This window comes from Lipophrys pholis (genome assembly GCF_963383615.2).
Source record: "Lipophrys pholis genome assembly, chromosome: 18".
Taxonomy (NCBI): Eukaryota; Metazoa; Chordata; class Actinopteri; order Blenniiformes; family Blenniidae; genus Lipophrys; species Lipophrys pholis.
In genome coordinates this window covers 20,474,504-20,530,841 of record NC_137646.1, presented here as the reverse complement: position 1 = coordinate 20,530,841, position 56,338 = coordinate 20,474,504, and the positions used below count along the sequence as shown (strand labels likewise).

General features: G+C 42.3%; 1 protein-coding gene across 1 annotated transcript; it reads right to left on the bottom strand.

Moving 5' to 3' along the window:
* Window positions 1-4,257: 4,257 nt before the first annotated feature.
* plcb3 (phospholipase C, beta 3 (phosphatidylinositol-specific)) lies at window positions 4,258-54,266 on the bottom strand. Its single transcript, XM_080486041.1, has 34 exons — window positions 53,668-54,266; window positions 41,310-41,396; window positions 22,613-22,681; window positions 20,354-20,488; window positions 19,919-19,998; window positions 19,774-19,827; window positions 19,519-19,591; window positions 18,666-18,766; window positions 18,245-18,411; window positions 17,877-18,023; window positions 17,622-17,779; window positions 17,163-17,245; window positions 16,711-16,795; window positions 15,454-15,604; window positions 14,925-15,026; window positions 14,745-14,818; window positions 14,563-14,659; window positions 14,290-14,374; window positions 13,225-13,349; window positions 12,821-12,975; window positions 12,576-12,737; window positions 12,368-12,467; window positions 12,159-12,263; window positions 11,350-11,444; window positions 10,830-10,956; window positions 9,586-9,627; window positions 9,343-9,452; window positions 9,134-9,243; window positions 7,880-8,039; window positions 7,555-7,631; window positions 7,277-7,366; window positions 6,600-6,657; window positions 6,215-6,301; window positions 4,258-5,249 (listed from the first exon to the last, which is right to left on the bottom strand). The coding sequence occupies exons 1-34, from the start codon at window positions 53,764-53,766 to the stop codon at window positions 4,932-4,934; spliced, it is 3,768 nt and encodes a 1,255-aa protein (XP_080342167.1). The 5' UTR covers window positions 53,767-54,266; the 3' UTR covers window positions 4,258-4,931.
* Window positions 54,267-56,338: the final 2,072 nt, after the last annotated feature.

The following is a 56,338-nucleotide window of genomic DNA, read 5'->3' as shown; positions in this document are numbered from 1 at the left end:
CCACGTGATCAATGGTGAATAAAAGAGAACACAAAACAGTCGCTTTTAAGCTCCATAAGAAGTTAGACGTTTATTACTGAATATTCAGTCACGTAGTTTATATTAATTATGAAGGAACAGTAAAATATTACATCTGGATCGTTGTATAGTATTCCCTTTATATCCGACAATCATATACACTACATGTACAGTGTGAACAAAACTCGCTTAGACGTCTTGTCTAATGTGTTCCGCATGCAGTCTTTCACAATTTCAAGCCAAATGCTTTTGGCTTTTTAATAATTTAAGTAGTCCGAAAGTAAAAGATGGTCTCATTACTGGAGGAACAAAAAAAATAATAAAAAATTGGAGGCGAGGAAATGGGACAGGGAGGCTCAGAGAGGAGGAAGAAAAGAGGGGGAGAACACATGACAGCCAGAGTCCTGAGGGCGAGCCACGGGGACCAAACTCACACCAAATGTCTGATAAGAGCAAAGTCCAGGAGAGAGTGTGATGATGAAGAGCGTTTAGCCTCCATTCGTACGCTGTGGAGATTGTGTCCGGGTACGATGTTGCGCATGCTCGTCTTAAAACGAAGTTAGAGGTCAAAGCTCACACCTGATATGAAGAAACCTCCAGGCCTCATTCTGGCGGGAAGGAAACTTGCCAGTGGCGTTGGCACACTGGCTCAGAGAGACAGACGCAGGCAGATCAGAAATTAAACTGCACTGAAACAGAATTAGGGATGGAAGTTATGAGGAATCCTAACTTGAGAAAGAATATTAGATCTTTTTACCACCCATTCATTTTCTACTTGATTCTGTATCGAAGCAGTACCGCTCAGTGTGGCACCCATTTGTAAAAACAGTGGCCTTTATTTGTACATGCGAGACTTTAAAATGATAACAGTGCAGGTGCTAAAGATTTAGCACAGTGTTTATCGACCCTGGTCCTCAGGGAGCTGCTGCCCAGCATGTTGTACACGTCTCTCTGCTGTCACACACCCAATTAAATCCTTCTTTCTTTTTTTTGTCAGTAGGACCATAAAAACAAAGCAGGTGTGCTGGAGCAGGAAATAAAGTAAAGCATGAAGTGCAGGAGCACGGTTCTCCAGAAAAAGCATCGTCTGTTTTATGCATGATTGTGGCGTGTAGTGCCCCCTCTAGTGGCCGTTACCGATTACAACAGGGACCATGTAGAATTCTAGTTCGCACATTATTAAAAGTGACCATTAGAAGTATATGAAAATATACTAAAGACAAACATATCAGAGATGTTAATGCAGAATGAAAGTACTGATTTAATTTAACTTTTGCAACTAAAACACAGCTATTCGCTATTTACAGTTCCAAAGCTCCAGATTTGGATGAAATCTAGATTTCCAAAGAGAAACTTTCACCCAACAGGTTTAATCAATAGAAAATATTGATAACTTTTGATGGCTTGATGCATGGAGTTCTACATTTGATGAACACGGCCAAATTCTTGACAAGGAGGCCGGCTGGATATAATGACAGATGTGACTTTAGAAGATTGTCTATATTTTAGTGACGAAGTAAAGTTTCCTAAATATTAGTAGGTATAGACATAGTTCCATGTAAAATGTGGCCTTTTCTGAAAGCTAATGCAAAGTTGCAAAACTGACAGAAAAATGACGCTTCTTGAAGTTTTACATTTGAAATCACTGATATTCTGTCTGCAGCGGGGTAGTAAAAAGGTTTACATTCTTTGGACATGAAGTAGGTCAACTAACTAAAGTCAAACCTGGTAAACAAGTTAGGAAAAAAAATAAATAAAAAATGTTGCTTCACGCTTACTTGTGAATACGGTTCATACACTTTACTGATTAAATAACTGTAATTGAGCAGATATTATCCTGCTTCCAGATAACGTTGGCTATAATTACTAATAAACATTTTACATTCAATTAAACAAATTTGAACCTGATTTAAATGTCTTTATCGCCGAGCCTCAAGAGGGAAACAAACAGGACTTTTGCACTGTACGTACAATAAAGTAACTATTTTAAACTAAATTCTTGAAGAAAAATCTGGTTTTAAACAAATAATGGCTTGGGCTTTTTGCCTCAATGCAGGCATCTTTTAGAGGCGTATTAACTCCACTCTACTATGATACTCTGCTAAAAACACCGTGTAACTGTACCGTACATGTAGCTTTTACACGGGACTTGGTTTCAAACATCTACAAAAAACAGTCTGATTGAATCTTTTTGTAATCCTGTTATCGCCACAAAAGTACGTCTCAACAGTACCAAATGCATGGAAACTCCGAAGTGCAGCAGACAATATTCAGAATGTACCCAAACAACCTTTGTGGCAGAAAGTACTGATAGTTTACACAAAAAAAACTGTAAAATCATTGGAAAGTGGTTGTATTGATGTTCACATAGCAGAAAAAAAAAAGGTCTTGTACAAACATCAAAAACAGCTAAAAGTGCATTCCACAATGATAGGGGATGTTTGATTTCCTCCAGAATAATTATAAAAGCCCTCAAGTACCTGAAGTATAAATCATAAAGTCTTGCCGGGGGGGGGGGGGGGGCGGCGAATGGTTCGGACCGCCCCGAGGCTCGAAGCGGACCACCGGTGAGGAATGTGTCGACGTTTTTGGCAAATTAAGGGCAGCAGCTTCACCTCTGAGCACATCATGAAATTAGTGTCCAAAATGAGATGGTTGAGCAAAATCATTTGCGAACAGCACGCGGGGGCAATCTGTTAAACGAGCCGAGCTCGGAGGTCGGTATTGGCATTTGGAGGAAAAGCGCCGACCCCTGCAGGTTCGGGCTGCCGTGGCCGTCCAGCTAATGACCCATGTATTAAACCAGAGAGTGTTGGCTCGGAGGGGGGGAAGTAAGCTGGACAAAGCAGAGCTGCATGGTTCCAAGTGCATACACAGGATGTGACAAGGAAAAAAAACAACAAAACAAAAAAAAAAAATAATCCATCATAAAACATTTTTAAAAAGTTGGAGGAAAAAAAAAAATTCCATTTAAATGTGCGATCGTTTACAGATTTGAGTTTTTGAGGGCGATCAGACAGACAGGCAGCCAGCACTCTTTGAGGGAGGGAGGTGAGAGAGGATAAAAATTACTTTTTCATCCTCTGTTTTCCTCTCTGACGTCCATCCTTCAGCAGCACTTGTGGTCAGTAGTAAAATTCACATACATCTAAACATCAACACAGAACACAAACACACAGTACCGTCATTTTACCCCTCAAAGTGAAGCTAGAAAAAAGGACAGCTGCAGTAAGATTTAAGGGATCAGGGGGAATAAATACAGCAAAGCTTTGGTAGAGACAACAAAAGACATTTACCTTAACGTACCATTAGAAATCCCACATTCAAGTGGCGATGAGACGCTGGAGGAAGAATACATCTATTTCACCCCAACTGATATTTACATAAACTGCTTCTCTGTTTGTCGTGTAGAGAAAAGAAATCGACGCTTTGTGCATTTTTACATTAAGTTGTCATAGTGCAGCTTCAAGAGGACCGTCTCATACAGTAGTGTTGCTAATTTAGCGTCTGATGTCCTTGTCTGGGATGACAAACTGGCCACACACACACACACACACACACACACACACACACACACACACACACACACACACACACACACACACACACACACACACACACACACACACACACACACACACACACACACACACACACACACACACACACACACACACACACACACACACACACACACACACACACACACACACACACACACACACACACACACACACACAGAGCAAGCAGCGTCTTTCCATTAAGCAGAAAGTTTTACTGTCCCCAAACTGGATGCCTCATCAAGAGATTAACACGCGGCTGCATGCATGCACACATATCCCCATTGAGTTTTAAATCTCTGATATTTGTAAAAAAATAAAAATAAAAAAAAATTTAATAACATCATATATATATATTGAGACCTGTCCTTGTTCAGTGTGTGTTCTGTTTTTCAGACAGGGAGTAGATTGGATGGGATGAGGATTTTAGAGACTTTGGGCCTCTGAACCAATAAACTGCATCTGTGCGAGTGTGTGTCAGCGTCTGTTCCAGAGAGGGATGTGTCCACTCACACATGATTTAGAGGGCGAAAGCTTCCCGTCACTTAAACCCTCACTCACTCACTCACAAACCTACACTCTCATAATTTTGTGGCCAGATGGACGACGGATGACCCCGCAAACCTCACGCTACGATTTGATTCCAGGTCGGAGGCCAGACGCTGTATATCCAACAATGATGCAGCAAATCCTGTGTGTTTGTGTGTGTGGGTGCGTGTGTGTCTGTGTGTGTGTAACAGGATTATCAGAGGGAATGAACAGAACATCAATTAAAAGGCAAAATATTGAGGCAGCAGCACCGCTTGCTGGTCAAACACTGTAATTACATCTTAAAAACTAAGATAACACTTTTTTTTTTTTTTAATCTAGACTAAAACTCTCTTTGTTCATGCTCTCTCTTCATGCTATTATTGTTCATTTCTTTCCTGTAAATTCTTCAACATTCATGGTCAGGCTGCAGTTTTCCCACAGTTTGAAGTTCTCCCCAAAAAGGAAAAAAAAAGTTTTTTAAATTTCTGTTCTGACAGAAAAAAAAACGCAGCAAAGCTTGATGAACAAACATAAATAGTGAAGATGCAAGAAAACAAATGGGAAGGATACGACAATAAAAGCAAGGTGAATATTCTGGGGTTTTTTAAAAAAGGGGGGGTTTGGTTATGATTCGGATGAATCCTCTAATAAGAGCAAAATAAAAAATGTACAGCTCCTTGGACAACAACAAAACAGTCGGTAATAAAAAAAACCAAAACAATAAAAACCCAATAAAATTAGTAAATCTCCATTATTACTATCCCACATTATATTCATTACAGACCCCTAATGTATGTGTTCTCCTTTGTGCAAGCGAACGTTTCAGCCGAACGACACCTCGGCCTCCGACAGGACGGGGGTGGTGGACGACGAGGTGGAGTCGGCCAGCGAGGCGGTGCTATTGTCCATGCTAGTGTTCCACGAGCTCCGATTGGGCGTGGAGGGGTACGACGGCGTGGAGCAGTTGGAGGGCGGGCCCGAGCCCGAGCCCGAGCCGGGGCTGCTGTGGTTGGACCTGGAGGAGAAGAGCGCGTCCCAGCCCAGGCCTTTGTTCTGGAGCTCCAGCTGAAGGTGCTGGCAGATTTCCTCTGGCAGCCGGTGGTGCTCCTCGTCCAGCTCCCTCTGCAGCCGAGACTCGAGCTGCACAGCGACACAGCAGGGGAAACATTTCGCTCAACCACTGAGTAACATGCACCTCACTCAGGTTGTGTGCATTGGCTAGTATTATTACAATATGACCAGGTTGGCATAAAAACAAATTTTTATTATGAATTAAAAATGTTCACTTTTTGTGCTGAATTTCAAAAAGTGCAATCACAATTTTCAATCCCACACTCAACTCCTAAAGGATTGGAACAGTGAGCGCCATCCCTTAATTTGGGCTGAAAACATTTGGGTTTCACAGAATCAAGAAGATAAAGCAGTAACACCCCGGCTTTTATTTCCACTTATTTACATCTGGATCTGACACACAGTTCAGACTTCTGCCTTTTTGGGAACCGCAAGCAACGTTTTTGGGAAGTAAATATAAAACCTCATTAAGAATATCAAACTCCATTCTTCCAGCATGATATCTCATGAAAGTAAAGAACTTTCCATTAAGAATTTTTATTTATTTATTTATTTTTTTTAAAAGTTGTAGCCGCACCTCTTTCCCAGTGACGTCTAATATAGTCTGTTGAATTCTTATTGGTGAACTTTTTTTTTCCCTTCATATTTGAATTCTGCCTAAACTTTCATTAAATCTACAAGTCTTCATTTCTTTCATAAATATAGTTAAAGACCTGTAAATATCAATGCACGTCTTCTTTACACAAGTCATCAGGTCTTGATTTTCTGTTGTGATACAGACGGACGTGGCTTTTTTGTGTTTCAGATCTGTTGGTTTTTGTTTTTTTACTTAAACTGCTCACTCTTTAAACACTGTGTGTTGTAACTTCTTCCACTCATAGTAAACTGAGAACCCCCCCCCAGGGACCTCTAATTTTGAAAAAGCCGTTCAGAATAAGGCCGGCCGGTTGTGAACAACTGGTATTAGTGTTCGTTAGTACAGTCGTGCTGCTTTGTGCCGTGTTTTCCTTCAGACCAGAGTTGCTTTGGCTCACCAGTGGAAGCTCTTCGTCTATGTGTTGCAGAACCTCCCGATGCCTCAGAGCGAGCTTCTCCTGCCTCTTGGTCTGCTCATCCTCCAGCTGGAGTTCACAAAACAGAAGTCCAAGGTTTAAAAAAGAAAAAACAACCCGGCGATATCAGGATTAAGAACAAGAAGGAGACGCCAACGGTAGAAACACTAATGGGATCGATGTGCGACTGGTGGTACGATGGTTTGTTGATTTAATTTGCTGTCTGTGCCAGAACATAGTTCAGAGCCAAAGGGGACAATGAAGGCGAGGACTGTGTTAAAGCGAGACAGATTGGATAAAGAATCTCTCTGGGGTATGTTCGGCTGTCGTATAAAAGCTCGGGAGGGAATTCTTTTTGTGTACTTACCCTTCGAATTAAAGAGACAGAATCCTGAATGTGTTTCCTGTTGATCTCAGCCAGCTCTCTGGAGAGAGAAAAAGAAATATACACAGACATGGTGAGGAGAATAAAAGAAATATGGATTAAATATCTTTCCTTGAAAAATATAATAAAAGACGGATGAACTCTAATAATAGTGTGACCCTGTGGGAATATGACTGGTGAGTGTGTGGAAATGATATTAATTAGATATAGAGATACACAGTGGTAATGTCTGTAATATGAATTTGGGAGTTTATCTATGAAATTCTATTCAGCTCCGGGGCATCTTTTTTATTTGGAGTGGGCCAGGCCACTAAACTAACACCACAAATGTTATTAGTCACAAGCAAATGTTTCACTTTATTTTAGTGCAAAAAAAAAAAAACAAAGATGTGAAACATCTTAAAAGAGACTGTTTCTGTAGGGCATTTCAACAATACCAAGACTCATTTCAACTCGGAGCTGCTGCAGAAAACTATGATTTTGACTGAACATTGCTGCATTTTATAACTCTGTTAAATAAAAATGAAAAAATAAAAAAAGCTGCAAACATCTGTCAACAACATGAAGGATAGGAGAGTGGAGCCACCACAGAGGTGAGAACAGCACACTGCTGAAGATCGTGAGATCGTTCATCGTTTGCTGACTAAGCAGTTTCTTACGTTTCAGCCTTGTCTTTGTCGTGGGTCTTGGCCTCACTGATGCTGTTCTGTCGTTTTCTGTCCTGGATCTTCTGGAGCTCCTTCTTCTCCCTGCGGTGACAGCCCGGCATGACGTTCACAAAAGGACAAATTGCAAAACTTGGGAGAGGAAACTTTTATTATCTCATTATCATGAGTCAAAACCAAGAAGCCACGACGGCAGTGACTTCTGACCTGGGTTCCTCCGGTACCCAACTGTTTCCCTAATTGGCGGGGCAAGGTCAAACGGCTGTACTTACTTGTCGCACGTTTCCCTGAGCTTCTTCAGCTGAGCTGCTTGGCATTCAAGGGCCGTTTCCTTCAACTTCTGGAAGGCCTGAGTACACACCGCGGTAGACATTGAACCCGTCAGCGAGTCCTCGCGCAGGCAGAAGCGCCACAAAGTTTCTCAGAGGTCAGTCTTTGTGTGTATTTAATAATTCATGGGAGGTAGATGAAGTAACTTTGAGAACGGGTGCTGCAGTGACCCTCAGATTTACAGTGTGTGTGTGTGTGTGTGTGTGTGTGTGTGTGTGTGTGTGTGTGTGTGTGTGTGTGTGTGTGTGTGTGTGTGTGTGTGTTCACCTCTTTCAGGTGTTCTTGCTGCTTCGCTCTTTCCAGCAGGTGAAGCTCTCGCCGAAGTTTCAGGAGTTCCTTCATCTGCCACTCCCGCAGATGGACCGTCTGCGTCTCCAGCTCCTTGTCTAATTTAATCAGCTCGCGTTGCACCCCTTCCTGCGGTTCGCTGAGGAGCACAAAGAAGCCGAGTTCGCTCTGAACACCCTCCTGCGCTGAAACAAGGAGCTTCACTCCACCATCTGCTAATTCTTTTCATCAGACTCTCGCGGTATCTTACTGCCATCTGCTCCTACTTATTTCCAAGTCATCTTTATATTAGGCTCCATTTACATGCATCACTTCCTTAATTTCATTGGTGTAGGTTGAGAGGAAAGCAGGGGAGTGATGTTTCTGACGGGTGGTGGGGTGGGGGGGGTGGGGTGGTAGTGGTGGGGGGGTATTTTGAAAGAGCTATTTTGGCCAGATTGTGAGGATAGCTTCAGTAACTCACGCCGCCGTCAGTCATGAAGAGAGACATCGTGCAGTTTAACATATCTTTGACATTGATCTCATAAAATTCAGTGTAGACAGTGGAGCAATTACTATTCCTGTAAAAACAGCTAAAATTACACCGTCGACAGAAGCTTCAAAATCCTTATACTTTGTAATTTATAGAAAAAACAAATCCTGATGAAAGTGTTTCAGATAAAAATGAATAGATACAATCATTGCTGTTCTTTATCTGTCGTTTTACTGTGAAAGTTTCAAACAAGGTTCCTGGAGCTCATTTTATTGTGTGTGGCCCCCAAATGCAAATAAGATGGATCTTTATTGTATTTCTACATTTCTGCACAATGAAATTTACGTTGACCACTATCTCTGCAGCATAAGTCTAAAAACATTTCATTTTGAGAATACAGGAAATTGAAATTTCACACAGAATTTCTAACAAAAGATTGAGCCATGTGTGAGTTTAGTGTTAATTAGGTGAGTTTAGCAGTTTTACTAGACATTTGTTGTATAAAAGAGATTTAATCGCTGTAAATGAGGGAGAAATTTTCATTGTAAAACAGAGTTTGAGACCAACAAGGTGCTGCCCCTGATATCACAGCCTGGATTCGTGTCCACATGCTCTTGTACTTTGAATTCTTTGTTGTGCATCGTGAGTAAGCCGCTCCTCCTCTCCACCCCACTGCTCATGTTTCTTAGGTTAAACTGCCGGTCTGACAAAGAGCATTCTCAGTGTGATGTCTCGCCTACACTCTATAAACTCATTCTTACTTTTTCCTGATGCTGCGTTTGAGGTGTTTCTCCATCTGACTGCGTCTCCTCTGGGTGTCGGAGTGAAGCTGGCTGTTCCGGCTCTTCTGGTCCTTACTCAGATTCCATACCTACATTAAAAAAAATAAAAAAAAAGCCACACGTGAGCATTTCAATGGTTTTAATGAATGAATTGCCAGCAGAATTGTTTTGTTTTTTTTACTTTGTACCTTCTTCAGATGTTTCTTCCGCAGCTCTTTGAGTTCTTTGCTCTGTTTCTTCAACAGCTTCAAATAACCCTTCTGTTGCCTGAGGTCGTCCACAGAGTGCACTTGGACGTCTGCGAAACAGGAAGCGGGATAAATCAATAAGTCTCTCCGGGCTTGTCCAGCTCATAAAGACGAACGTAAGAGATGGAGTCCACACTTTTCACTCCACCGCGTGTGGACGTGAAAACGCTGCCATGACCTTACCTCCAAGAACAGTGGCTATGAGGTCCTCCCTGGGAGTTTGTGCTACACGCGTAAACAAAGAAGCAGACACAGAGTATGCGTGAGATGGATGATGGACCAAAGAGCCAGACACAACTGGCAAAACGCTGGTTTTGCTTTGTGTGGAGAAAGGAAGGAAGGACACAGGACATGAGGAGAAATTCAACTGAATTCCTGCAAAGCCAAACTTGTAGATGCCAGGCACAGCATGGATACAGTATGACGTGGGTAAAATGTCTTTTAAAGCATGTCTCATAATTTAACACGACATCATGTAATAGTCTCACATGAATTCATGGATCGATTGAAGAGAGGTGATTTTAGCTTGTACCAGATGTAAACGGTAAATGGACTTCACTTATATAACGTCTTTCAGCTGTGTGAGCAAAGCACTCTACATAGTTCATCACATTCACACACACATTCACACACCATTGGAAGCTACAGTCATGCAGGGCGCCGTCAGTCCAATGGGAGCAGTTTGGGACGGAAATTTAACAACCGTCGCCTTTACGGCAGATCAACGACTCACAGAAATGAATATTACTACAACAACTCCATCATTGGTGAGCTCAATATATGGCTTTATTCCCTCTGGTATATGTACGTGACATACAGGTTATCAATTTAAAATAACCCGCAAATAAAACAGCATCAGCCTGTTTAGACTTTTGATTCCATTTTCTAACAAGTAAATATGGGAAAGACAAAACTGCTTGGAGTCACACACAATGAAGGATTGAGCACAAAACTACGTGTATTAGCTATTTTTGTCAAACCTTGTCTTTATGATCAGGTCAATGTGGTCTCACTTCCTGTACCTTAATGTAATACTGACATACTGATGGATAGTTCACGATAAATTAAGCTTCATTAGAGAGCTCAACAGCAGATTATTGACGTGACTGCGCAACTTTTCCTTGGACAGAAACTCTAAAGAGGAGGAAGTTGAGCAAACAGAGCCTCCAGCTAAGTGGAAGCCTCACAATTTAACCCTCACATACTGTTCTTTATGGTTTCACGGTGTGATGTGGGTCAGTTTTAACAAATATGAGCCTCAACAAGTGTATTTTGCATCACTTTGGGAAAACTCTAGAATGACATCTAGGTTTTTTTTAACTTTCGAATAGTATGAAAAAGATTATCAGATGATGATGTGCAATATGAAACAATATTTAAATGTATTTAAAGCGTGTGTGTGTGTGTGTGTGTGTGTGTGTGTGTACCTGGTGCGGGAAGCTTGTGGATGTCTGGGGGTTCAATAAAGCATGGGGGCAGAGGCTGGAAGGGCGAGGAGGGAAAACCTGGATCGTCTCCCTTGATCTCTCCGTCTTTGTGGTGGTTGGAGACGTGCTGCACGAAAAATAGGATGCAGAATTAAAGAAAGAAAAAACAAAGACGGAGTATAGGAAGGTACCGGAAGCCTTCAAGGTGTGGGCGAAGTGTGACACGGGAGAAGTGACACACACACACACACACACACACACACACACACACACACACACACACACACACACACACACACACACACACACACACACACACACACACACACACACACACACACACACACACACACACACACACACACACACACACACACACACACACACACACACACACACACACACACACACACACACACACACACACACACACACACACACACACACACACACACACACAGGTTTTGACCTTAGAGCAATATAACGAGCCGCTTGTTCTGAACAGACATGCATGTCTCACCTCACTGTTGTCCTCGATGAGAACAGCCAGCTGCGTCTCTCGCTTGTGCAACTGATTGATGTGTTTAATTGGGTTGATCAAGGCCTCGGCGTACTCTGTGAACACACACATACACACACACACACACACATTGTCGGAATGGAGGCTCTTTCTGTTGGGAGTCACGTTTTCACTGGGTGGAAACAAGAATATTTTCAGTTCCCTGAACTCGAGAGGAACCGTTTCCATCCCTGCTCTTGGGACTTTTCCATGAAGAGAAACAAAACAATGATAAATGCTTCAGTTGTGGAAATGGAGGACTAGTAAACGGCATGTTGTAGCACTCTGGCCTCACCGATGGTTTGGCTGTATAACGGTAACGGTGTGTGTAGTTTCATATACCATGATTACTACAACAGCTATTCCTTATTTGAACATGGAGGCAGTAAGACTATCTAGATCACATATTTAGATTATTAGGAACATTGATTTACATGTATTTGTAATAAAAAAAAAACATTCTCAAGTGAAAAACATTAGCCTCACATTATAAAGGATTAACCAGTAAATGTGCAGATATAGTAATAGTGTGAATATGTGAGGGATTGCTTTTTGTCTTTTGCTGGCAGAGATCGGGAACCTAAGTTGCCTAAAACTGTATAAAAAATAAATAAATCATAATTCCAAGTGAGAATACTCACATGACAAACTAACTTTAATGAGTAATTTGTACATTCAAATGCCATAAAAACATTTCTTTAAAGTGTGTTTCCACTTTCTGACATGAGAAACGCATTGATGGAATGGTTGATTTTGAAGTGGGTTCCTACCCTGGTGTTCATTGGGGATGTAGTCCTGAGCTTCAGTGCACACCAATAAGGAGGGCAGCAGGAGGGGCTGGTTCAGATCATTCTTCAGGTTGATGTAGTGGTAGCCTGAAAGAGATGATAATAATAAGTGAATGATGGGTAGCAGAAATCAGATAAGGAACGACGTTCCTATCGACCTTTCCAGGGTAAATCTGTTGGTGTGTATTTACCAGGTCTGACAGCGGACACAGGAAGGATTCGATGGCCAATGAACTTTCCGTTTTCCTCAAACACAGCTATCCTCAGAGAGGCCAGAGTAGGAAGGACCACCTAGAGACACCATGGGAGAAGTTTAAGAGTCTTGCAAGAGGCAACAAAGACGGAAAAATAATGAGAGGGATGAAAATCTGAGCGTCATATGACCCCAGTCACGGTCACCTTGTTGAAAACAAACATCTCATCGTCCCACACGGGGTCCAGTGAGTTCCCATTGGACGGTTTGGTTCTGTACTTCCTCTTCGTATCGGCAGGAAGTCCAAAGATGTCCACTTCAACGAACACGCCCACTTTCTTATCAGTCAGAAACTGGCCTGAGATCACCTGCCGGAGGTTCAAATATGTTTGTGTATTATAAAAGATCATTAATACTGCATACATTTACACACAAGTCAGTATGTACTCACTTTAATTTTAATTGTGTTCGCAACAATCCCGTCCACTGTGTCCTCTGTAAACGGGTCAAAGTGTTTGTCCGTTCTTCTCATGAACTCTGGCTTCAGTAGATATCCGCTGCGGCCATTGTACTCAAACACGCCCATGTTCAGCTGCATGGGAAGGTCTGAGAGAGAGGAGGAGGAAGAGGAGGAAGAGGAGGAGGAGGAGCATGACGAAGGGGAAAATAAATGTCACGATCATCCTTTTCTAATGTACAACTCCTGATTTAGTCACTTCAGTGTCCGTTTTGTTCTCAGTTGAAGAAGAGAGTTTCAGTGCAAAGTGTGAGTTCAGTGACCCATCATCACCACAACGATTAACAAAACCCAAATAGCATAAACAAACTTTTTTTTTTTTTTTTTTAAGTGCTCACCAAGAGTCTGGAAGTTTAGCGCCGCCATCTGACAGCCGGCGTTCCAGAAGAGCTGAGGCATGTAGTTGGAGCTGTCCACCCTCGTCCCTTTGGGATAAATCCTGCTCAGCTGGTTCTTATTGTACCTGCACACTGCTGTTAAAGATTTACACTTGAATCTGTTTTCAGTATTTGATGAGAAAAGTTTTGAGGTCTTTCAGGCCACAATTTACTAAAACAATGTTTTCTTATTGAACATTTTTAATACATCATATACTCACACACTGCATTTTATTGTTTTATGAAGCTCAGCCTCCAGAAACTTTATGACCAAAAGAGTTATTTTTGTCCAACTACATACGAAAAGATATAAAACTTCCACAGTAAATATAACACACTCTTTGAATTTAAACATATTATTCTGCTATTTATCCCAAAAAGTTTGTTAAGTTGAACACTGCAATTGATGACCGTTAACTTTTTGGAGCCATTTTAACATTTTTTGGTCATTTTTTAAGACCAAACGTTTCAGTTTAACGTCAAAACATGACCAAACAAACTGTGCAATGCTGTATGGATAAAACAAGTAGAAAATGGAAAAAAAAAACTAACTATACCCAGAAAAAATTGGATGAGAACAAATTGTAATAATGAGGACTTTCTTAGATAAACCCGCTATATTATCAGTAGCCCATAAGGTACATTTCTTCTAAGATCTGTTCTTTAAGTTAAAAAAGCTCAATGTTAATAGGCTCGCAGTCATAACTGCATAACTAAGAGATATATTCAAAAAAAGAAAAAAGGGAAATTAGAGGGTAAAAAGTCAAACCAATTGCCAGAGAAATTACTACTCAGACTATAAGATAAATGACTACTTCGCCACTGTAATCATGTAAGTGGACCTTGTTCCCTCCCACATCTGCTTGCTGGATTGCAATGTTTTTCTGTGTCTTCCTACATAATGGCAGCAGCAGGCAGACCAGAGAAAGTCAGTAATTCTAACCGAAAATGTTTCATCATCCAACTGAAAATGGTTATTTTGACACAAATGTTCTGTGCGACACACACGTCACTCTCCAAGGATACTCGACAAACTCGATGGGGGAATTCTTCAAGGTATCCATGCCTTTAGTTTCCACGAAGGACGACATCTCATAGAACTTTCTCCTTTCTAGACGACGAAGCGACAGCAGGACAAAGTCAGAAAACAATGGCAGAGCTGCAGTTTTACGTTTAGGTAAGTGCACGCCGACAATCCGTCCGCTTCGTGTGCTGCAAAGTAAAGTTACTTGGCGTTTTGGGGGCTCGTCTGCGCCCCCTCACATGCCATCTTCACTGTCCACCCCTTCCATCACTTACTAGTTGCCAACTCGAAGCTCTTGAACTTGACAGGTTCGATGTAGTTGACGAGAGTCGACATCTCCTCTGTGGCGTTCACCTCGCTGCTGGCGGTGCCCTGAGGGGAGGCAGATACCACCGGTCCATCAATCAGCCCGTCGGCCAGTCAAAACAAGCCGCCGGTCCTCCGCGACAGCGCCTACCTCATCAGTGTTTGGCTTTTTCAACTCTGTCGCGTTCTCATCCTCCTCTTCCTCCTCACTCTCTCCTTCACCCCCTGGAAGGAAGTGACAAAAAAAAATTAAAAAAAACAGCTCAAAAATGAGAAAGTAAAAATTGTTGGCTTAGTTCTACTCAGTCATGATGTTGTTCTTCAAACCCACCAAGTGATTTGCGAGGCTCTGAGTCTTTCATCATGTTCTCCGCCATCTTTTCCTCGCCATTGGACATCAGATGGCCTCCTTCGTGCCTCACCAGAGGGCAGTCTGTAAAGACGGCATCCTGTCATGGTAAATCTGTGCACCGTTTCAACAACCCGGGAAATGCTTTGTATTGAATTCCAAACTATCCGTGTAGCAATCTTAAACAAATTCTGACTGTTTAAAATAAATGCCTTGCTCTCTTTTTTTTTTACCAGCTGAAATATGAAAATGCGTTGAAATGGTGCCACATTTGTACGGAACATGCATTTGTGGGAAGAGCAGCAGAGGTAAGTATGCCAAACGTCTGCCGATAAAATAAACCTCCACATCAAAGAAACTAAAGAAGAACCGGAATTAGATATTTGCACACTAATAATTAGCCGCACTCACAATATTCCGATATATAAGAAGTAGAAAGAAATAAAACCCCCAGCGTAAAACAAAGTCTTGTCCTCAGCAGCGCTGCAGGAGGAGCAGGTGTGTTACACACCGTTATTGGGCGAGGACTGGTCCCCGTGGTCTTTGCGTCTTATGCTGCCGCCCGTCTCCGAAGGTCGATGGTGGTGATGCTTCTTCTTGTTCTTAATGAGGATCTTCCCCAACATCTCCTGAGGCGAGGGCAACGCCTGACCTGGGACCAGCTAGTCACACACACACAAACACAATTCAAACATTTCGAACATGACGGGGGGCAAAAATGAGTTAGAAGTTTCTTCTCATCAAATACAGAGAATCAGGAATGTGACTATTAGTTCAAGGAGAAGAGTACATAACATTCAGATATGAAGCTACAACGGTACAGTAACGAAACACTATAACTCTTCTCCAATCACCAACAACAGTGATGTCTTTACAAGGTGCGACTGTGTTCAGTTTAAATAAGATAAACTTGTAAAGCTGTAGTTTCCTTTAGTTTGATCAAATTTTCTATCTTAGATTGTACACAGTATGAGCCCCCGAAACAACGTTAAGTTCTTGTGAGGACAATAATCAAACTGCTCTGGACCTCTGCTTCATTTCTGATCCTCTTTTTTTTTTTACTTGAAATGATCGTTGATGTAGATGTGTTAGGTAAGCTGTAATATTAGACCTTACAGTCATGGGATGGGTCTTCTTCTAAGAACAGTGTGTTCTGCCGGGAAATCAATGCACCATGAGATATCAACAAATCCCTAAAGTTTTATCAGTACCATGACTTTAAGTAGAAATGTATTCTTGTTCTTTCCCCTACGGAGGAGGAAGGAGACAATGTTCTATGTGTCTGCATATCATTGTTATGGGCGTACAGCTTTCCTTTTGCTTCCTTTTATTCCCTCCTCAGGTGGTACTTTAGCATTGGGCATTAACTTTTGTTGCTTTTTTTCACAGTGTAATAAAGTATTAAAGGAAAGATTACTTCCTGTGCGTGGGCGTTTTAAAATCCAGGTTGCACAGGAAATAAAGTGTGAGGAGGACAGTGAAAGTGACATATCTCCAGGTAGGAAAGAGGAGTGTATCTTTCTCTGTCTCCTGAAGCAGGTAAGATAATCTCACTTCCTTGGTCTGTTTCTTGTTACATCAATAATGCACCGTCCTCTGAGACAGAGGGATTCTGGCTCTGGTGGCACATTATCCTCACTTCCTTTGTTGTATTTGATGAGGCCTTCAAATTCTCATAGTTAACTTGATTATTTTTTTCATTACTTATAGAATTGTTATTAGGATTTATCTTTTTTTTTTTTTATGTGTTTAGCAATAATAATAATACCGGATGCTTTTCCAGTGGATCGATGAGCAGAGCGTCTCCAAAGATGGTCCTGCAGTATTCGGCCATCTTGGCCTGCTGCTTGGATCTGATAAGGACAGAAACACGGGTGAGTTTGTGCTTTGCCTGTACGACTCCGACGTTCATTCCTCCGACACAACAACAATCAGCGTGTCAATAAAGAAATTAAGATCCTGGTGTAACATCTCAGGGGCTTCAATCATTGGCTTGGCTTTTTCTGTAGGTTTAACCCTGCCACCGCCTTGAGCAAGTAAATACGAGCACATGGACAAAAGTACTTTGGATTGAGGTGTCTTGCCACAGAAGTAGAAAATCAAGACATTTTGCGCAATGTATATATAAAACTGCATCAACGTCACTTTGAATTGACATGAAATGATCAGAACTGCTTACAAAAATTGAGCTTTCCCAATAATTGCCCAGACACAACTTACGAATCTACGTGGTTTTCAAAGGACAGGATGACGGGGTATGGTGAGGTCTTGAAGGCGCTCTCAGCTATTGCTTCAATCACCTCCTGCAGAAAGAGGAGAGGGGGAAAAAAGGAGGAAATGAAAAGCTGAACTAAATGACCCTGAACATGATTTGACATTAAATTCTCATTTTTGAGCTACGGAGCAGATCTTTGATTCGCCCGAGCCTTTATGAAGCATAAAAGCCCTTTTCTTTCGAGATAATTATGTCAGGAAATAATTTTATTAAGCACTTAACAACATTATATGGTTATGAGCAACAAAGACATTTCACCCACGACATTTCATTTATATTCATTCTTCTACTTTTACAGATGGGGAAACAGTGTTTCCAGTTGTTGGGGATGATTAAGGATAATTAATCTGCCTCCACTAAAGCATTTCTCGGGATAGAAACAAGATAACTGCAGTGACTTGCACCTTAAAGGAGATCTCAGTGGTCATGGTGAAGCCGTGGGTGATGTAGGGCTCCTCATCGGGCGGGCGGCCCTTCCAGCAGTCCAGCTCGACACAGCGGCAGCCGGTCAGCAGCACCTGCCGGTACATCTCCACCGACGACAGGCCGGTCAGCTGGCCCACTGACGCAGACACACAGGAGGAAGGCAGCAGGTTCACAATCAGTCGGAAAAACCCCCACAGAAATTGTTTGTGTAGCATGTTGGTGCGCTGTGTCACCTGTGAGGTACGTGTTGTGTGAGGAGTTGATGAAGTAGTGAGACAGCGGCTGGTTCATATCGTCGATGACGTCCAGTCTCTCTGGAGGAGCGACGCCGTTTTCCTCTCCTCCGAGGTACCGACTGAAAGCCTGCAGGCTGATCTGGTCTGTAAGACGGACGCAAAGTAGGACAGAGCGGGTGTGCTCCAATTAGAAAACATCTTGATTCAAACCAAATCACCCATTTAGATTTGAGTTGAAGGTGCAATGTTGATTATCTATATATTACATATATAAGGACAGTGTCACAAGTTGAAACTCGGGAATATTTTGTTTTAATTCCTTAAGTCATGCACTTAAGATGTGACATGCAAACTAAGTTATTAACCTCTTTCTAGTTGGCTGCTGTTGGTCTCGTATTTCTCCATGATCTGCCGGACCTGCTCTCGTTTCAAGGGGGGGTAAAGCACCTCGTTCAGCCGAGAGTCCCGCTGCCTGCGGTTGATGAAGTCCATTAACTGGTCCAGGGAGATGAAGGGCTTCCTCTTGGAGCCGCTGGAGCAGAGGCAAGAGCAAAGTCTGGTTATTACATCTGGATGAACACTTCTAGGGGCGGCCATAGTTCAGGATGAGCAGTTCGATCCCCCATCTCACATTGCCCACGTCTCTATCATTAAATCTCAAGTTTCTCCAAGTGGTCTGTGAGTGACCCGTCGAATGGATCACATAAAGTCCTCAATCAGTGAAATGCACAATGTACATTAAGAACCAGTTACTATTAATATTGTTCCACAAGTATAATTGCATACCTTTCCTCGAAGATGCTTTGAATCTCAGGTCGGAGACACAGGCTGTCCAGAAACTTCTGGAAGGCCTCCCACGTGAAATCATCGGGCTTGATTCCCTCTGACTGCAGGCCGATAAAGGAGCACACAGATACAGAGTTTAAAACGAGTGCGTGGCAGTGCAATGTTCTAATTCACAACGAGCAAACAATCGTTGTTCACTGCACTCATCCCATTTACACAGTTGAGCTTTGAAGCGGCTCTAAATAGCCTGGAGGTGTGAATGTGACCGTCTGTCTCTGATGTCTCTGATGTCTCTGACCAGGTCAGAGTGCAACTTGTCTTCAGTCAATCCTGAGCTGGATACAGCGATACGAATGATGGATGAATGTGAATTGCAGCTGGAGTCCACCAACATTTCAGCTATTTGTCCTTCTTCTTAGAAGCAGTAGGGGGCACCAGAGCACAGCAAGACTCGAAGAAACGCTGACAGCACAGATTAGAGACAGTCTGCACTCTCTTTCAAAGAGAAATATCTTGTGACCGACTCATCAAGACACAAGGAACCTTGTCTTTGGTCATTTATACAGCAGATACCATCAAAGGCTTTAGAAAATGTGACAGTGGTGATTGTCTTGCAAACAGTCAATTCATTTAGTGCTTTAACAAGCATGGAGAAAACTCCAAGACTCAATTTCTCTAGTTGTTAGTTTGTGTGCTTGATGTAATCCCAGTGGAAAACAAAGCATATATGATCACTATGATGCAACTGCTTGCGGGATGCAGCATCCCGGGGTAGAAGGAAGAGTTCACCCTCCTCCTGTGCATGAACCCCATACGCAGATGCTCCCCTGATCAGCTGTCGGTTATGATTTACCCGGTTGTTGACAAGGCCGCACTGCTCCAGAGCCGTCTCCACGCGCTTTTTATCGGAAAACATCTTGAGGATGCTGGAAGACAGAAGTTTTGGATGATTAGTGATCTTGAAACGCTCAACACAGGTTTGAATACCTCGACGACTGGGCTGACACACAGAGAAAGTGGAAGAGAGACAGAGAAGAGGAAAAGAAAGAAGAAGTGGTAAAATCCTGGCTAAAGTTTAAAGACGAGATGGTGTCTTGGTGTGACTCACTTCTTCACGGGAATCTTCCCATCCTGATTCACTTGCAGCTTTAACTTTGTGTACCTGAAACCAGACCAGAGATCCTGCTTCAGGAGAAACCGTCAAAATAAGGGTGTGCAACGCGAGGACAAAGACGTACACAGAAAGGTCTTACGCTTTGAAAAGGTAGGTGTTTCGTGACGCATTCTGGGAAAGTATGTTTGTGGCCAGTTTGAACAGTTCGTCCGTCCAAATCTGGAAAGACACACACACACACAGGCAGAAGCGCGAGAGAGGATAAAACATGGCTGTTTGACTGCTCATCTGATGTCCACGCTACGCCAAACAGTTGCTATATACAGCGTAAAACACACACACACATATGCACACAAAGAGAGACCCTGTTTACAACTCCTAAACACCAGCAAGCCTGAATGTAAATACTGCAGAGTGTGTAAGCAACATATGGCAGAAGATGAACGGTCAACCAGAGTGCACCTAAGAAGAAAGGCTATAACAAAGGAAAGGGGGAGGCAGGAAAATTGTAATGAATATATATGAAACTACATGTAATAGGAGTAGATTATAGGATGGCGGTTTCCATGGTTACCTTTGCCGTGTCCTCGTGCATGGCCTGGAAGTTGAGGAACGAGGTGTTGACCAAGTCATTGCCATGGACGACGGTGACCAGCTTTCCTTCTACGTTTTCCTTCCCGAAGCCCAGCACATCCCGCACCTTCGGCTCCTGACAAAACAACATTTGGACTTTTTAGTTTTAGCACGCACGCACACACATACGTATGGCAGAAACAATATAATGAAGTCAACGCTGATTTGACCACTGCGCAAACAAACTCTCGCTCATGTCTCCGTCTCCAGAGGACAGTAAATGTGATGCATGTGGTGTAGCCCGCTGATCTAATTAGCCACACGACTCTTTCCTCCTTTCAGGCTCGGCCTCTCAATCCAACCGCCAGCTCTCCTTCACACTCGATGTCCTTCTGTCAATTAGAGATCACTCTCGCCTCATCAAGCCTCTCTTCCATTTCGATTAGAGAAATTAGCCAGAGTGACTGTTTATGAAGAAATATGCCGCGGTGAGAGCAGTGAACAGAATGTCCACCGGGCAGAAGCTGGAAGGATCACTTCTTTCCAGAGAACAACAGTTTTCCAGAGATTTCTATGCCGTTGTTGGACTTCAAAACAACCCTGACATAATATCACTCCGTATAAGATAAAGCACGCAGCAGCAGGTAATGGTGCTCTATAACAACACAATACATCAGGGTTTTCCTATGATGATACACTAGGAGACCCACAATCTGAATAATAGAGCCAGAAAAAGCACCAGTTGTTACAAACGTCTATCTTGTGTCCTTCAGGATAATTTCAGCAGTAACAAAAGTTATCATAAGTCAGGGATGGTGGACTTTAAACTCTAAATTTAAAGCACCCAGGAAATGGTATCAATGACAAAACAGAGCAAAAAAAAAATGTATATTATTATATTAAAAGTTAAACATATATACATTAAAGACAGAAAGGTCCATAGGACACAATATGAAAATTAATAACAATATGTGTAAAAAAACACTAAAATTTAAATAGCTGGACCACACGCAGGGGAAACACATGGAGACGGACAATCACATTTATTAGGCTAAAATGCATTGTGGGGAACAAAACTGGAGTATTTGGAGAAAAGCCATTCACGCACATGCAGGGAGAACATGCAGACATCTAAGAAGTGGGAGAGCTCACCACTACACGGCTGTGTGGCTCTATCGGGGCAACTTGTTTCATAGAAAATAACCAACTCCATGTTTCCAAATAAAGTTTATTAAGTCAGCATGTATGTATGTTTTCACTTCATAAATACTATTAAGAGGCTGGATGTCATACGTTACACTTTAATCGGGCAAATAAGGTCAGTTAAACCTCATTTGAACTACAGTATGTGAAAGAAGTCATTCATTTACTTTTTAAATTGGCTTGCAGGCTAAAAGAATAAGGATCCGAATCAAACACTGAAATTTGTGTGTTAGGCTTAAACATCATGTTCTGCAGACACAATAAATAGTAAAAAGAAATTATGCCAATATAAGCAGCTCTAATCTATTTTTAATACCACGATACATATACATCATGCTCGTTTAAATGAAGTAGTTAGGCTGGTGGGACTTTCTACTGTATGTGTTGTTTGCATGGTATCCCAGTGTATCTGTCTGTGTGCATTTTCTCTTGGTACTTCAATACCTCCAATATTCAAAATGTTTTATGCAAAAAATACCAGAACTGATGCAGATGATACAGAATAAACTTCAAGCAGGTTAATTGCAACATTTTGAATATGCTTATTTCATATATATAAAATGTAAAAAAAAAATAAAAAATTCCTTAATCCACATATCCCTGCAAATGGTTCTCATATCACAAATGACACTATCATATAAATGTTTATAGTGATAAGAATCTGCTCCATGTACACAAACAGCAACTTATGAAACCAGAAATCTTCCCAAAGTGATTTACACATCCACGTTTACACTGTCCGGCGACAAACATGGAGCTAATTTCTGTTTCAGATCTTACACAATGACTTCCTCACCAACAGTCACCAGTTATATCACTTCCTGTCTGATAGTCCATCTGTCAGTGGGCTCATTGACGCTCTGTCATCCGCCGAGAGTGAAAACACACGCACACACGCATGCACACACACACGCATGCATACATCTTTTGGTGACAGTCGCACTTGAGCATCACATTTCTGGTCAGAGGACAAAGTTATCGACAGCAGGAGGTGACAGCTTGTTTCTGCCTCGTCCTCACACACACACACCCAGTCACACAAACACACACCACCAACCTTTGGCTGTTTGGCGTACTTTCCTGTCCTGGTGTCTCGGATGGTGCTGATGTCAAGGACCTCAACCTCCTGGGAGACAAAAAACACACAGAAGAGACGCGTCAAAACATTAGGACGTTAACATTTGATTAAAAAAAAAAGGTTGTATTAGGGAAACAGGAAAATAGTACAAAGTGTTGGGGAAAATGTATCAATATACAATAAACATATATGCACATACTTTGAATGTATTTCACCATCATTTATACAGGAAAAAACTATACATAGGCACTTTTTTTTTTTATTTTTTTTTTTTTACAATTCTATTTTTTGTTTCTGTTATTTAACATGGGCGTTACCACTTGTTTCTAATACATTGGTTATTCTTTTACAACATACAATATAATTATTGTTTCAGTTTATATACGTTTTTTAATTCAACAACAGAAAACAGTAAAATAAAACAAACTTTTAACCCAATGAAGGACAATCTTGGTAAAAATGTTGCATTTTTGACCACAAGGGATTAAAATCTTCTCAATAGAAGCTTTTCTCTGCACTGTTGTGAAACAAAAAACTGAAAGTTAAATGTTTTTTCTTCGTTTGTATGATAATAGTGATTCAACAAATTTAAGATTTACAAGCTGTAAAAATGAGCAGTTGTATTTCATGCATCTTGTAAACCAAATTTTAAATGATGTTGGTCTGCTCTAAACACAATGCCTGCGCCTGCTATAAAGAACTTTTAATGCTGATCACAAGTGAAATTTCATATGTGGAGAAGGAGCGGTTCATCTCATTTTATAAATGGCTAATTCCCCAAATTTCTCTTTGGTGCCGCCATAAAAGAGAATTCTGTTTTCTGAAAAAGTATCAGCTGGACTTGCCACGACATTTTGATCAGCTCTCGACCTTCATCGGTACTAATTGCGGGCTCAAGTGTTTTGTTAGTTTTTCTTTTTTCTTTCGTGAAGCGCTCATTAGAAAAAGCTGGCACGGTGAACACGGATAACGCACTCGCTTAACAAGACGTTGTGGTAACTGCATTGAGCTTTTTACGTTCACTACTTAGTGCAGCTTCACAGAGCCGCTGGCGTGTCTGCAGACCGGAGCCCAAAAGCTACACAGAAGGCTCACAGCCCAACACACAATCTGGTTAGGCTCGCAAAATTGGAAGAGAAAGACTTTAATTGCGTTCGGATGGTGCGATTGAAAACTTTGCAGTGTCTGTACAAACAGCTGGATTTATAGAAATCAAACTGTAAACAACAGAAGGGGCAGGTGAAATGTGGGTGAAAGCATCGACTCCGGCTTCATTGTTTACTGGAGTTTGCACTTTTTGCAAAACGCATCAAGGAAGCAGCTGCTGGAGTAAAAGTCTGCTTTCGAGTAGATGAGAGAGAATAAAATGAATAAAAGGTCTGTGCAGAAATTAATTCCTCGGGCTAAAAGCTTTTTGCTCCGTCTAGCTTTTATCCTCCTTCCATTAAACAGCCTTTTATTTATCTTTTATCAGACTCCGTGTTTCTCCGGAGGAAAAACACAAGCAGGGACCGTCTGACCTTTGTGAGCACGAGAAAAGAAGAGCTGCCAACAACTCGACACATCTGTGGAGCATCTTTGCACGCCTGATACTGCAGCAGAAACACGTGTACAAGCAAACACAATGTGTATTTACATGAGGTCATTAAGCGTTGCACTACGAATCATCAAATATTGACCAGTAGCAGTCAGAACCAGAGAGGTGGCTGCAGCCGGGAGGCGGGCATGAGAAGAGGGGTCGAAAACGAAGAGGGTGGGCAGGAGGAGGAGGTCATAAACAGAGTCATAAACACAGAGGTGGATGCATCCATCCGCCTGTGTAAATATTTGTTTCGCCCCACACTCGTTTCCTTAAGCTTTCAACTTCTTTCGTTCCGCGCGTCCTGCTCAGTTTTCCCTGTTTGGGCCTTCCTGCAACATCTTCGTTTGAGCCACAAGTTACACTTCGTATCAGGCTGCAAAGTCTCCTTGTTTTTGCAGTTTCATAAACTATTCCCTCTCTCCCCGACGCGCTCACAAAGCCACCGTCCCCGGCTCAGTTTCTGAAACTCAAAACGCTTTCTTCATTTTCATTTCACTCCTGACTGATGTCGACGCACCACAGCTCCTCCGATCGCTTGTGGCCAGTGGCGAGTAATAAAGGCCAGACCTGTTGGACCAATTGGATTAAACTCTGTCTCAAACTTTGTCCTCTGATTGGCCTGTGGAGAATAACTTAATTCCTGAGGGAATAAGCCACTTCTGGGTCTGTAGGACACACGCACATACAAACTCACACACACGCCTCCTCTCCCACAGGCCATGGCTTCATTCTGCCATCGACATGGTGATTCCTCAGAGACCCCCAGTAATGAGACTACAACTTTGTCGGCAGTGTGTGTGTGTGTGTGTGTGTGTGTGTGTGTGTGTGTGTGTGTGTGTGTGTGTGTGTGTGTGTGTGTGTGTGTCAATACCAGTTAACATTTTCTTACAGTCAGTGATGTAAATCACACACACCACATACAACACACACTTTTCATGGACGTCAAAGTCATTTTCCTGAAGATTTACTTCAAACCGTAACTTCTACTTGCCTGAACTTTACTTTTTGTCTCCCTTCAAATCACTTGATTTGATTTTCATCGTGATAATAGGTTCCCAAATACGAGTCTTATGTGTGCACACACACACACCCCACTGTGAATTTACAGTAGTTCTGAGCGCACACATACTTGATATGCAGGTCCGGACTTGTGAAACATCCTGACCTGTTGAGCAAGACGGGGTGTGTACGCTCGAGTGTCTAGGTGTGAGCATGCGAGTGCGGAAAAGCCTCACAGGCGAGCAGAGCTTGCATGCATGTCACCCGGATTCAGCCCCGACTTTGCCAGAAAGTATTCACTAGAGACGAGTACAAAATGTGTCGTCATGTGATCTGGAAAGTGCGCAGTTGCGAAGTGAAAAAGAAAAAAAAAAAGCGAGCGTTTTTGCCACATATTTGTGTATCCGGGTGCATGACGAGGTGCTTGTGTCCGTGTGAAGGTCGGTCGTATCCGAGAGTGCATTCCTAACATATTCCGGCCTTCTGCTCAGTTACCATGTGTATATCTGTGTGGGATTCAGTGTGTAATATTTAGCTAGTGAGGGCAGCTGCAGCGCTCCGTTCATCTTCCTGTGCTTAGTCCAAACACCACACACTCCATTTATCACTCCGGTCTCAGCTGCAGGGTCATTACTGCTCCAAATGAGTCTGGGTGAGACTCCTCCAGGACTCATGTTCTGTGCCATAACTCACTGAAATTTACTCTGCAAAGGGCTCCAGTGAGTATATCTACCTCAGTTAGTGATTTCCTACATTTCCCAGAATGCATTTTCACACTCGTTGGTCTCACTGAACTAAGAAGCCTTCACACAACTATTATCTGAGCTTGAAGCTCAATGTGATACTAATTCACTAGACTCCTGTTTACTGAAGGACGAGCGCCTCATTAATCCTGGAGTAATTCAGTCCTCCTGACCTCAGCATAAAATAATTATTAACTTCAGCCTGTATTGAAAGTAGCGGCAAATCAGCAGCAGCTTTGAATAAACATCAGCGATTATTCATAACGATTGCCGCCATGTTGGTCGTCTGCTCTGTTGCCGCTTGTCCTTGTTGTCATTAGTTCATGTGAAAGACTTAATCATCCATTAAATGGAATTAAAGGGGTTATAGAGCATATTCCCCTCAATATAATTAATGTAACTTCAGCAAAACGTAATGAATATTAGAAAACAAAAGTGATGCAAAAAATGCACATAAGGACACTCCTAATTGGAGAAGACGGTTAAAAATGTATTTGATTTGCAATTAATACAAACATTTACGTAGATAATGTCTTTCTATACAATGTATGGGATCATTTATTACAGTTAGTGATATGTGTATTGTACACGTTGAAATCGCAGTAGAAATACGATTGCGATATATTGTTAAATGTAACGCCACAAACTTTTAATGGCGTCACTAGGATCAATTACTAGTTTTTAGTAATCTGCACAATAGTGGTGATAAATGACTTTGAATCCAGATCCATCATGGGACGACCCTTCTTCTGACATTTCGCCTCCCAGGGGACTTTAATGATAAGTTCCCGACTCCTGTCTGAATAATGTGCAGAGACGGGTGACACGAATGGAAAAAAAACTAAAAACTTCTGGGATTGGGTATTAACTCAAAGTTTGAGCCTTTTCTTAAAGAAAAAGCATTCCCAATCAATCTTAAAGAAAAAGAGCACACTGTTCTACTCCTTTTCTGGCCAAGAGTTAAATGAGATGATCAATATCACTGTGATGTCTCTGCATTAGACACTTAATTAGCTTAGCTTATCGCAACCTCAGGAAGCAGGGAAAGCAGTGATAAATACGCTGACAAGATAATGTTTGTTGCAAAGCATCAGTTTAGCGTAAACACAGCCTGTTTTAGTTTGAGTGAGATCGCAAGAGTTTTAAAGGTGTATTTTCACTCGTTCACACACAGTTGGGTGCCCTTTGTCAGTCACAATGCTAAGCTAAAAGGTCGGCGCTACAGGCTTAACCTTTAGATGCGTTACTGTTTACAGGCGATTGCGATCTGGCTGTAGTTAATACATCCAGCGTGCATTGAAGCATTAAAGAGCAGTGAAAGTTGATGCTTGTTCACTTAAGTCTTTTCCTTCCTTCATTTCTCTGATTGCCGTTCCACTTCCCCTCCTCCCTCTTGCCCTGCTGCCCTTCTCCATTCATTCTCTTAAGATTAGAGGAATATGAAAGGGCAACTGAACAATCAGGCGAGCGCCACTCCTTTCCTGTGACGCGCCGGCGCTCCAGAGATCGCCGCCGCCAAGTCCGTCTCGTGTGACCAATCTCGGCTCCCATCCAACGGCTCGCGATGGCGGCTCATGGGAAAGTGGTCCCCGCTCCGAGCCGTCGCGAATACACGCCGACACGGACGGCGCTGGTGTAGCGAGCCCCTCCACCCTGTCACCGTCACTCGTGGCCAACCGGGAGAGGAGAGGGAGAGGTGGAGGCGAGACTTTAAAGGACACAGAACCGAAGGAAAGGAGCGCAAACTGTTTTATGGCCGCGACGAGAGAGTTGGCAAGGTGTTTACAGAGGAAGACACTTAATACCCCGGAGAAGCAAGGGAGCGCTCTATAACTCCATAACTGCAGCTCTGCCTGTCCTACTCCGTCTTTTATCAGTTCATCACTTGCGTTTTTCCACATTTCTGTGGTCTGGAGAGGGCGAAAATCAAGTGAACATTAGAGCGAGCGTGTTAATTTTCACATTTTGGCCACTTGTCTGACAAATCAGATCCGGGGTGACTTACAGTGTGTGTGACTGCAGCAAGGAGAGGAGACACTGAGGAGATGGAAAAATTAAGAGGGACAATAAAACATGAAAGAAAAATGAGGCCCCGCCAGCCGTGCGAGGCTGGAAAACATCACCGAGGACGGGACATCAATAAAATGAAGACATATAAACACATGGAGTCACACCGAGTCTCTCGCAGTGCAAATAAATAGAAAGCCGAACTGGAGGCTGAACACATATACACAGAAAAAGGCACCAAAAAAATTAATAGTTGCAGTGATTGTAAATCTCACAAAACACAAACACACACGTATCAGCAGGGGTGAAGGTATGACAGAGACCTGCATGTGCACAAACACGCAGACGGAGCAGTACATGACAAAGGCTGGTAGGTACAGTTGCGCCAGTGTTTTTGAAGTGCACTTATTCAGTTTGGGCTGTTTGGGAGGCGAGAGCGTGAAGCTATAGCAATTGACTCAGGTTGACGTGAAAACTGGAGACAGCGTCTTCCTTCCGGAAGACACAACAGTGGAGAAAGTTGCTGCTTATATCAAGAAAAGGGGCTAAAAACTGGATTTAACACTTGAAAGATTTTAGTTTTAGATCAGTAAAACAGGTAACGAGACAAAAAACTAAAAACATTAAATGTCTACTTTACATTTGTAAAACACTGAAACAAAACAGACTGAAAAAAAATGTATAATAATTTTAATAAATTTAATTCAAATGAGAGCTGTGATCACCAAGGCTTTCAACAACGTACAGTTCCTCAAACTTAATAAGTTTGGCCTAATTATTATCTTTGTTATGACATTTATGGAGGCTGAGTGAAGTGTCCCTCCCGATGCTCCAATGTTGAACGTACGATCTCCTGCCATCTCTGTGCCATATTTTCTATTTATTTTAAACATTTCATAACACGTTGACCAAACAAACACGACTCTCCACATTAGTCAAACTCAGTTAAAGCAATCCAACTTCTCCCAGTGTCGCCAGTTCCAGATCCCTTGTAACATCTGACTGCAGCAAAACACAACATTTGTGGAATTTCTCACAACAAAAAGATAATCTACCAAAATAAAAGTATTGGAGTCATTATTTCTTGCATTAAATGGTGTCACATTGGCCTGTATTTATCCAATGAACAGCAGAACAGACTAAGTGGTCCACGGTAGAACAAAAAAAAGAAAAGCAGCTTTTCTTTGCCGTGACTATCAGGTGTCTGATTAGCAGCTCTCGGTATCAAGACAACACATATCCCCACCGACACAACCCAAAGCAGTCCTACAGGATTGACGCTTGCCAGTGCAAAGCGGTTTTCAAAAGGGACGAACCTCCAGATTTTGTTAGACGGAAAGGCCTCCGACAACCCTGACCTCAATCCCATTCAACACTTGCGGGTTGAACTTGGGCGTGGCGTTCCTGCCAGAGTGACCAGCACAACCACACTGGTTGAGGAAAGGTTTCCATCCCACAGCAGTGTGTGTGAGCAGGCGGGAGGAGGGGGGGGGGGGATGAGCCAGACTGCTGTTAACTTTTAGAACCACTGGTCTAAGCAAATGCTTAAAAATGAGTTTCCAGGTCCGTACTGCCTTTACCAGCTCGTCATCTGGTTCACATGGAACTAAAGTGATGTTGGCCTTCCAAAAAGGTCAAACAACAAGTGTGATGCTCTTTAATATTTTATTCTGATGACATTTCTGAACGTTGGCCTTCGTTAAGGAAGCCTGTTATGATGTGTTGTGATGAAAACATCTATGCCTTTTCCCTTATTTACTCCTTGACTTTCTTGCTGACAGGGTCACTTCCTGTTAATGCGATGTTGAAAGGTTTATGGAGGTAGCTGAAGCTTTTTAGATATACGAGACTGCTGCAGAGTCCAAATCATGATTTTATTTACATGTTGGAACATATTTAACAGTGTGATCAGCGAAGGAAATCACAAACGTGAAAGTAAAACAGTATTCATCAAATTAATGTCAAACAGAGCAAGAAACAGGACAGGGTTGCACAATATTTCACACATTTATCGTTGTTGAAATATCATGTCCAATATATAGAAATATTGCAAAAGATGGTCCTGAACTGAGATTATTTTTGTTTCAGTTTGTAGATTTTGTGCTGTTAACTCATTTAAAGCTTTTCACTGAATTGCTAATGGTGATGAGAGGAACAAAGTGCAATATTCAATACCATCCCATATTGCATGTTCACCTGACGTCGTCTTGCCCTAAAACTGAAGAGTAATGATGTAAGTGGATGTCGCAGGAAGCAGTTTCGTCCAATCTCAATCTACAAGCTTTGGAGTGAAGTTTTCATCCATTTAATCTCAACAACGTGCCGTGAACTGCTGTGGGGAGTAATTTCGCCTCATTTTCAAGTTTGTGTAATCTGCTGACGTGTTCACAAAAAGTTCAAATTAAATATATCGATGCACGCATTAGGGCAGACTGGAGACACAATACAACCTACGCACACTCGCTTAGAAACGCAGACGGAAAGCAGGAAGCATCTGCTGACATAATGGATTTGATGCCATGCAACCTCTCAGTTCTCCGAAGCTATGCAAGTCTGTGTGTCTGTGTGTGTGTGTGTGTGTGTGTCATTATATCCCCTTTTTCTGTGTGTGTGCGTGCAAATGAAGGCCGCCCTGCCATGTGCTCGAACTGATAATGTCAACAGAAAATAGAGCATGTGCCTGAAAGAGAGGAGGACGAGAGGAAGCCGTCACATTATCAACTGACACACTCAGCTTCCCCCCTTGTGAACTGGCATGTGTGCGCAAGAACGGACAGAAAGTGTGTTATGTAAACCTCCTGTTCCCCGTTAATTCCTTGTGGATGTCCGACTTGAGCCAGGGAGATAATCTCTATTAGATCTCTACTTGTACCTGCCAACAACTATTCTCCCAGCAATTCAGATGGCTCATTTCCACACACACACACACACACACACACACACACACACACACACACACACACACACACACACACACACACACACACACACACACACACACACACACACACACACACACACACACACACACACACACACACACACACACACACACACACACACACACACACACACACACACACACACACACACACACACACACACACACACACACACACACACACACACACACACACACACACACACACACACACACACACACACACACACACACGCTCTTGATCTGAAGAACAAATGTCACATTTCGGATGTTGAACACACACCTCGACTCTGAAGCATCATGAAAAATATCCACATAACCATTAAGAAAACTTGTTCTTCTTACAGTTTGGTAAGAAAGCGCTGTGAGGTATAGTGTTTGACCAAGCTGTGGGTTTTACAGACGTCACCCGTTATGTTGTGTTACTTCCACAAACTGGGATTAGAGCTACCGAAAAGTGGATAAAGAAGCAGAAACTCACACGAGCAGAGCTGCAGCTCATATGAGGACACGGCTCATTAAATGCAAACAAGCGTTTCTTGCAAACTGCTGACAAATATTCAATCAGTTCGTAACTGAAAGCTTACATGGATTTGATATGTCATCATCTGACGTTGTCTATTTTGACTTGTTCTTGTAATCTGGAGAAAGGAAAGGTAAATAGAAATCACAAGCAATCATTAACGGACATATTTCAATCTGTAAAAACTAAAACGCTTTATACAAATAGATCCATTGTTTTAATATATTTATATATAATTCACTATAATTTGCCTCACTGGTCTAAAGCTGATAAAATATGAAGAAGCCACACTGGGATTTTGTATGGGCGTAGTATCTCTTAAAGGACAAATCTATACATAAATGACCCGATTTTCCCCTCAAAGCTTTTCACAAGATGTGAAGAAAACAGAGGGATTTAAGAGTAACCCAGCTATGTGGACTTTTTAAAATACGAAGAAAAAAAAAATTAGAACAGTATATTCAGATGGCTTTGAACGAAGAATACAGCGGTGTTCCTTTCGAGTTGAACTGCTAGAAACGCATCATCTGGACTGTCACCCGTCACCTATTGATGTCCCCACTTGTCAAGTTGAATTTATACTTTTACACCTCTCGGCTGTTTTGTGATGTGATTTAAACGGATACACCTGAGACAGGTGTGTGTGTGTGTGTGTGTGTGTGTGTGTGTGTGTGTGTGTGTGTGTGTGTGTGTGTGTGTGTGTGTGTGTGTGTGTGTGTGTGTGTGTGTGTGTGTGTGTGTGTGTGTGTGTGTGTGTGTGTGTGTGTGTGTGTGTGTGTGTGTGTGTGTGTGTGTGTGTGTGTACAACCCACTAGTCAGCAGTCTGGCATGTGAAATCAATTCCACGCCATTAGAGGTTAAACTGAAGTTCTGTGGTGACTCTGTTACGTCCCTGGAGGGCGAGTGTCTCGAAGCCCAGGTGCTATTGACATGACCTGCAGCCCCGGGAGCAAGAATCCAACAACTGGAGCGCGGAGGGAGCGAGAGAAACTTTGACAAAGTGAAGGAGTTGAAGCCGGAGGAGGAGGAGGAGGGATAAAGGGGGCAACAAAATTCCCCAGAACCCCTATGTCCCCCGTCTGAGCAACTTCCTGCCCATTTTCCCACGCCAGCGGAGAGAATGAGAGAGATTAGAAATGTTGTTGCAAGAAATTAGGGAGCAATAACAGCGGAGAGACGGGAACACGCGAGAAGACTGATGCCTCAATGGCATGAGGAGGTCGGGAAGAGGAGAAGAGGAATAAAAGGAAGGTGCCAGTCAAGAGGAAAAGGAGAGAAGACAGACTAAAATAACTTTTCCCTCCTCTGCCTGACGTCCACCGGCCGCCTTAAGAGGCACAAGAAAAGGAACCGGCGAGGAAGAGAAAGCTGAAGGTGGATTGGCGATGTGGGAACGGAGCAGCTGCCAACTGCAGAAGAGTGAAATATAGGATAGCCGAATGAAAAGAGAGAGAGAGCGGGAGGATCGCTGCTGGGCCAGGTGGACCGCCAGGAGCAGACCTACCGCGCCGAATCAAATTCATTTATTGGAGGCAAGACTTTGGCTGGCAGTTTTCTCAAACTGGCAGTGATCGCGCAGAAAATGAAGTGCAGCGATGTTCTTAAACTAAACAAGGTGTCATGAATGATGCTTTGGCACCGTTCTCCTGGTTTGGCCAGGTTCTACATGCCGGCCTTTAAAAGTGCATGAATCAGCACACTGTTGTTTGCCGTTATCTGTTCTGTTTAATCTGCATTTTCGCTTTCCTGTGAGGCAAATAAAAAAAAAAGAACAAACATATTATTATAAAATAAAATGGAAATAGTTTTGTAGGGGGAAGAAAAGCCCAAAGCGTAATAAAACACTAAGCTGACACAACATCCAACTACAAACTTAGCAGATGTCCGTAAGATAATTTACACCTCATGTCACTGACAGTTTTTCATGACGGTTCAGATGTGTTGGATGAGTGACTCCAGACTGGTGGGAGGAAACTTCAGCCCCTGAATGCTTCAGCTACACACCTCGCTACTGGAATAACTGCACAGTGTAGTTTAACACTGTTCCCCCAAGTGTGAAAGCACCAAATGTTGCTCCAATATGTCCGGGAAAATGGTTCCATCAAAGATGAGTAAGTCCCCAATGCAGTGAGCACTAAGGCGTGTATGTAATCATACATGTGGGCTTTTGTGCACCGTCAACAGGCTGCATGGACTTTCTGAATGTCTTCAATGCAGCACAGTTCTGAGACCTTGAAGATTGCAGTAATTCTCCAGATTTATATAACTCTAAATTGTTTTGTACTGTAAATGCAATAAGAACCCCGTGCTCTGCACAATTTCATGCACCATTTTCCAGCTCATTCTTTCAGAAAATGAAAAAAAAAAACTGCCTTTACTTCTGAAAGACTCTGTTGGGTATAAATGCTCTTTTATACCAAACCAAGTTATGATCCGTTACCATATAATGTCATTAGTGTGACACCAGGTTAGACCCATTTTCAAAGATGACGATATAATTCTATGAAACTATTCCAGCCGACGCTGTTCTTTTCCTAACGTTTTTAGAAAATGATCCAGGTTCAAATACAAAATTTTAATTTCGACATTCAAATCTTTAGGATGATTTGAAACCTTTATGACACACTTCATGATGTTTCTCATTGGGTTTATTTCATTATGATCTAATTATTCATAGACTTAACATCCCATTTGCTTTAGAAAAGAAAAGACACATTGAGCCACTCAGTGGTCAAAGCTCACGTTCACCTAATCTCAGCCCTGCAGGACTAAAATTAAGGATTTCGTCCCAGTCATCTCTGTTAGGTGGCAAAGGCTCGTCACTTGCTCCTTCACAGTCGATGATTTCCAAATGAAAAGATCAAAATGTGTCTAATTGTGCACAGACTTCCGTCCACACAGCCGTTTGCTGGGATTTAACAAGTTTCCGCGGATGTTTGAAAAGCGACCAAAAGAATTCAAAGCAGCCCGGCTCCTGCCTCCGCATGGAAACAAGCACTTTGAAGACTATTCTTTCATTTATACTCGTTTATGAGAAATGATTAACAACACTTAGTGTCACGTTCATCTCGGCCTTTTTAGGAGGACCTCTGTAACTCTTCTGTCTCAGCCTTGATGGTATTTTAACCCCGGAGCATCTGCTCAATACTGAATATGTCAAACTGAGGCTGCAGAAGTAAGAAGGACACGAGCGAGAGAAAAGTTTTGCCAGAGGAAAGAAAAAGGACACACAGCAGGATTAGCAGGAAGTTGTGAGCATATGTTGTGACAGATGTGTGGATTTGGGATGTTGGTCTTGTGTAACGGCCCGGCCACTGGTGTGCACTTTGCGCTTCGCATTGTAGCTCTGGCTCGGCTCAAACCACCCACCGGCAGTACAAACGCATGAGGGAGCGAGCAAAGGGAATAAAAACCAGGTTAAAAAATAAATAAATACTTGCAATCTCAAGACGGCGACTGTGACAAAGACACTTTTCCCGGCAGTGAATGTGAAAAAACAAGATGTGTTTCCCGCAAAACGCAGTCATATCTTTTTCAAAAACAACTGCTTTGCAGTTCGTGAAAGTTTATTTTGGAGAGCTGCTTTATCTTTGTCAAGACGTCTTAAACTGCACGGAGGGCTGGTTAATTATCACCGTCAATTCCTGATATAATCTATAGAAACTACATAACATGGGACGATCTTATGACATCAGTTAGTTAAAGAAAAAGAGCCACAGTGGTAATCCAGAGCAGTGGGATTCAAACCGGTGAACCTCCAAACACAAGCTTGCTTCTCTAGCCTCCAGGCCACCTTGTCTACATTCTTAAAGCAGCTAAAGCAGAGTTTTAATGTTCCCGAGTCCATCATGATCTCAGCCTGTTGTGGTCTGGATATTAAACCGAACCACAATATTTCTTCAGAAGCCAAAGGGACATTTTATTTTTCTCTACTGCTTCATTATAGATGGAATGAAAGTTGTGGTCAGTTCAGCTGGCTCAAGAGAAACTAAGGATGTTTTACCTTTAAGCACTATAATGAGGATTTATGAGAGAACTAGATACAAACATTGGGCCTTTTTTTTTTTAATGAACAAGACAAACAGAAAGTAAAATAGTTCATCTCTGTGATTTTATAGCATGTAATACACAAATTACAGGGACATTTCTAACCCAGAGGGAAGTGCTGACCACTACATCAGCTCCTGGTTAAACTTTGAATTAACTGTTGAATTAATGCTACACAAACCTCTCTTTAGACAGCATGAGTTTGTGTGCATGTGTCATCCAAAGTGTTTGATGCAAGTTATGATTTAGAGTCAAACATATTTCTTTTTAATTTACCCTCCTCTTTCCCTACTTGATTTATGTCTAGAGAAAGCAATGGAAATAATAAAGACAAACTCTGCGGAGTGCAGTTATAATAATACCTCAATTTCAATCTAAAATTCTACGTGGCTTTTTTACTTTATCTCAAAGAGTAGATGTGTGCATTGTGGGTTTTCCAAAATGACAGAAAGATGGTGAGAAGAACAGCAAGGAAAGGCTGAGGACAAGGAAAAGAGATGTGAAAGATTATTCTAGAAGGAAGAACAAAAGACGATATCAGCAGAAAGGATGTCAGGGTGAGGACAGAGATAAATAAAAGAGGTCAAACTTGAGAAAAATTGGAAATATTTAAAGGAACATGTTAAACAAAGTGAAGCAAAAGAGGAAAGTGACATGAAGCAGAAGGGGAGAAGACGAGACGAGATGAGGAGGAATACCTGTGGGGAAAGGTTGTACGATGGACACAAGAGATGTGAGAAAAGACAGATTTCAAGAAGACACGTCACGATAGAAGTGGAAAAGAAAACCCGAGGGGGAAGAAGGCGATACAAATACAGAGAGGGCAGAATGAGAAGAGGCTAGAAGGATGATGGATGGAGGACAGGAGGAGTTTGGAACGTGGCGCGACACCCAGGAGAGGTTCTTCAATTCCAGAGTTTAAACATTTACACTTCTTGTCCGTTGCCTCTGCTGTGTCTCAATGGTTGGCTGGGATGTGTTTAGTCATCTTCAAACCTGAAAAGACTGACAACTGTGGTCCAAGGACAAGCTCACCACATTCACTGACTGAAACCTTTACAGGCGAGACTGGAGTGGAGTGTGTGTTTCAAAACTCTTAATCTAGTCCTCAATGGCTATCCTAAATAAAATACAGTGTCATCTTTAAGGTTTGTTGAAAAAAAAGAAGAAGAAAAAAGTCTGTCTGACATTTTGGGGCGGCAGACGTTCGGACGTCCTTGAACGTCTTTACGATGAAGGTGGATTCTCCTTAAGAGCAAAGTCAATTCTGTCCAGGATGTTTATAACTTCACGTGACACTAAAAGCGTTTTACTCCTGCACCACTTTTCTCCTGTTCAACTAATAGTGACTGATGACTAGCAGAGCGACAGCAGCTTAAGTTAGTAGTGAAAGAATCACTTCTTTCTGCCACAGCACAGCTGGAAGGTTCTGGGTCGGTGGAGAAAGTTGTATTTTTATGTCAGTTGTATGTATTGCTTATTTTATTGCTAATCTAAAAAAAACTGCTTTTGGTGTCAAAAGGTTGTATGACAATTTTTCTTGTATAATAATGTTGCCAACTAGTTTTAAATGTCCACACAGAAAAATATAATCAGTAATTAATCCATGTTTTTAAAGCTTTTAATTGGTATTAATTGGTCATTTACATCACGACGTGAAGTCCGACTCACTCCACTGCAAAAACAGTGATCAGGAATGGATAGAGTAATCGATAAAGGACTACTAATCAATTCCCATTTTGAGAAAGACCAGCTGATAATTTCCAACCGGGATTTAAATAAACAAATCATTTGTTTCTCACAGCAAAGAGAGACAAAACAAATTGTGGATCATTTAGAGTTCTTAAAAAACAAACTCTGTTTTCCAGCCAGCAGGAGTAACTCATCTTAATCACGACATAATAAGAAGAATCCTCGAAGGAGAAGCTATCGACGTGTTAAGGTTAATGTTAAAAGTAATAAGAGGAGCAGATCTCGTATTTTGGGCGTCTCTATTCAGAGAAATGGGTTCCGTCCAGAATACCCTTGTCATCTGTGTAAAAGAGCGTAATAACTGTTCTCATTAATGATTGCTGGATATCCGTGTTGCAGTGTCCTCTTTCTTTCCAGCTCTGCTTGGAAATCTCCCGGGGAGCCACAATGCAGGAATAAAGCTCCACTGTGAGATGACTGCAGCGACCCGACAGTCACTTTGAAACAGCATTTCTGCGGCGCCGCGTTCTCCAGATTCACGCGTCGCTCGTCTGAGGCGGCGACGGCGAAAAGGCGACACGTTTTCTTAATCCTGCGCCAGTTTGATTAACAGGTGCTCTTTGGGAAGCGCGGCTGAATAACACCAGAAATATGACTGGAAAAAGAAAAGTGGCACACATAACTTTCAAATCACATAAATTAGCCATGTTTTTAGTCAGCGCCAGCCGCTGACCCTGCTCATGTCTAAATACCCACACTGGTCTGTCATTAGCCTTTTGCGGTTTGAAGATTTTTTTTCCCTCTTTTTTTTTTTCTTTTTGTGGTCATGGCCGCCAGCGAGATGTATTCCTGCTTCTGAAATAAGAATGGTGGCCACAATCCAGCCCAGTTGGGCCAACATTAACAAAGATGAAAAGGAGTAATGAAAAGAAAGTCAAATATTGGAGCTCATAAGGCAAACGAGACAACGCCAGCGCCGCTTGGTGCTAACAAGAGGGAAGCTCCCCTGGCTTGGGAGTCGTCATAGTGTCAAGATAAGACCTGACAGCGTTATGAAGGATTTACATTTTGGACAAGTCAATGCAAGTTATGCCGCTTGCCTTTTTGTATTTACACACACAATAAAATTTTGTGGCTTAGCTTATGTTTCTTTATATTTTTATCATTTACATACAAGAAATAATGTAAATAGGCAGAAATCAGAGACTTTGAGATCATCTTGTGTTTGTATTTATGACAAAGCATACCGTTCGACGACATTAATGCGTGTTATGTCTGAATTTATAGTCTAATGATTAATGGCACCAAAGGTAGAGTGAGATCGAACCGCCAGATTGTTTTTAATTCAGCTCGTTTATAACAAAGCTGCAGCTCTGATGCCTTGCTCAAACTACTGGCAAAAGCGTCAGGTCGGTCCATCATAACACCAGCTGATCCAAGTTTAAGTAAGTTCATGTAAGAAATGCAAGTTCATGTTTCCCCTGCCGCTGATCTTCAGTTAGTTATTACAAGCGGTAACGAGATCGCAGCAGTAATCGTTTGTCAGTTTGTAATTAGAGCTCTCCGCTAATTTTCATCTTCCAGCATGTGAGATGTTGCTGACAAATATACGGTACAGCTCTGGAGCAACAATCTGCGATACAAAAGGAGAAAGCTATTTGTTGAGTGATGTATGATAGATCAACTAAATGCTAATGAAACAGTAATAACAGACGTCAATAATATGACATGTAGCACACTAATGGCCTGTTGTGTTATTGTTACAGAACAAACAAGGGACCGCATTCTAACCGATGCTCACTCCATGATTGCGCTTTCAGAGTCCTACAAGTGAGAATTCATATAAAGTGGGCAATGTACTGGGAAGTAGACTAAAGCAAAGATGTTATAAGCCCTAATGTCATGTTCAGAGTACCCATAGTTTTTTTTTTTATGACTACAGATATCAGAAGGCCAGAGACGCTTCGAGTTCACAGGCATCATTCTGAAGGAAGTCTGTGAGACTACTCAGTTATAAAACATTGACTCTGACCCAAGCAGTCTATGTCACACTAGGTAATGTCATCAGCGGGCTTGGACGTGGGAGAAAAATGTGTGGAAAAGCATGATTATGTCTGGTCCCGCTACACTGATTTTGCAATGCCCAGTCATTGCAGGCTCTTTAAACACACTAACTTCTCTTTTTCTCTCGTTACTTGACTCTCCACGACAAACTTACAGCTCCAATTCAACGGCTGTGACTGAACGACTACTGTGCATCCTTTGTCTTTCTTTTCTTTTTTTTTTCAAAATCAGAGTAAAGCGGCTTGTTGAAAACATCCAATGACTGACAGTCCTTACTAAACAGTGTCACAGTTGCACCTCCGGCGTCAAATGGCCTATTATCACAATTCCACACGTGCACAAAAACACACGTGCATGTGCGGGCATGTGCACAAGAAAGACATCAGGCTAAAAGAAGTATTTAAAGCAGCAGTCTGCTATGTGGGGGGCACGAACACATGTCGAAACACGCACGCACGGCGAGTGAGGTGCGCGCCGACCCGGCTATTTACACATATAGTACAAACGTGCACACGCCAATGTACACGGACGCGTCGAAGTAATAATAATGGCTGTCAACAGATCATTCCATACATGCCTTTGTGATAAACAGATGAAATAAAGAGAGAGATGTGTGCATGAGAAAGTAGAAAAACATAAAGCTGTTGGAAATAAAGAAGTGTGTGTAGATGTGTGTGTTATGAGTATGATTACATGTGAACTCTATGGATTTTTTAATGACTGTTGGATCTTTATTTCCAAAGCTGAAGGTTTTCCGATTCTCCCGAGTTGATGTAGAAAGGTGCGCCAACAAAAGAAAGTGGTTTAGGTTAATTCCGTTTCACTTCTTCACTGAAAGAAATTGCAGCAGGTGGTTTACAACACTGCCCCCTTGTGTCTGGTGGGGAGGAATTTTACCTGCTTCAATTACACCACTACAATTTGTTATTTGTTGATATTGTTTGACGAATTTTGAAGAACAAAGTTTATCTAGATTAAGTTTTTCTACCTATTCTTATATCGTAAATAAATGTGGTATAATTTTATTTTTTGTTTAGTTTTTTGGGAGGAGGGGGGGGTCTCCTCCGTTTCCTTTTAAAAAAAGTATGTATTACTGTTAATATGACGTGACATCCAAAATTAAACATCCCGTAACAAAAACCATTCAACCGCTGCATCCTGCTGACTCGCTGCTTAATGTTCCCGGCAAATTATGTTAGCTAAATACATAAAACGTAAAATTCAATATTAGTATAAACTAATGGCTAAAGTACAAATCACATGGACACGTAAGGAGGCTGACTGTGGTTTTCATCAGTACTAAATCTATAAGTACTTCCCCACAAACAGCAGGGAGAAGATGTGAACAGCAGACAGGTGGAGACAAACAAGACCAGGACAAATTGATGAAACCCATTCAGGTTGAACTAATGGACTGAATCAAACCACAATGACAATAACAAAGAAAGCACCGGAGGAAACTGCAGTTCGGAAGGACAATTTAATATCTGAATGATGACTGAGCTGTACTGTGGTGTTAAAGTAAACAAATATTAAGAGTGTTTTCCAGTTAAGCACACAAACTGGGACATTAAAACTCTATTGTGGCTTGCTGTGGCCCAATTGTGTTTAACAGTGTTTGTTTTTGTAGGCAGCTTGTTACCGATTATTGAATCTCCATTTGGCCTACTTTGAAATAAGAATGTGTGTGTGCTTGTGCGCACATGTACCGTTATTTACTTTACTGTGGAGTCCAAAACTGGGTGCACACTGAACTTGTGGGGGCTGAAGTAGTTGGTGTCGTTCACATATGTTTTACGGTCGGGATAAGGATTTCGGGTTAGTGGAAACACGGTTACAAACAACCAGTAAATCAATTTACTACTAAACTCCCCTCCTGGTCACTAACAAGTGTGAAAACAGCCCAACTTAATGTTATGGTTAGGCTAAGGCACTTGATTGTGATGGTTAAAGTTATGATAACCGGATAGGGAAAGCATTACACCAATGGGAAGTCATCACAAAGATAGAGCCACAATAAACCACAACAATCTTACTTAAAATGAATTAGAAAATGATCGCGTGTGTGCTTGTCTTACCAGGTTTGACACTCCAGTCCAATAGAGGAAGAATCCTTCAGGATCAACTCTCAGGGTTACCAGAGTGGGAGGTCCACTGTTGGGCTCCTAGGCAGAAGCAGAAATAAAGATATCAGCAGCATAAAGGCAATGTACTTACTGAATGGACCCTCCTTTATTGCAATTTAATATTCCAGTTTTTGCCAATCAGTTCATCTGGAAATGATTCATCCTAAATTAAGATTTAAAAAAACAATACGGCAGTCAGAAATAATACAAAACCTAGAAAGGGAGAAGCGGCTTTTCTAATTCTACACATGTACAGAAAGATGAAGCGGTAGTACCTGCTGCTGTGTGGTGCTTTGTTATTATGGCCCTGCGGGCAGACAGACAGCCTGACGGGGACACTGTGTTTGTGTCCCATGTTGTGCAGCAGCTGTTTTCATGCAGTAAACCGCACGCTTCGCTCTGCTTGAAGATCTCGTTCATGTGCAGCATAATGACGGCACAGAAGCCCAAGTCAACATGTCCTGAGCATCGTCATTACGGGGTCGTACGCAAGATGCCATGACCACAGGCGCATCCAAGCACACACACACACACACGCACACACAGCTCCTGCCTCTGTAATTACAGTCATACGCCGCTCCAACAAGACAAACATTCAGTCCAGACATCCCAGGAAACACCAGATTGTCGTTAACCCATTGAGACCTGCAACATTCTCTGCATGCTTTTCCCGGATGTGACGTTGGGGAGTTTCAGATGCTGCCGTTGATGAAAGGCTTCATAAATCGAGGAGACACACTTTGGGGAAAGGCGAGATCACGTCACTTCCAGCTCTACTGTGAGAAGCCCAGAAAACACCACGCAGGTTTTGGTGGAGCGTGACTCATCAACGACTGTCGTCATGAGCCTCAGTATCGGCATCGTGGACGCCATCAGATGAGAAACGAGCGAAAGCTCTTCCTGTGCAGCCCACACAGAACCTCACCGCCAAATCAAGTGGTTCAAAAGAGCAAAACACACAAACAACTAACCAGTGGCCACATTAGAGGGATAAACCAGAGATCCCACACAGAAGATAAAGACCGATAAACAGTTCATTGAAATGTATGGCAGATCAAATACAACGTTTTATGAAGCATTTCATTCATTTCTTTATCAAACAGTGTGCAAACACTCAGCCAAGACAAATTCTGCAATGATCCTAATGAACTGTGACCATAAATGTGAAAAAATTTATCTTTATAAGAATCGTCTCATCTGACAGTAGATCTTAAGAGATGATACAAGTTTTATTAAACGGGCGAATTAAGGATGAGACGGTCGAAAGAAGAGAGCAAATGCGAGTCATATTGAGTGTTAGGCCGAGTACGACATGAGTTTAGGTCGGGTAATGGATGGAGGGTTAGCGGGAGAAGTAAATGTTTGGATTGGGAGAATGATGGAAGGAGCAGAAGAGGGGGAAAAAGAAGAGTGAGAGGGTTGAAGAAGACGTTTCAGACTGGTGTTAGGAAGAGGCTGAAAGAGGAAAAGAGACAAAGTGTGCACGAAAGAGGCCGAAGGGAGTGTGATAAATAGTCCTGAGTCAAAATTCACTTCACTGTGTGCGACAGTCCCGACTGCTCACCGTGGAGCAGACAAAGTAAGAATGGCAGCAAACAACTGGGAATAAGTAAAAGCTCCTCACAGAACATAAAAAAAACAGAGGAACAACAGTAACATTTAGTGTCGCGCCACGCCGACCCGCACCGTAAATTACAGAACATGTGACCTGTGTTTACTCACCAGTACCACTGCAAGAGCTATACAACCCCAATTTCACGCAGTGATAACCATCTGCAGACTGTGACCTGATGCTCCCGTCAGCTGGCGTCTGCAGGCCACAAACGTTGAAAGCCAAACGGTTCTTTAAGTCGACTTTTCAGACGGGTGCTTATCTTTTGTATACAACACTGGATTTTTTTTCATAACAACAAACTGCCGGAGAGCTGAAATCGTAACCGACCACGAGGAGCCACACAGTGATGTAGTGGTTAGCACCGTGGCATCACAGAAAGAAAGACCCTGGTTGGAGTCTTTCTGAGCAGAGCTTGCTCATCTCCCTGTGTCCGTGTGCGTGTGTGTAATTTCTGAAGATTTCCCCCTAATGCCCCAAAAGGGGTTAATTAATGACCCTAAATTGCCTGAAGGTGATGGACTGGCAAACTGAGATTAAAGGAGGGGAAAGGATGATGTGTACAGTCATTTTTTTCTTCTTTTTTAATTCTTGAGAGAAAAACTTTGGTGTCAGGTCTAGAGGAACTGTGAAAACTGGTGATTTCAGTTTATTTCCTTCATGGACAAACTATCTGGAAACAACTGTTTGTACACGTGATTTTTGCATGAGACCCAGACGTCCTCTCATTCCTACCGCTACTTCTCAGTGTGACACATGAAAGATTGACATTGTTAAAGCTCCTTTTTAACGAAATCTAGAGGATTTATAAGGACTAATGTGTTGAAATTAGAGGCCCACATTTAAAATAAACATATCAAAAGTGTTTCCAATAATGTTTAATAAGCTACACTAAGTCCATTGCACGTGTAAGAGTTTCCTTTTTATACATATACAGAATAAAGAGGAATTTATTATTTTTGTTTGTTTTGATGATGCACTGACAAGATGTATGAAGTGTCAACACACATTGATGTTGTTGGGAATTCCACGATAAGTAGACACATAACACACTTTTACCCACACAAGAGTGATCTACAGGTTGTCTTCATCCCTCCAGGACGAACATAAATAAGTCAGGTAAACTGGTGACTAACTTGGCTGTGTAAGAGTGTGAGGGATTGAAAACCTGTCCAGGTTCCGCCCAATGGAAGTTGAAATATGCTGCTTGAGATAAATGTTGAATTCAGAGACAAACTCAAAACAATTGGGACTGTGAGCTGCTCTGGAATAAAACCGTTCTTGCACTTATAAAGTTCATGACTTAAAGAAACCTTGTATTTGTCAATGCTTTCTGAAAATGTAAAGCCGGTGTAGAAAAGTAACCAAGAACTTATTAGTGCAAGTCCTCTTCTCACACACACCTTGTTTTACGGCCTAAGGTGCGTTTCCGTGTGAGTGGGTAGTCTGACTATAATTGGACCTAGTCTGGCTTTGCTTCCGTCCCTCCTTTTTCTTCTTTCATGCCCGTCTATCATTGCTTCAGCCTGCCACCACTTTGAGAGTCTTCTTCCTCTTTATTTGATCTAAGGCCACAGCTCTTTCCCCAGACCCCCTCCAGATGCGATGACCTCCTCGACAAACACCTTCATTACCCGACTGTAATGTCGAACACACACAGAGAGTGTACGGACCACCCCCTGTCGCCGATGTCTTACACCGACCGGCTAATGAGCACCTCGTGAAAACTCACCGTCTGTAAAGGGCACGCTCAATAAAAACTCACATACATGGACACTGTGCTTTTCCTCCTACATACTGTCCTCACCGCAAATTAATGTGTGGAGGCTGTAGAATGTTAACCAGGGCAGGGCCGTTAGTGGGGGAACTGATAAAGGAGGCTGCGCCGAGTGCACCTTTGCTCCGCCGTGTGTGTGTGTGTGTGTGTGTGTGTGTGTGTGTGTGTGTGTGTGTGTGTGTGTGTGTGTGTGTGTTCAGTGACAGCTTACATGAGTGGTGTGAGAACGAGGGCCAGTGTGTCCTCAGTGTGAGTGTGTTTCAGCTGCTGCTTTGGCAACATGGTAAAAGTTGATGACTTTGACAAACCTTTGGACTAGAGAGAGAGCGGAGGAAGGAAGGAGGTAAATATAAGCGGGTTTAGTGGTCAAAGAAATAATAGTAGGCCATTCAAGAAAATATATATATGTAAGCGTATTTACAACTTCAGGCTTAAATCAACCTTATATACTTTCTTTGTGTCTTATTCTTTGGGAGATGCTGTAATGTTTAATTTCCCCCCACAAGATTCATTTAACTTTCATCCATCAGGACATAACACAGCAAACGAACCAATAACCCTGCCAGTGGTAAAGCCAAGTTCCGCACAGTGAACAATACCCAGGAGCCCACGAGGCTCAGTAAACTAAATAAAGTGTTAGGACTCACTTTTTCTAATGCGGACATGCAACCACCCAGCAACTTCACGACATTATCTCTTTAAAGATCAGACAGTCAAAATGGTGAGTGTTTACAATTCGAAATACAGACTACAACTGTTTCTTGCGCTAATCCATCCATCAACCGTCTGCTTTACAGTCGCGGCGTGCTGGAGTCCATCCCAGCCGACTGTGGGCAAACGCAGGATACAACCCCAAACAGGTCACCAGTCCATCAACAGAGCAAACACAGAAAGCCACAGACAGTCGCACACACTCACACATACACCATCGTGCGTTTAACCTCACATGGAACGTTCTTGGACTGTGGGAGGAAACTGGAGTAGCCTGAGAAAACTCACATTGAGGCACTTTAGCAAAATTAGCGAAGAAAAGCCCCAAACCGGCTCTCAAAGTGGGGCTACTCAAAATATTGAAGCCAGGGTGCTTACCGCTACACCGTGCACACCCAATACTGAAATAGGCAACTTATTTTACATGCAGGCTGTTGCTGGAACTTTTTTTTTTTTTCCTAAATGCAAGTTATGTGAAAATTCTAGTGACAGCTTGTCAGTCGAGTGGTTTTTTGTTCAATTCCAATGTTGGTGGAGCAACGTGTGTCAAACTTTGCTTGGCGGGACACGGAACCCCAAATGATTAACGTGAACAACAACTGAAAAGGTGAATGTGAAGGTTCATAGAAAAATGTGTTATGACTATACGTATAGTTAAAGTACTGTTGCTTTAAACATTTCCTAATCAATCACTGTGATGCTAAACAGGCCATAATGTCAGATGGGAGCGTTTCTAATGTAACACCATCTCACATCATGTAATGATGCAATGCGGTTATGAGAGAAATGGCGTCTGATTCATTGGGTTTGGTTTGTTTTGATGATGGGACATCATTACACAAGATCCAACCGAAAGCACAGCTGAAGTGGAGACACCAGAAGCAAGAAAGGCGACGGGAAACGGAAATAAAAGTCGTCAAAAGAAAGAAAAAAAATGAACAAGCAGATAGAAGATTGGTAGGAGGAAGAGAGATCGTTAGAATGAATGAATGAGGAAGAGATGAAAGAGGAGATACGGGGGGGGACAGCGGGGTTATGTGAAGTAAACGGACGAGGGTCGAATTATCAGCAGAGTCGACGAGGGGGGAGACGCTCCAGTCCAGATGTCAGTCCCACACTTCGCATGTGGCTGTGGTTGACCTTCCACCCCCCCGCTCTCCCTCCTCCATCCATCCATCCATCCAGGCCTCATTTCTCACCGCCCCGTCAGGATGTCAGCCGCGTTTCTCGACATGGCGTCAGACATTCACGCCACCTCATGTCACATCCCCCGCCCCGCATCCTCCGCTCTAATCGGCCTAACGGCTTCCTTATAATGGTCCATTTGTAGCTCGTGCACATCTATTACACAACCGAGATATCCACTCTCTGGAAACACTGGCAGGCAGGGCCAACTGGCTTGAACGTGGACCTCTTATAAAGGGTAGAATGACACAGAACCGTAGCAAACAAAGACGTTCCAAGTTGTTATGAAATGTTGGTGTGTTGGTTGTTTGTTTTTTTTCCTCAAGTCAAAAATCCAACAGTGGCGTCTGTGTCAGAGTACAGTGCCAACACATGAGCAAGCGACACGCTGCATTTAAGCTTGTCCAGGAACTGGCCAACCAACATTTAACCCTTTAGAGTGCACTCACTAAAATACATGATGAAGGGAAAGTTCACCCAATGGATGTTCGGAAGGGTATGTCAAGGGTTAAGACTTTGTAAAGTCTAAAAAGTAGAAGCATTGTGTGGTATTTATTATAAATATTCCTGGGGGAAAATAGCCAGAATAGCTAATACATTAGGCTTCATGGCCTACAAATGCATCTCAGCTGGAAATATTTCTGTAAGAATCTTGTTGCCACATCTCTTTCAGTACTAACATCCCACAATGTAATGTTTTATTTGCACCAAAATGTTGTCAAACACGTCTCCAATGTGTCCATTATCACTGGTTCAATGGGCACTCCGATTAGAATTTGTGCAGTAATAGACATAAAAGGTACTTTTCCAGGACGGTGGGACAAATTCTTATTCTTACACTTTTTTTTTATATATTTTCTGTGATTGTCATGTCAGTTTGGGGAAAAAATAAAAAAAAAAAAAGCAGGAAGAAGTGAATAAGCTATCACATATGATCACATGCCCAATGAACTTCTAAGATCAAAAATCATTCAAACATTCTTCAATACAAAGTTGTTGATGACAACTGTTGTTGCTGATACAAACAGCAGTCAGCCACATCTGACTCAAGAGAAGCTGAAAAGCAAAGCTGGAAGAAAAAAAAAAGAGAAGAAAATGATAAAAGCAGCTGTTAATGGTGTACCAAACATGCAGGGAAGGCCGCATACCGGAAGCATATTTGTAAAGGGCTCATCTGAAGTGTATTTTAACCCAAAAACTCGCCTTTGATCGACATGCAAACACATGGCATTGCTTAAAGAATCTTAAAATTCTGAAAACATTTGCATCCCACTCCTCTACAGAGGAATTTGGAAACACTTGCTTTGGAAAATGGAGAAGTTACAGCACTAACAATCAAGATGCCAGAAATAATTAGTTTTCTTACATGTGGTGATACTGTTTGACATATTTGGAAATACACTCATTAGGTTCAGAGAAAACTTCAGTATCCAGACCGACAACCCAGCAAATAAACATCAGTGGAATTAATGCTGAATTATATTTCATTACCTTTTTTTTTTTTAAGTTTTGAATTTAGAAAATACATACTGTACCTTTAAAGGAATACTGACATAATTCTCACCTCCAAAACAGTGGATATATGGGATGATGCCAATATGCTCTATGCATTTCCCTCAACATAAAATAGTTATGAAGCCATTTATTGACCATTTTATATGTTTTAGTCATCCTCTCTGCTACTGCTGGCACATTACAACATACCTTGGCATGTTATCGTCACCTGTGTATGAATGGAACAGAGTGACACAAACGTACGAGTTGCATATGTTCATTAAACCAAACAGGCATCCCAGTCAGAAAAAAGGCTATGTACATTTACTCAAAGACTGAAGCATTTTCTGTGTAATTATAGCAATTTTAACAGTATTTTGCAGCCATTTTTTATTTATTTTTTTAAAGGACACTAAATTATTTTACTGCTTTTGAAGTAATGGACACTTTTTACTGTCCATCCTTGGTGGAGGACACCATTTTCCAAAGTTTCAGACGGAAAACTGTCTGCCAAGAGGAAACTTCTGCCCGTCTTCCAACACCGTGTTGCACCACTTTCATACAAAACATGTGGGAGCCGTTTCTGAGCGGTCCGACAGTTATTTTGTTTGGGAACGAGAGCATTTCTTCAAGCTGTGGCACTAGCAAAGGTTTTTGTAGAATTCCAAGTACCTGCTATTGTTGTGGAGTTCAGTTGAGTTCGTATTAATCACCGAAATTGAAAGAGTGAAATTTTCGGGACTGTTTAGTTCTGTAAATTCAACAAATCTGCAGGTACTTTTTAATATAAAAAGACATGCAGCAACACAAATATTTCTCCATTTAGTGCCATATGTAAACAGTTTTATTATGCCATTCATGACTCACAAAATCCGTTTTGAATCACCTCGCATCTACTTCTGGGGTGTAAACATTGCAAACAATCATGACGGGAGATGTGCAAACATTACCTCGGTTCTTATTGGGATATAAAAGCTTGATCGTCAATGTTATCCCTGGATGGGAGTGTGCCAAGTTCTACAGCTACTTTCTGACTGGCCTCTCATGTTGTGTCTAAATGTTTTAAGGACACTGGTGACTTTGAATTTGGGTGAACGGATGACTTGGTTTTATGGCTCACACAATGGTAGTCTCTCACTGAGATTGCCTGTAAAACATTACGGTCAAATTAAGGGAAAATGCTAAATATTCAGAGCAGAAATTAATAACGATTCACAGGGTGGAGTACTTTGATATATATCGACAGTACACAATAAAATTATTTCTGTTATTGACTCTTTTGACAACTTTCAAAACAACACTGGGCCTTTTTCGTGTCGATGCAAGAGGTCAACAATGAACACAGATAAACAAGGTGCAGTTTGAGAAGAAACCAGTTAACTTTTCTACAAAGATCATTATGGTGGGGGGGGGGGGGGGGCGGACTTTAAAATCTTATCAAAATAAGTTATTGTGCGTGAGAGCAAGTACATGTGATCTTAAGAATTAAGAGTATTTGAACCACTTGCTTAGAGTTAAAAACACATTAGGTGATTTTCCATTCTGTCATTTTAGAAGCTTCACTGACTGTGACAAGGAGATCGATTTGATCCCCTCTGTCATTAAAAAGAAAAACATCAGAAGAAAGAGGCACGAACCAGCAAATATCACCCTGAATCTACATTTCATGCAACAGCAGCCGAATATCTGCGAACAGTGAAGAACGGTTTTATTTGACGTCACCATACCGATACTCTCAGGACACCAGCAGTATTAAGTATCTTCAGCTGCTACAAAGATTATAGTCCTGGGCTCCAGGGAGGGATCTGCTGTGTGGTCCTTAAGGGCTGACCCAATAATTTCAACCAGGCTGCCGGAAACAACACTTTACGGTCCATCATGCTTCGGCCACCTTATTGGATGCAAAGCCAAAACCTCGAATCCCAAGAGGACGTCAGGTTTTTCCCAAAGATCTGACCAATTAATGGACGACTTGCGAGTCGGTGGGACTTTGTTTACAAGCCTGCTTGTAGTTGTGTGACGTTAATAAAAACAAATCAAGTCCAAGAAATTGTTGAAAAAAAAAAAAGAGAAGTTGTTACATCTGGTTTTCACCAGAGAAAAGCATGTTGGAGCAATAAAGCGTTGTTGTTTTTATAATTGCAATATCATGCATATACAGTGCTTGTTCTGAGAAATGAATGCGAGCAAGTGCATTTCAGGAGTGAACGCTATTAAAAATGGCCTCTCACTTCTGTGTATCATATCAAGCGATAGAGGGGCTGGGCTGTCGACAAACCGTCTGCCCGTTTGTCTAATTGGCTGTTTAGGAGGAATTCTAACCCAATCCCAGTTGGAATTCGTCTAAATTGAATTGCGGCCGAGCTGCAGAGGGCGGAGCAGCGGAGGGGAGGGAGGGTAAGGAAAAAACAGTTTGGCTCTGCAGCCTCACAACAAGCTCCGACAGGAAGTCATTCAAAGCGAAACGCACACGCAGAACAAAACAACCGCACGCGCACATGTGTGCACAAGCCAGAGCGCAGGCGAAAGGGGGTGTATCTGGAACGCGTTCCTCATCCTGCTCTGTGCACGCGTCGTCTGAGGCACCTAAAAGGCCCAGACGTCAAAAGAAATCGAGGCGTCGTTTCGCGAGCAGAGGTTTGGTGAAAACAATAGAAGCAGACTTCAGTTGGGGAGAGCAGGAGATGAATGAATGAAGGATGTGAAGGATCATGATGGGGTCGGGGGCTAATGAGTAGAATGGGGTCAAAAAGGGGAGTTTTCAGGTAAACAAACCACACTGCCCCGAGGAACTTTTCTGTGTGTGTGTGTGTGTGTGTGTGTGTGTGTGTGTGTGTGTGTGTGTGTGTGTGTGTGTGTGTGTGTCCCAACGCTTGGTCATCCTGTCAGAAAACAGACACTCGGGACCAGCGTCCATTATCAGATCGCACACATCATCAACCCTGAGAAATGAGAATAAAACAGGCAATGAGCAGAAAACCCAGCGGGTTCTGCTTATTGTTCTTTCTGAGGCACAATTTGGGTGACTTGTTTGTTGTCGTTTATTTCATCCTAAAGTCCGGCTCAATTAAGAACGACAACCTCCAGAGTCCCCAGAGTCTGCGACCTGCGGAAACAACACCGTCACCCTCGTCACGTTTTCAGCCTTCAGCTGTAAATGTCATCAAATCATTTTGTTGCTCCTCTCTATGACCCGAATTGGTCAGATTCACTCAGCGTTTCAAAAGGCGTCATAATAAAATAAAAATGTAGCTGCACACCTCGAATAGCCACTTGTTTCTAATGATATCGATTCATATCGAGCGGCAATGGTTTTGTAGCTCATTACAGGGTCGAGGGAGATAACACAATGCATTTTTGCACATTGGAGACAATCAAAAGCATAATTTCATCACCTTACGAAGAAAATGGATAGTTAGATGCAATAAAACTAGAACTCTGTCCTTTTCTGATAAAGTAACTGGTCCATAAATTAAAAAAATATATAATTTCCATTGTTAAACTGTATCGCTGCCATGCTGGGCCAAGGAAGATTTTAAAAATCATTTATTATCTTGAAATACTTATTCAAAGCTTTAGCCTTGATGCATGGCAAACATTAGAGCCTCCTTTTCCAGTTTAACTGTGCTTTAGCTGACATTTTGTCTACAATCAGCCAATATGGGTAAGTAACTGTGACCAAGTAGCTTGTACATACAACATTTGCTTTATAGACAAAGAAATCTTACTGAGGTCATTTATGGACGTGCAAGAGCAATAATATCTCAACAGGTGCACTAAAACTGCATTGGAGGAATAATGTCCAAAGTAAACTCAGATATATTTGATAAGAGTCCAGCTTGTTGAATACACAGTTGAATTTACTGATTTAATCAGTGGAGCATCTCAGACATCCAACCCCCGAAGCAAACAAATTCCTTGAAATATTTTATGACTTCCGCAAATAAGAAAATAAAAGTCTTTTTTTCTCTTCTTCGTCTTTTTCTCTCTCCGTGCCCGTAACTCATTTGTTGACTCTAGGACTCTGGGGGGGGGGGGCATAGCAAATAGAGGGGAAGAGGGGCTGAGAGACGGGCGAGGAGAAAGCATGCACATGTTTGAGTGTTCACACACTTAATCACCAGCATAGCCATTTCCTGGGAAATCCCTTTGAGAGAGAAACAGAGACGTGTGTGTGTGTGTGTGTGTGTGTGTTAGGAAATCAAAAAGACATAGTGCTAACTGTTTGCGTGACAAGACCCTTCTCTGAAAAATAGGGAACACATGCGTACAGCATTCAATTGTTCCAATGCATTGTATGTGTTTTGTTGATCTGCCGCTGCACGGTCAGACCCTGATGTTTTTAACCTGTGTGTGTGTGTGTGTGTGTGTGTGTGTGTGTGTGTGTGTGTGTGTGTGTGTGTGTGTGTGTGTGTGTGTGTGTGTGTGTGTGTGTGTGTGTGTGTGTGTGTGTGTGTGTGTGTGTGTGTGTGTAGCCAATGCCACACCTGACCACAGCTGCAAAAGATAGCAGCTTTATTGGACAAGCACAACAGGGGGCAGAGATTCAATGAAGTCAATCATTGCCTGCAATATTTGTATCAAGAACACAAACTGAATTTCAAACATCCGAGTAATTTGAACAGGAAGTATCAGGCTATAGTTATGTCTTTGTTTTTATTAAACAGAAAACATGAAATACATGTTCCACAAAGTCCATCCATCAATCCTATACAGCCTTTTATCCAACTTAAGGTCGCAGGCTGCTGGAGCTGATCCCAGCGGACTATGGGGCCAAGGCAGGGTGCATCCTGGGACAGGTGCCAGTACAGAACTACAAACATACATTCACATCGACAAATTCAAGTCCCCAATTCACCTTAAGAGTAGGGGTTTTCCTCGATAACACCACCTCTGATCCACACACACACACACATCCTGCAATCAGATTGCAAATCTCAGACACAAACAGTTTGACCTTTTCAGTCAGCCACCGTGTCAATGATTAACAGACACATGGGCACCACCTACTCCTCACCTTGTGTCAGAAAAACCTCAACGCGCGCCACGGCCGCGTGTCTGTGCCAGACGCGTTTAATAACGCGGAAGGACAACAAGAGCAGCACGCAATACGAAAAAGTCGACATGGGTGAATGAAATAGACAAACAATCATAAAGTGACATGTTGGTGAAACTCCTGCTGACTCCCACACGGACAGGTGCTGCGTGTGTGTGGGGGGGGGGGGGGGAGGAGGGGGAAGTACAGAAAGACGCAGAAATGAAAGAGTGCGTGTGAAGCCGTCTGAGCTGAACCGGAGCCGAGGAAAACCGGCTTGACGAGAAATCTGCACAACACAGAATAACTTTTTTCTTTAGTTTTTTTTCAACCTCGTATGTGATTAACACGCTGCATATAGTGGGCTTCTGTGTTCACACACCTGCACACACACACACACCTAATAACAGTGAGCCTTGTGTCAAAACGACTTTTCTCTTCTTTTTTTTCTTTTTTTAATGAAGTTGGGTTTAGTGAAGTTGGGCTTCGTGCTCACCTCGTCCCACTTGATGAATTTGCCCCCCTTCTTCAGCGCGTCGTGGACGGACACGGGTTTGAGCTGCAGCGCGTGGACTCCCGGCTTGGCCCCGGCCATGACGAGGGACTCCCTGCCCGGGTGCCAACGCCTAAACCCCGGCTACGGCGAGCTGGACTGCTCGGGAGGAACCAAAGAAAAATAAAAAAATTCAAAAAAATAAATTCAAAAACAAGCCCCACGCTCTTCCGTCCACTTCTCTTTTCTATCCGGGGTTAATAAAGGGACGGGGGTGTTTTCTTCCTGAGTCCTTGGAAAGTTAGTGTTGCTCGCCGAGAGTTGTGAAGAACATGAGGAGTGAAGATCCAGACTGTTTCCAGCGCGCACCGCCGCTGTCTTGTCCGCGTCCACGACGCGCGGCAGCGCGCCTCCAACTCCCACTCTTCTTTTTTTCTTTTTTTTTTTAATTATTATTATTATGAGCTTTGATTCATATGCGTGTTTATTTATGCGGGATCCTTTAATCGAAGGCTTGAGCCGGCGGAGAGATCCTTTCCTTCCTTCCTCCCATCTGGTCGACCTCCTCTCCTCTCCCCTCGCTCCTCTCACCAACTTTCTCTGTCTCCTCCGACGCCTTTCTCCGTTTCTGCTCCTCCTCTCCTCCCTGCATGTTTTCTGTCGGGGGGGGAAAAGGGGAAGATTCTTGAGAGAGGGAGGGAGTCGGAGAGAATAAATGAGAGACGGAGACAGAAAGAGGTCAGAGTTTGTGTGAAATGTGCGTGTTTACGTCCTCAACGCGTGGATTTACTGTTAAGAAAAGAAAAAAAAAAAACTTGTGGACGTGAAACTGTGTGTGCATTTGACACGTGGTGCTGCAAAACAAAAGTTGCAAAAGTTATATAAAAAAAAAAATTAATATTTCTTAATGCACAGACACTGACTTTAAGTAGTTTTTGTATGTATCCTTATATTTCTATATTTTGCCAGTGCTATTACTTGTAATTGAGTACCATTAAACTATTAAAACTATTCTAGAGTTTTATTTTCCATTCTCTGCTGTTCTGTCATATTCAAGTGTTTAAGAGTTCCAAATGTTGCATTTATATAATTTGCACAATAACAAGTTGGCTGGACTGAAATCCATCACAACACAATCCTTTACAATTTTGTTTTCCACGTTTCTGTCCCCCTCCCTGCGCCACACAAGCACCCCACCCATCCTCACCCCAAGAACAATCCACCCACCACCAACAACAACTCACATTCGCTGTTTTCTTTTGACAAAATGACCTTCTGGTCAGATATCAGATTTGTCAACATTGATGTGGTTGATGTGCTGCAGTTAAACCTGTTCACAAGGTTTTTCATGGATTCTCCATGAGGGAAAGAACAGAATCATCATTTAGGAGATATAGCTATGTCTGGATCAAATGGTAGTGCCCTTCCAATTCAAAAAGGTATAAATCACCTTACTCCAGAAATCTGGAATTCCAGGCTATTCCCATATTACATAAATAAAAGAGCCAAGAGTTCAATGGAGGCAAAAAGTCATTTTTCAGATGATGGTTGTCTGTAAACTCTTCAACCAGAAAGCACCTGCAGGACATCGCTTTTCAGGTAGTGTTTTCCTCCTTTCAAACTCAGATTAGATTAACCTTGACGTGTTGAGTAAGTAAAGTGGCCTTTGACATGAGCTCTTCAAATGTCCAGTCTGCAACAGAACGTATAAAACTGAGTCGTATGGAGACCCGACAAGGTAAAGAGAGTGAACTGCAGCACAGTGTTACATGCATGCCTCATATGAATAAATGTGGATATAATGAAAAGAGAACATGTAGTTAGGTTTAAGTTGGGGAACCTTTCTGGGTGGAGTTTGCATGTTCTCCCTGTCATACGAGATCTCTGGTTTCCTCCCACGGTACTAAAACATGCAGTGTCTGCAAATCGCTCTTACTGATGGTAAACTATTTAAATAGTAATAGCGAGTGTGACATTAGGGATACGCTTTCTGCATGGCGATGCCACTTCTGCATTACGAGAACAGGGAAATAATTTAGAGGAATTAGAGGAAAGGTAATCGAAGCCACTGAAAGCTGTTAGGTAACTTTCGCCTCCTTCCAGCAGATCAGTGGCGGCGTATCATGCATTAAGAAGTGTTGAATGCTGAGGACGCTGTGCAGTTCCAGTGTGATACCATCCAAATCCGGCTGCCAAGCAACATTACAACACAGACTTTAAAAAAAAAAATAAAAAAAACTTTGCAGCAACAGATTTTTTGGCAACCATCGCCACTCTCCGACTCCCCAACTACACCCTGCAGGAATGTCTGCTATGCTGCAGCCTGCTGACTGACCGCCGGACAGAGTGGCTGACTCTCACTGTGTGTGTGGGTTGGGCTTTTTTTTACCTTGCCATAGTGATGAAGAAGTCCAACTAGGCAGTCCACATGCTTCAATAAGACGTATAATCACATAGTTCTGTGCAGAAAAGGGCCGGTGGTGTTGCATGACAATGACTAAGTGCACACGTCGGTAAACAATTTAACAGAAATACAATCTGGCATCGGTGTGCCTGCGTGATGGTACGGGGTGTGTCTGGGTACATCTGAGCTCCATGAGTCTAAATCAGATGGGAACTGAGTCCATGTTGGCTGTTGATTAATTTGATATTGACACCAGACAAACACACTAAC

What these genes read in the sequence shown, in the direction of transcription:
- plcb3 (XM_080486041.1), bottom strand. Translation starts at nt 53,766, where the DNA reads ATGGCCGGGGCCAAGCCGGGAGTCCACGCGCTGCAGCTCAAACCCGTG. An exon ending in AATTCATCAAGTGGGACGAG is followed by an intron (nt 41,397 to 53,667) that starts GTGAGCACGAAG and finishes GCTTCTGCCTAG; the next exon opens with GAGCCCAACAGTGGACCTCC. An exon ending in CTGTCTCTTTAATTCGAAGG is followed by an intron (nt 6,302 to 6,599) that starts GTAAGTACACAA and finishes TGTGAACTCCAG; the next exon opens with CTGGAGGATGAGCAGACCAA.